General features: G+C 41.9%; 1 protein-coding gene across 1 annotated transcript; it reads left to right on the top strand.

Annotated features, from left to right (window-relative positions):
- The first annotated feature begins 13,799 nt into the window (after positions 1-13,799).
- Positions 13,800-53,917, top strand: RAB32 (RAB32, member RAS oncogene family). The gene is made up of 3 exons (XM_034765468.1): positions 13,800-14,269; positions 48,929-49,206; positions 52,954-53,917. Exons 1-3 carry the CDS (start codon positions 14,023-14,025, stop codon positions 53,101-53,103), a joined length of 675 nt encoding a protein of 224 aa, XP_034621359.1. The 5' UTR covers positions 13,800-14,022; the 3' UTR covers positions 53,104-53,917.
- The last annotated feature ends 18,172 nt before the right edge of the window (positions 53,918-72,089 follow it).

The following is a 72,089-nucleotide window of genomic DNA, read 5'->3' as shown; positions in this document are numbered from 1 at the left end:
AAGGGTTCTTCACCCCAAGGCAAGGGGTGGGAGGTTGGAACTAACTAACAGAGAAGGGATCCCACACCACACCCACATTCCCTGAAGACATTTAATGGAAAGGATCATAGGTTTATAGATTTCAGAGAGTTCGAGGCCAGAAGAGAACATAGCTCATCAAATCTGACCTCCTGTATATCATAGCTCATTAAATCTCACCCAGCTACCCCTACATTGAACCCAATGACTTAAGTTAGACTAAAGCATTTCAGTCCTCCAGAGACAAAACTGTAGTGTTCCACTAGCAGAGAACAGGAGAGATTGAGGTGCCACCAATGCACAAGGCACCTGTGATGGCAGGGATTGATCAGGTAAGATATGCCCAGGTGATCCCAGAAGGCACCCTACACCACATGCTGCAGAGGTAGGCAATGCCCACCCACTGCCTCCTGCCAGTGTGACCTGGGAGAAAATTCCTTCCTGACCCTAATCTGGCAATCAATTTGATCCTTTGCATGTGGGCACACAGCCTGGCACCTACGAAAGAGTATTCTCTATACCACCTCAGAGCACTGTTTCACCACATCTAGTGTCCCACCTCCAGCTGTGGCCAACCTCTGATTCTTCAGAGGAAGGTGGGGAAAAAAACAACCAACCCCAAACCAATGAAACAAAAACAGAATACATCTGACAATTATATCTTTCCTGATGCCTGAAGGCGACTGACTGAAGCCCTGAAGCATGAGATTTGATTATATGATTATTTGATTAATATGGAGCTGAGAGTGTTATGAGCATGTGGAGGGCAATTCAGGCATTCCGTTTCTCCCTGTGGCCTATGAAGGAAGGGGATGAACAGGGGGACTCATAGATTCACAGATTCCAAAGCCAGAAGGGATCACTACGACCATGCAGCCCAATCTACTGTGCACACAGGCCACAGAACTTCTCCCAGAATATAGCATATCTTTTAGGGAAACATCCAATCTTGTCTTAAAAACTCCAAGTGATGGCAAGTCTGCCACTTCCCCTGGTGAGCTGTTCCAATGTTTAATTACCCTCACTGCTAGGAAATTGCATCTTATTGCAATGCTGAATTGGTCTAAATTTCAACTTCTAGCCATTAGATCTTGTAATGCCTTTGCCAGCAAGATTGATGAACACCCCACTGTCAGATCTCTTTTCCATATGTAAATACCTATACGCAGCGATCAACTCGCCTCTCAACCCTCTCTTCGATACACTGAATAAGTTGAACTCCTTAAGCCTCATGTCGTAAGCTTATTTTCCAGCCACTGAATCTTTTTTGTGGCCCTCCTTTGAACTCTCTTCAGGAATTCCACATCCTTGATGGGCACCAAAATGGGATACAGGATTCTAGTACTGGTCTTGCCAATGCATGAACAGAGGCAAGATCACTTCCTTACTTCTACATGGTATTCCACTTTTTATACATCCAAGGATCACATTAGCCCTTTATGCCACAGCACTGCTCTGACAGCTAATACTGAGGTGATTTATGATTACCCCCAAGGCCTTCTCTGAGAACTGCATTCCAAGATAGAGTCTCCCATCCTACAGTTATTACCTGCATTGTTTCCCCCTGAATGTATTACCTTGTATTTGGTGGCACTCAAATGAACTTTGTTGGATTGTTACCATTTAACCAGGTGATAAAGAGTAACCCGTTCTCTGTGTACTACACCACCAATCTTTGTGTCATCTGCGAACTTTACTAGCAATGATTTTTCATGCCAGGTATCTGTGTTAGGTCAAATATTTCCGGAACACTTCAGCAAAAACAGTTGAGACATTTGTCAGAATGAAGTTACGGGACAATGGCTCATGTTAATTTTTATAACAGACATTTCATTGAGAAGCTTTACCATCTCAATGCCTTTGAGCAGGAATTGAACATTGGCATGAGGATTCTCCTGGTATTGTGGATGTGCCTTTTACTAGCCTCATGAAAAACTGCCCAAATTTGGGAAAATTATAAGCCTTCAGGACATCTCAGTTCATACGTTCCATAAAGTCTTGTGTGGCAGAGTGCTGAGAACCAGCAGCTCGATCAGCACTCTGGTCATTGTAAATCCAAATAGTTCCCCCAGAGGGGGCTTGATTGAGGGAACGAGTGGCTAATTTCTAGATCAGTTTGGGCTGAGGAGAGCTAAGGAGCTAATTAGCCTGCAAGAGTAGAAAACGAGCACAGGAAGGAAGTTCCAGGAGAGGAGAAGAGAGGAGACGGCAGGAGAGAAAGAAAGGCAGGCCGGTCGGCTGACCGGCCAGCCAGGGTAAGGGGACAGCTCTGTGTGGAGAGATCTCTTCCCTCTCTTATGATTGTATGACACTGTAAATAGAATTGCTGCACAGGACTGAAGAGGGTAATGGTTGATAAAACACAAATAAAGTACACAATGGTGGTCACGAACTGGAGGATTCAGAGCCATTTATATGAGAAGATAGGAGTGGAGGGCCACAGCCTGTCACACTTGTCAGAGTATGGCAGCTAAATTTCCCCAAGAGTCCATCTGTAGTTGGTATGGCCCATCCCTGGACTCCAGGAGCTGATCAGGGCTTCCACTCAATTGTTGCATCTGGCATCCAGGGTCTGCTGTGGCACAAGGCACAGGAATAGAGAACAGGGAGACTGTGAGCACTATCCGTTCTCTACACTGAAAGAGGAAAGGGTCCTCTGGAAAAAATGTGTGCGTACATGTAATTAAAGATTATCTTTCATATGAACAAGGGAGGCTGAATTAAGGTTGCACAGGGCTACCTTAATTCTATCATTTCCTAACTCTTGAGCGCTTGACTTGACTTTACAACTGTAACTTAACATAATATTTTAGTGTATAATGTTAAGAGTCCACAAAAAATGAATAAAATAAAAATTAATAAAGGAGATGATGAGAGAAATGACTTTGCTACAGGCAGAGAAGTTGGCTGAATAGAGTTATCTTTTCCAAGTGGAAGAAAAACTCATCCTGTTTCAAAACGTTTTGGACCTATACTTTGACTACATGGCTTCCAGCTGGCTTGTATGGCTGAGTAGCTGAGGGGTTTGGGCAGAGGGAGAGGAAAGGAGGGATGATAATGGGGCTGTCAGACTGAGATCACAGGTATTCATAATTAGCTGCTATTTTTTCTCACTACATTTTAAACATGATGGATTAAATTCTCTCCTTTACTCCAACCCTTTGGCGATGCTTTGGCAGCACAAAGGGTCCAGAAAGCCCACCAGATCACCTCTGGGGATTTCTTCCAGCTTCGGGGAGTCTTAGGGTATGTATACACTGTGGAAAAAAAAACCTGTGGCAGCAAGTCTCAGCACCTAAGTCAACTGACTTGGGTTCACTTTACAGGACTACAAATAGCAGTGCAGACATTCCCACTCGGACTGGAGCCTGGGCTCTGAGACTGACTTGGGCTTGCACGGCTTGCACTACGGGACTATGAATAGGCAGTGCAGATGCTGGTCTCAGAACCTGGGCTCCCGCCCAAGTGGGAAATCTACACTGCTATTTTTAGCCCCATAGCACAAGCTTGAGTCAATAAACCTGGGTTCCGAGACTCACTGCAGCAGGGTTTTTTCTTTGCAGCATAGATATACCCATAACTGTCAGAGTCAGCAAAGCCAGCTCCTGTACCACCCCCTGGAGCTTCCAATGTAGAGTGTGTGTCAGGGGTGAGATGGAGTCTGGCCAGAGAAGAACTGATGGATAGCTCCTAGGGGACTTTAGAGCAGCCCATTGGACAATGGGTACAGAAGAGAATCCAGACCAAAGTTTTTAATTCCATCCCCCTTCGGGATCAGAATTTCACAGCTTGTTCCCATCTTTAATTCTTCTGAAAGATTATACTGATATTATTGCTCCCTTTCATGAGACACTTTATGCTGCTACATCTGGACTGTAGCTAACAAGGACTGAAAGCTAACAAGCACTGGTTACCTGTTTGTGCCACTTGCACATGGGAGCTGGTGTGCTGAGACCACAGACTACTATATTGTCTCTTTGTTTCCTAGTATTCCTCTGTTGGTCTGTCTGTATCCATCTGTTGTCTCTTATCTTATTCTTAGATTGTAAGCTCTTTGGGGCAGGAACTGCCTTTTTGTTCTGTGTTTGTACAGCGCCTAGTCGAGTGGAGTCCTGGTCCTTGACTGGGATTTCTAGGCACTATGCTAACATAAATAAATACTAAATAATAACAATACTAATTAATCAATAATGTGTGCCTGTCTAAGTTACTAGTATTCTTGGGGTGCTAGAGAGCAGGACTATACAATGAAGAATGTATTGCGGAACATTTTTTGTAGGGATACAGTGTTATTTTGATTATGAATATTTTAAATATGTTCATAGTTAAGGGCATGTCACATATACTATGTTAATTATTTTGATGCTCGAACAGTGATTGTTATATTTTCTAGTGAGGAGAATTGTGAGGTTTTATTTTCTACTCACCAACATATCGCTATCACCATTCTACTTAGTGACTTAGGCTATGTCTACACTACAGGCTATGTCTACATTACTGCCTACGAATAAACCATTCCCCTGAGCGACATAAGTACGATGGCATAAGCGCTTTCCTGCCGACTAGCTTCTGCCTCTCGCAGAGGTGTTTTTTCATGCTGACAGGAGAGCTCTCTCCCGTTGGCATAGAGCATCTTCACCACACACGCTGCAGCAGCACAGCTCTATTGGTACAGCTGCGCCACTGCAGTGCTGTACATATAGACATGGCCTTAATGTCACCAGGTATCTAAACTATGTTTGGTGCAGTTGGAGTAGAGACAGCATCCATATTTTCAGGTGCAGCTCTGACGAGTAAATAAAAACAGTGCATATCTAGGCAGGAAGTAAGTATGTACTATCTGTTTAAATAGATGTTATTAGTTATATTTGTGGTCATGACGTGTTATTGCTTTGTATTTTGTGTTGCACTCCAGAAAGGAAAGCCCTGGTGGCATGTGATTAGCATTATGCACATGAGTAATCTCATGGAAGTGGTTTGGACTACTCACGGTGCATTCAGTTAAACACATGCTTAACTGGTTGCTAGACTGGGGATTTATTTGTTTCTGGTTGAGGAGAGAAATGGACACTTTTTCTGATTCTGTGAAGTAATTAGAATAAATGATACTGTTTTCAGTTTTTTCCAATGTAATAATTTTTCTCTGATTAAAACTTGACATAGTAATTTTTGATATATTGAGCTTGTGTGAATTAGTTTATGTGGGGGGCAAGTCGGTCACGCATACTCACATTAAGCAAGGGTAGCAGATTTGGACCATTAATAGATATCTGTAAACCATACAGTTGATGCTTGGTTTTTTTTTAGAAATCACACTTTTTATGAGCTATTTTGTTATTCTGAATATTACGTAATCTAGCCTCTTCATGAGAGAAACAGTGTCATTTTGTAATTGAATATTTCATATCTGACTTCAGTCATATTTCTGTAGCTATAGATGTAATGTGGTATGGTACAGAGTTAGTACATTTATTGTCTGAGATTGTCTAACAACTATAAAAGAATATTATCAATCTTTTGATTAGCTCACCAACATGAATGTAGTATTGGAAATCTCCAGCATCTTCCTGACATTCAATGTTTTAATCTTTATCTTCTCCAGCATGATGATGATGATGAAGAAAGGGGATGGGTTTGGGGTTTTTCAGTTTCAGCTACAGTGTGAAGTAGATATAAAAAATTCCAGGTGGAGAATGACTATAAAGCTGTTCCTCTTTTCCTGATCTGCCCCTACTGCTACAGTGGAGTGAGTGGGTTGAATACAGGTGCTCTCCTAGCTAGAGTTTATGGAATTGTAGGTAAAGGGTTAAGATGATGTTGTTGCCCCTTTCCTTGTTTACTCTCTTACTTCATTTAACTGCCTCAGCTCTGATCCAGGGGACAGAGATTCAAGCAGTCAGAGAACATGGTGGGAGTATTTTATGCTTCACACTCTCCCACCCTCAGCCAACAATAAATTCACCCACCAAACATGATTATGGCAAAGATTGCAGAGAGGACTTTCAAAAGAAGAACAGACATCATGATGAAATCAGCCCAGCACAGAATGCCTGTGATTAAGAAGAGCCATGTAGATCAGGGAGCAAGTAAGCTCAATGACCACATAAAAAAGGCAGCCAAAGCTTTGCTACAAAAGCCATTTCTCTTCAAAGATTGGTCATAAATCAGTCTGTGGGGAAACATTCCATCCTCTAGGCAAAATTCAATCAGCAGATCTCTTTCCACACTCGTGCTGGACTCACATAGTGATTGAAGGCAATGTGACTTCCTCCAAGCTTGTTTCTGTTCTTCTTTGAAGCAGACCCCTTCATCTGTCACGCCTGTATATATGCCTGGTTCTGCCACATTTACTGTGTTCAACTATTTTGATGATCAAAGAGTATTTATTTTATATGTTCTAGCAAGGAGAATTTTTATGTTTTATTTTTTTAGACTCACCAATGTACCGTTTTCATTACTCTGCTTAATGTCTCCAGGCATCTGAGCTATGTTTGGTACAATTGGAGTACAGATGGCATCCATATTTTCAGCAGCACCTATGAGGTGTAAATTAAAAAATGGCACGTATTTAGGCAGGAAATAAGTATATATTATGTCTTTAAATCTGTGCTATTAGTTATATTGGTGGTCATAGAATGTTCTTGCTTTGTATTTTTTGTTGAATGTAGAAAGTAAGGTCTCAACCTTGCTAATACGTATGCACAATCTTAGCTTTATGCACATGAGTAATCTCATTGAAGTGACTGGGAATGCAGACTGTGGACAAAGTTAAGCATATACTTATTTATTCACAGGACTAAGTCTTATTGAGGCCTATGCAACCTAAATTTGACTTCCTGTCACCAGGCCTGCTGCTGGCAGCACTGAGCAGTCTTGGCTACTCCATTGATTCCATTTTACTCCACACAGCGTTTGTGTCCACAGACTGACAGCACAGAGGAGCTACCGATTGGAGCGGATGGGGAGGCTATATAAAGATCCATGGAAATGAATTCAGTCATTGAACTAGTTTCCACACAGTGGTCCTGAGCTCTGTGGCTTGGAAGTAATCAATTCCCTTTAACTCTAGTAGTACATCTGCCCAATAGTTAGCCAAGCTACTCAGGCCAGGCACTGGCTGTAGTTTCACAGCAACTACAGGGGAGAGAGGGGTGTTGTGGAAGAAGAGAGGTTGCTTACTGCAGTTTTCCTCTCCTGGCTGGCTGGCCCTTCTGTCCCTTCTCACTGTAATCTGGGTAGAGGAAGTGAGTGATTAGGGGATGAGGAACATAGAGGAAAGAATAGAGGGATGGGATGGGAAAGGAAGGATTCAGGGGAGAAGAACGGAAGGCCTAAGTAGTGGTAGAGAGAAGGATAGTAGCCAAAAGAAAAAAGAATAGTAATGGAAAACAAACGGGGGAAAGAGAGGAGAAGACAAAAGATTTGGGAAAGTGAAGAATGAATATAATCAGGATGGGGAAGACAGAAGGGAGATAAGACAAAATGATGGAGGAAGTGGAGGGAAGAGAAGACAAATTGGAGGAGAGATTGGAAAGGACAGTTTTGAAGAAAGAGATACACAAGAAAACATGGAGATGCAATACCACTACATTTTATAGAAATTTTGTTTTATTCAACTTTTTGTATCCATGATTGAATGGTCTTTAGGTTATTTACAGTTGGAAAAATATTTTAATGTCCCCGGCATCTGGCCAGGGAAAGAGCAAGATCCCCTACTCAAACTTGACCTCTTTTGGTACCATCTATCACCTTTACTCTGAAACTTGACAAGTATGTGACTCAGCACAGTGCCCCTATGGGATGGGCAGGCCAAGATCAGCCAGGGGCTGTGGTAGAAAATCAAGTTCTAAAAAAAATCCTATTCTTCAGCCTTCAGGCTAAGTGAGAGGGATTACAACAGCACCGCTTTGTCAAGGTTTCATTTCCTCTTCTCATTCATGGAGTAATTCTTGAAATGTCCAGTGTATGAAAAGAAAAACAAAAGGCGTTTACAATTGCTAGTTGAAATATGATACTGGCACCTGATTTTAAATGAGAAGAATCAGCTGAGCTAGTTAAAAAATGGCATCATGACAACCCTATCCAAGTCCCTCAGTGCAGGCAATTGAAGGAAACAATATATAATGCTAATTACTCTACAGTAATGCCAATGTTCTTTATTCACTGAGGGATTTTCACTGGCACAGAGGACCCAGTTGAAAAATACAATTCCATGCAAAAGACCATGTGCCACCAAAATATAGTTCACAATACAAACATTATCTGCCATGCACTAGGTGGATAGCAATTATATACTTTTTTCTGTAATCTCATGCAGGGTTGATTATACTGCACTATGCAGAGACAGAAGGGTAATAGGACTGCATAAACTGATTGAATTTCGCTATCCAAATTTTGCCAAGCTGTTCTACACTGATTACAGCCAACTTAGATGAAATGAATAATAATGAAATTAAGGCAAATTATTTGTTCAGCAAGATCCATTGCTATTTGTCTGGCATGTTGTAATGTAATTAGAGCTGATCAAACTATTAATTGTGAACAATTTATTAGTCACATTTGGCCTTTTTCTGTTTGTGAATTGTCTGTGAACACATCCCGGCTTTTATAGACTTTTTTGTTACTTGTAATTGCTCAAAAATATTTAAACCTGTTCTTGAACCGTTCTTATCGAGTACTCTGGAGCATTTGTTTTCAAAATTTATTATTAGGGCTGTCAAGTGATTAAAAAAATAATCATGATTAATTGCACGATTAAGAAAATTAATCGTGATTAATCACACAATTAATCATGCTGTTAAACAATAATATAATACCATTTATTTAAATATTTTTGATGTTTTCTACATTTTCAGCTGTATTGATTTCAATGCCAACACAGAATACAAAGTGTACAGTGCTCACTTTATATTTATTTATGATGACAAATATTTGCACTGTAAAAAACAAAAGAAATAGTATTTTTCAAGTCACCTAATACAAGTATTGTAGTGCAATCTCTTTATCCATGAAAATTGAACTTACAAATGTAGAATTATGTACAAAATATAACTGCATTCAAAAATAAAACAATGTAAAACTTTAAAGCAGCGGTTCTCAAACTGTGGGTTGGGACCCCAAAGTGGGGGTTTTAATGGGGTCGTTAAGGGCCAGCATTAGACTTGCTGGGACCCAGGGGTGAAGCTGTAGCCCAAGCTTCACCCCCACCCAGGTCAATGGGGCTCAGGATGCAGCCCCCTCTGACCCCAACCCGGAGTGGCAGGGCTTGGCCTGTGGCCCCCTTTCCCCACACCCGGAGCAGCAGGGCTCGGGCTCCAAGCCCCCCATCCCCAACCCAGGAGTCATGTAATAACTTTATTGTCAGAAGGGGGGTTGTGGTGCAATGAAGTTTGAGAACCCCTGCTTTAGAGCCAAGTCCACTCAGTCCTACTTCTTTTTCAGCTAATCGGTGAGATAAACAAGTTTGTTTACATTTGCAGGAGATAATGCTGCCCACTTCTTGTTTACAATGTCACCTGAAAGTGAGAACAGGTGTTCATGTGGCAATGTTGTAGCCGGCATTGCAAGATATTTACGTGCCAGATGCGCTAAAGATTCATATGTCCCTTCATGCTTTAACCATCATTCCAGGGGACATGCTTCCATGCTGATGACGGGTTCTGCTCGATAATGATCCAAAGCAGTGCGGACCGACGCATGTTTCATTTTCATTACCTGAATCAACCTGAAGAAGGTTGATTTTCTGTTTTGGTGGTTCAGGTTCTGTTGTTTCCGCATCTGAGTGTTGCTCTTTTAAGACTTCTGAAAGCATGCTCCACATCTCATACCGCTCAGATTTTGGAAGGCACTTCAGATTCTTAAACCTTGAGCCGAGTGCTGTAGCTATCTTTAGAAATCTCACATTGGTACCTTCTTTGCGTTTTGTCAGATCTGCAATGAAAGTGTTGTTAAATCGAACAGCATGTGCTGGATCATCATCCAAGACGGCTATAACATAAAATATATGGCAGAATGCGGGTAAAACAGAGCAGGAGACATAAAATTCTCCCCCAAGGAGTTCAGTCACAAATTTAATTAACGTATTATTTTTTAACAGGCTTCATCAGCATGGAAATGCGTCCTCTGGAATGGTGGCCAAAGCATGAAGAGCCATATGAATGTTTAACATATCTTGCACATAAATACCTTGCTATGCCGGATACAAAAGTGCCATGTGAATGCCTGTTCTCACTTTCATGTGACATTGCAAATAAGAAGTGGGCAGCATTATCTCCCATAAATGTAAACAAGCTTGTTTGTCTTAGCAATTGGCTGAACAAGAAGTAGGACTGAGTGGACTTCTAGGCTCTAAAATTTTACATTGTTTTGTTTTGAAGTGCAGTGATGTAACAAATAAAATCTACATTTATAAATTGCACTTTCACGATAGACTGCACTACAGGACTTGTATGCGGTGAACTGAAACATACTTTCTTTTGCTTATCATTTTTACAGTGCAAATATTTATAATCAAAAATAATAATAGAAAGTGAGCACTGTACACTTTGTATTCTGTGGTGTAATTGAAATCAATATATTTGAAAATGTAGGAAAACATCAAAAATATTTAATAAATTGCAATTGGTATTCTGTTGTTTAATAGTGCGATTAAAACTGAGATTAATCACAATTAATTTTTTGAGTTAATTGCATGAGTTAACTGCCATTAATAGACAGTCCTATTTATTATTTGAGTTGTGTGATTGCTCACTTAATTACGTGATATGATTTCTCTTCCCTAATAGGATAACAACCTTTATAAATAGGAAGAAAGAATGAAGAAAGTCCTGAGGGTGATGTGTCTCTAAAGAGAAGGTACGGAGGACTTCAGGGAGGAAGACCAGAAAGGTGATAAGGAAATGCTATGAAAGCTAAAAATTTTCCTATCCTTTTCTACACAAGAAAGAGCATGATATTTGACTGTATGTGAAACCCATATTTAAAACTAGTCAGATTCCCTAATGACTGAAGGAGAAAGATAAGCTTTATTGGCTATCTCTCAGGCTTTACTTTCAGTTTTTGGTTGTTGCATTCACACCATGTAACTGCATGTATGTGTATATCTGTACTCTTCTTCACAAAAGTTGCTGCCAACTCACTGCCTGGTTTGTCTGTGTGCCAGGAGTTTCAGGGTGGTGCCATGGATTCTTTGTATTCTTCTGTCCCACAACACACTCTTTTATATGTCAGCCAGGTGAGTGGATTGAATCCACTGTTCACATCATTTGGCCACCATTAACCCCAGTAATTAATCACATGTATGTGCACAGAGGTGTTTGCAAAGGTTTCATGTAACTTTGTCCCTTTCACTGTGGTAAGTGTGTAATTGTCGTTGTCAGCAACAGAGTTGAGTATCACCACCTACGCATGTCAAATGAAGGGCCACTTTCATTTTTTGTCTCTTCACCTTAATGCCAGGTGAAACTTGAACCAGGACACTTAAAGTTCAAAGTACTTGAAGAACTTTGAAGCTCCACCATGGAGCTAAAGGAAAATCTCCATTGGCTGCTGGAAGTAGTCCTGATGTGGGCCTGATTCTCTTCTCACTTACATCATTGTAAGCCAGAAATAACACCACTGAAGTCAATAAAATTACATAGGTGTAAAACCAACATGAGAGCGGAATCAGGCCTGATAGACTTGTTAAATCTTATTGATCCCTATATAAATTTTACATTAAACTGCTGATTTGAATTTGATTACATGAATTTGAGAAAAGAAAGCGTGATGATCTTGTTACAGGTTTTAGTAAGTCTTAACTTTTTATTTCTTTAGAAAACAATCGTACAATCTGCAAGATAAGTACAGCGTAAGTGTAGCTCTTCTTATTAATACATTCCAGTGCATGTCTGATGCTACCAACTCCACTCACTCCCATGCCTGTTTTTGCCCCTCCCACAGGAGAATCTGCACCTTCTGCCATGCCACCCAGAACAGCCTTGCTGTCCATGTGTGCCTACCAGCTTTGGTTTCCTCCTTTTGGCTAACATTTTGCCCCTAATCTGAATTCAGATGCTTCCTATTACCACTCCAGTCTGACAATTCTATAATACTGATTTTAAAAAAGAAAACTCTGGAAGTTAATGTAGCATGACAAATGACTGAAAACCTAACATGAAAGCATAAAATAAAACCAGTCTCCCAACATCAATTCTATCCTTGTGTTTTGACACCCAAGCATTCTTCTCATCCACCTCCATCTATACTGAATGCATCATCATTCTATCTATACACATTGATAATAAAGTCCTTAGGGCAGGGATCCTGTCATACTTTTATGTCAGACACTAACAAGTGTCTGCTCAATTATATTCAGCAGCAGATACATTTTTAAAAATAGGTGAACCATGGTAAACCAAATGCAATTAATGCTGGCTTCTGCAGTGGCAAAGAGCTGTTTTATAATGACAAGAAGTGTGTTTTTCTGGATAAATTTAGTTATAAGGGGAACTGGATTTACAATTAAGCATTTTAATGAGAAATCAACAAATGGGAATGCCATTTATTCCTCTATTGTGTGAGCCCCTTTAGAGGATTATATCTTCCATGCTTATTAATAGATGTAAATTATGTTATTCCCATGAGCTGATGTCCCTATGAAATGCTTCATACTAAATCCAATTTCCTTTGTATCTAAAGGTATCTAGCAAGAAATGCCTCTTGACTGTACATGCATCTGATGAAGTAGGTATTCACCCACGAAAGCTTATGCTACAATACATCTGCTAGTCTATAAGGTGCCACAAGACTCTTTGTCACTTTTTACAGATCCAGACTAACACGGCTACCCCTCTCATACTTGACTATACAAAACACCCCTTTGCCATAAAATTCTCCAGAAAAACCAAATGGAAGAAAACTTGACTGCTGGTAGAGAAAGGGAAGCGAGGGTGCCTGTTTGCCAAAGGGAGGATCATGGAGGAGATGAACTGTCTGGGGCAAGGCCACAGGGCATGTCAACAGGCAGGGGGGAAAACGCTAGAGTCTTTGCTTTGACATCTTGCCCTTGTAAATCTTTGCTGCTCCGCAGCTATATCGATCCAGTGCTGGAAGGGGCCCAGGGGAAGAAAGGCTAGCCTGGCCCCCTGATGAGTTACCAAATAGGCACTGGCATGTATCTGGTGCTGATGAACAGACTGGAGCCTCAAAAATGTTTTTTTAACGGTTCCGCACACCCCTCTACAAAAGGGTGTTAGTGGGCCTGGTGCAGCCATTTCACTTCAAACGCTGCCCCCCTTTTCACACAACACAAGGCAGCACCACGCATCAACAGCCCCCACCGGCCTGTTCCTGCAACGTCCCCGGCTTTATCGTCCCATCACCCAGTCCTCCGGTACCCCAGTGCGCACATGGACCGGCTCCTCGAACACACCCGCTGATCCAACCCGGCTCTGCCCCAGTCCCTGCTCCGCCTCCTCCTGCAGCCCAGCCCCCCTTCTCCTCCAGCAGCTCCTTGACAGCCCCACCGACTCGGGCAGCGCTAGGGGCAGCCCGGCTCCCCCGTGTGCAGGCAGCCCAGGGCAGAGCTCGCCCAGGCTCATGGGGCACCACGCGGCGCAGCGCAGCGCGCTGGGGCAGAGCCAGACACGCTTGCGGCGCCTGACACCGGCCGGGGAATGGGTGGGGAGGGACTGGCGGAGGGAGGGGAGGGGCGGGGCGGGGCCGGGCCTGGGCTCCTCCCCCTGCCACTCACGGCTCTCCTCCCTCCCCCTGGGGTTTTATAACGCGCGGGCTTCCGCGTCCTGTGACTCCAGTCAGGTGGTTGTATCCCTTTTCCGAGTCGGGGCGGGGCCGAAAGTTCCTAGTGGTAGAAAGTAGTTGGGCAAGAAGAAAGTTTGCAACAAGCTGCCCGCGCGTGTAGGCAGGGCCGAGCGTCCCGGCTCCCTTCCCCAGGGCTCCGCGTTGCCGAGGGCTGCGGCTGGCAGTTCCCCGGGGAGCAGCAGTTTGCGGCGGGCTCTGCTGGGCATGGGGGAGGCAGTGAGAATGGCTGGTGGAGAAGGCGGGGGCGCCAGGGTGCCTGAGTGCCGGGAGCATCTTTTCAAGGTGCTAGTGATTGGGGAGCTGGGCGTGGGCAAAACCAGCATCATCAAGCGGTACGTGCACCAGCTCTTCTCGCAGCACTACCGGGCCACCATCGGGGTGGACTTTGCCCTCAAAGTCATCCACTGGGACAGCAAGACCCTGGTGAGGCTGCAGCTCTGGGACATCGCAGGTAAGAGCACGAGGGAAGTTGCACGGACTTGAAGAGTGAGCACGTTTAGTCTTTCCCCGAGCTCTCCTGGGCCCCTTCAGGCGCTGTTGCTTTCTGGGTTGCACAAGACAGTAATAAACTAGAGAGGAGAATAGGCTGCTAAGTCTGTCTTCTCCGGGCACCTCTGTGGTGAGATCATGCTTGTTTCAACCTTAATAGAGGAAAAACTTACTTGTCCTACTCTGGCTTTATATTCTTCTACATCTTCACTCTACCCTCTTGCCCTGGCCATGCTGGACTTTCATTTTTCCTCTGGGCTCAGAACAATAACAAAGCTTTTCACAGCTTTTTGAAGACGTGAGAAAGAGAGCATTGTATCCTGCCAGGCTACTGTTGCATTCATTCATTGTAATTGGGACACATCTAATGTGTCTCCATGCTTTTGGTTTGGCCACAATCTCTTGGGGGCTTAACAGCTGATTTCAGAAGACAGTGGTAGTCTTGCTAACCACCTGATTTAGGGGAACATAAACTGTTCTGATTTTTTCCAGAATTTCAGTAGCATGGTAATTGTAAAGCTCATTCAATCTTGCCGTACTCATGTCCATCATTCTAAAATAGCTTTAAAATAAATGTAGCCTATTCCAAGTTAATGCTGGAACCCCTGGTTGACTTAAAGTAACTCAAGCATGTAGTGAAGCTCAAGTTTTGAGGAAGCATCTCTAGACTGCAGTATTCAGGTCTGCTTTGTTAACTGAAGGGCTAAGGTCAGTCTTCCTGCAACTCCTTGGACAATGCAAAAACAAAATGTCTGATTATAATACTCACTTGTATATCTGGAAAAATGCATAAGATTTTTTTTTTTCTTGAGTTCTCCAGCAGTAAAAGCCTGCTGCTGACAAATCGTGTTCACAGCCTGCAATTACATACAGAGGAAAGGAATGTTGTATGAGTCAAACCTCATGCTGCACTTGGGGCACATCTGGGTTAGAGAATTAACCCAAAGTCTGTCACTCTGTCAACTCACCTTATGCTGAGGCATTAAACAGCCCACAGTGTATAAAATCACACTTTCTTCTGCTGTGTTCATGCTATGAAATGGATTAAAGATGCAGACACATCTCTAACCTGACACTTCTTTTTTTCCAGTTAGTTTATACCTAGCCTGTAGTGTCCAGCCACACAGCTGTTTTCTTTGCCCTTTCTCATCACTTTGTTTCAAGTGTCTGTCTTTCTAGATGTAAGAAATTAGACTTGAATTCAAGTGTCAATGCTCAGTATTATGTGCTTTCCATATGAAGGATGGCTTTTTACATCCTGCTTATTGGGACAGCCTCATGACTTTCCCACTGAACTTTGTGGGTCCAAGAGAACAGTATCTGCAGTCTTATTCCAGCATAAGTCAGCAAAGCACAAACAATCTAGTGCATGGTACTCTACTTATGTAGCAAACAACATCACTACCAGTCACAATTTCAGTACAGTTTGTGGTACCTAGATTGACCTTAAAAATGGAATGTGGATTCTCCAAACAACAAAATCCTAGATGTTAATGCAATATGTAGAAAGTGTTTTCATATACCTCTTTGAAGCTATTACCATATAGAGTAGTATGAATGATCCAAAAATGGTGTTTTTGGAGAGTAGTTACACCATAGAGATGTTTAAGGTATTTTTGTAGAAAATGTATCAAACTCAAAAGGGCTGAAGTTGTGATACAGTTTATTGCCTTTCTGCCACTAACTCTTGATGTAAATGTGACATTCTTCATGCACAAAAATAGAAATGAAAGTTATAAAGACTATATACCCCCTCCAGCTTTCCTTGTGCAGGATTTTTAACACTGCATGTGAATGCCTGACTTCTGCAACGGAGTTCACACTGCTATGAGAACCCTGAACTAGGACTCATTTTGGATACAAATCAGAACAATTCTACTGAATCAAATATTTATGGAGAAGAAACTGTATTGAAGTTGCTGTATGGACTCTTGGAATATTAAGGATTTTGTAGTCTAACTATAAAAGTGAATACTAAACATAAGTGATTAAGCAGAATTTTAAAAAATGAATTGTAACAAATATACATACATGTAGTATATGAGAATTGGAATGGTGAAGGAAACTATTCCAGAGTGTCAAGTACCAACTCTTATTCACTTACAATAAATCACCTAGGGTAAAACTTTCCAGAGTGCCTACCTGCCTTTCAGTGGCCTGTAGGCTTCTAAATCATGTGGGCAATCTTGAAAATGTTACCCTTAAATGTCTTTGTTATCTTAAAATCCATTTCTTGGATCTTAACCTCTTGTGCCACCCAGTCTTTCTAGCTTATTAATAAATATGGAGCTTCTCATGCTATGTCAGGTTTTATCCAGCTTAGGTCAATAGTGACTAAAAGTTGCCCACTTAGCTGTGAAATAGGTTGGTGGTGCCAATCATATTGGACTGATGTCAGTGTAACAATTTAATATTCTGTTGGTAGAGGCCAAAGGCTGAATGGCCATGGAGAATGGATATATTGGCAAAGAACTTGATGCCCTTGTGTTCTGGACTTTGTCTGGAGAATTGATCAGGGAACTTTCATTATGATCAGGTGGCTGTCTTGCTATTAACTTTCCCAGGTGATTGGACAGTGGCCTTCCATCTTTAGCAATGTGTATTCCAAGGGTGTGCTAAGGTAGGCTGGAAAAATGGTGAGAGCGCTTGTACTGTTGCCAATGGATTAAAGAATAAAATGTTACCATTCATAAAATGAATTTCTGTACTATATTTTTTAAAGGGGGAGGGGAATAAACTATTGTGAAAAGAACAGGAGTACTTGTGGCACCTTAGAGACTAACAAATTTATTAGAGCATAAGCTTTCGTGGACTACAGCCCACTTCTTTGGATGCATACTCTGAAAACTATTGTGAGTATGTCACAGCCATTTTCTCTCACCAGTTGCCACAATTCAGCCTCCTCTTCATGATGAAGATGAATATGTAATTGGTGTCTTTCAGTATCAGATGGGTCCCATGTTTTAGTGGCTTTTAACCTATGTCTTGTGTTTTCTCATCACCAGAGGTGCCAGCTCTTTTATGGAAGGTATAAATTAAGCTTGTGCTTGTTCCTGGACTGCATTCTGCTGAAACCAGTTTACTCAAGCACTTCCAGCTGGCCAGAAAAGCTGCACAAATTGACTCCCATAGGCCTCCCCACACCTCCATTTAAACACTGCAGTAACATTCAAAAATCCTTTCAGCTACTATCTGCAAGCTTATTACTAGTAGCTGGCTATGTGGTTTTAGAATGACCGTTAACACTGTGTTAACAAGTTTATGCTGGAATTTGTTCTACAAACATCCAGTATTTAGCAATAAATCTGTTTTGGCCTGATCACGTAACTGGGGCCATTAGCAGGTTCAAATGGAAAATAGAGAACATGAGAAGTTGGAATAATTTTAGTAACAAACTTATAAATAACTTGGGTTCTCTTAATAAAGCCTGTCACTTTACTAAAGGGTGTGACACTGACTATCCGTGAACATGTGATCCTCATTCTCTCTAGCACCACCTATTAGCTATCTTCAAATCCTGTACAGCTGGATGTAAATAATTGGGGCTGTATGTGGATGCAGGCTAAAAACTTTAGACATGGGTTAAAAAGCTCACAGTGGTGAATACTGTTTCAAGAGTCAAATGTAACCTTTTTTAAACAACTAAAAACAAAACTAAGGTTACACAAACATTTAAGTAACTGGAAACTCTAAACTAATACAAATGTTAAACTCTTCTGAACATAAGCTTATCCTTAGGCCCCAAAGCTCAATAGGATTAACAGAAAAAGTGCTGTGAAGCAGTCTAGCTAGACTCTCTAGCATAACTCATGGAAGAAAGAGGCCTTCCTCCCGGAGTTAAGTGAAGGAAAGATTAAAGTGAGGGTTCCCCTCTTAATTTGGTATTCATATAATGCATTATTATTACCATTATGGGGGCACCTCTTTAACTGTGCTAGTCCATTATGGGTTCTGATTGCATTGTCACTGGATAATGACTGTTGAGGTAGTGGAATGTCCACAGAATTTAGTCATGGTCCTGAGAGAGGCTAGACCTTATTAAAAATGGCACCTTTTCTTTCAGTGTAGTGAGTTGCTGAAGTGATTTGGCACCAGTTCATATGTCATGGTGGGATTTCTCCCCCCCCCCCCCCTTTGGAATTCCCTAGTGTAGAGATTGTAGGCGTGTTGGGACTTCTTGTCATAGGGGTAAAGGTAACATAAGCTAGTTTAGGGGAATGGTAATTGGGTGATATCATACTAAAGCACCAGAATCTCTTGTATACATGCCTGTGTACTGAATTTAAAATAGGCTAGGCTGGAATCTTTTTTTGAGGAGCAGTCATCTTAGTCATGGCCGGGGTGGGAAATCAGTCCTGTTACTGTAACTTTAAGAAGGAGCTGAGCAGTAATTAGTTGCATGCTGGTACAGGAAACAAAAGTCATAAAATAAGACTAAACTTTAGCCAGCATGTATTAGTAGAATGCTATAATGTCTTTGCCTCACTTTGGTACCTGATGTACCTTCCAGAAAAGGTATTGGAACCAGTTTAGTTGAACTCCTGTGAAATGAGGGAGGAAACAGTAGGTAAAAATACAGAAGTGATGACTCATTCTGGTGTGCTTTCACACTGCAGAAGAAAAGGCTGCTTAATTATAGTTAAGGATTTTTTTTTCAAGTCTGAATTTCAATACAAAGTGAGGGATCCCTTCTTGGGTAACATACCTTATATACTATTTGAACCAAGAGGTAGAAGGGTGTGCTGCAAATGTGGCTCTATCTAGAAATCAATTTCTCTATTTGTTTAAAAATCCCTGAAGGAACAAACTTTAATGAGATATCTAAAGACTTCAAAATAAACACCCTATCTTGCTCTCTGCCTAGATATCACCATGGTGATGGAGGTCTGCAGTTCTATAAAATGGCAGAAAATAAATCTAGTTATTCCTTTCTTTATAACAGTTAATGCAAATGACCTAATCGTGCTGGTATTATTAGTCTGTATGTTTGTATTCACATCAGAATACACGGAGAAAGAAGTGGAATGGGCTCGGAGAGCAATTGATTTTGCTCTATTCCAGAGTCATTAATGTCAATGCCAGATTGAAGTAAGAGTGCTATTAAAGCTTCAACAATTAAATTATTTTAGTATTTTTGGCAGAAAATCTCCCTCCCCTTTTTAGGGCTTTCATTGTGGTAAGGAAGAAAAGCATTCTAGTGATCTAAAAAATTTAGAGCTAATCTAAAATTGCATGAAACAATTAAACAACAAGTAAGACCTGGAAATGCATGATGTAAAGATTCTATATTCTTGCACACTACTTGAGTTCTAACGTATGAGCAAAAACTGAGCTCATACAACCCCACTAACTCCAAGACTTGCACGCAGTAAGAACTCTGAACTGCTATAGCTTTTCATCTGGAGATCGTTAAGAGACTATATCCCAATTTAAAAACTGACAAAGGTGAAATAACTTGCTCAAAATCCATGCGTCAGAGGCACTTGAAGATGCAGATTGACACCTGCTGGGGTTTTCAAAAGGTCTCAAGTGAGTTAGGTGCCTAACTCCCATTAAATTCCCTGGTCCCAGGGGAGGCAGGGAAGGAGGTGCAGGAGGGAAATCCCTGACACAGATTCGCAGTGGAATATGGGGTGGGGGAGGAAATACTACAGTAAGTTGAGTTGGGGGGTGGCTTCCATCTTCCTATGTGCTGGAAGATAGAATGAAAGTCCCAATTTTTTGGGTGTGTGTGAGACTGCGGGGCAGTCTCTAAGGGAGAGCACAAACCTTGTATTTGCTACTCCCTTCTCAGTTGTGTTGTTGAGAACAGATCCCTCTCATCTGGTGCAGTAGATTGCTTGGGAGTTAATGAGCTCACTCTCAGCAATTGGTTTGGCTTGCTGTATCTTTAGGCTGTTGGGTTTTATTGCAGTAGAGCATAAAAGCGCTTGATGATGTATTAAACACAGGTTCCTACATAAAAGGCTTGTCTCTAAGCTGTATATAAAGAATATATACAATTTAAGCTATTTCTACACTATAGCATACGGCAGCATAAGTTACATTGCTCGGGTTGCCCCCCTGAGTAACCTAAGTTACACATACATACGTGCCGGAGTGGATAGTGCTATGTCTGTATAAGAGCTTCTCTCACCCATGTAGCTATCACCGCCTCTTGTGGAGGTGGTTTTATTATGCTGACCAGAGAGCTCTCTCCTGTTGGCATAGAGCATCTTCACCAGACTCGCTGCTGTGGTGCAGCCGCATGTGTAGACAAGCCTTAGTCACACTAAGCCTTTCATTTGTGGGTTAAAAAAAAGAATCATTTTTTTTTCCAGTTTGGTAACTGGTTTGATTCTTATTTGTAATACACTCATAATTAAAACTACCAAGAATTCAGCATTTAGCTTATTACACAATGCTTTTCTTCAGTTATTATACCTTGTGCAGTGTACCTTCTTAGATGTCTGCATTCCAAAGCAAGCCTCAAACTCTGCACTTCGTGCACTAAGAATTTCATCACTTCAGAAAATGATCATGGTTGCCTTGAAAATCTGTAGTTCACCTGTGTTTTGAATCATTGCCCTTGGAGATGTGTGGTGCAGTAACTCAACTGTGTACTAACAGGTTTTCCTATTTTTCCACTGGGAATGTCTTTGAGATGCAAAGAAAAATAGTTTGCTTCAGTTCATTTAGATTCTGGAAAGCATGCATTAATGTTCTGAGAACTAATAGGATGAGACATGCTGCATTTTGGTAATTTTTCATAATCTCAAATCTAAATTTAGCGCACAGTTCTAAAAAGCCCTCATAACTAGAGGTAACTAACAACTCTGAAAATACTAAGTAATCTCTTCTGTGAACGATTACTAGCATGCAAAGTACAGTCAAATTATAAACAATTGGTAAACAAAGGAACTTAAATATCTTGCTATAGTAGGGTTCTGTAGTTTTAATGAAGAATTGTAAGATGCCACAATTCTTTACAATTCCTTACTATATTTGAACTACCCTGCTTGTAAAACCATGTGCTCTAAACAAATCAAGCACTGTGATCCTACAAAATTCAAGGATATAAAACTTAAACCAAAACACAACCCTGTTCTCACTTTAAATTTAAAGTAATTTGGTGTGAAGGAGAAATCTCTTCTCCCTCCTCCCCTCCCCCCCATATGAACAAATTCATATCTATATAGAGAGAGACAGACTTAAAAATAATCAGGTAACCTGTGCATTAGGCACACTGATTATGCAATATAGGACTGTTCAGGTTTTTCTTCATTTCTATTAACAACTAGCCTAGGTAAACAAGCACTGCAGAAAAACATAGGTTGGAATGATTTGAGCTCTTGTGTGCATTGCCATATTGTTCACCAAAAGCAGTTTTCATAGCTGGCCTTCAAGAACCATTTGCAGGATCTTGTTGCCATGGCACAATACATGTAGGATGAGATCTTCAACTAATATCCAGTTAAACCAGTGCATTCTAGAATGGGAATTTCATAATATGATTAGAAAGCCACAAACAGTACAGCTACACTAGTACACCCTGTAGATCCTCTTAATTTTGTTTCACAATGCATTGCTTCATGTTTGGAAACAGTTGTTATTCAATGCAGAGGCTTTTAGGCACTGTGGGATAGGTGATTCTAGAGGCCCAGAACACATTCTGAAGTTGCAAGGTGTGCTGTGTGTACGTAACAAAACTGTCCAATCAAAGTGTTGCTCTGGATGCTTGAAACTATTCCTAAAATAAGGCTGCAACAAGGATTCCACAATAGTTTTTTCAATTAGTGAGACATCCATTTGCAGTACTAAGTGCAAAAGCCAAGCATATTAAAGTTACACTATAAGAGGGAAGAACTTAATTACAATACAATGAAACTTAAATAGTGCTTTGCAGAAAACAGGCCATGTAGTCCATCCGTTTCCTCCCCCCCCCTGCAGTTTTACTAGTTGGCATCAGGTACAATTATACTGAAGCTAACTGGACAAGAATTGCTTTTGTTTATATTAAGTTTATAAAGCTCAACCTTCTCCTCTAAAAGCTTAATTTAAACTCCTAGATAAAACTGGCTTAAAGGGACATTAATTTGGGGCTGATTTACTGGCTGCCAAAATGTCAGCTTGTGATGGAAGTATTACTTATTACCCCCCCAAAGATAACAAAGTAAGGGCTTGAAGCATACTGCTCCTGTACAGACCTGCCAGTGAATTTGCAGCTAATGACATTTTAAATTCTGTCCTGTTGGTACTTGTGGATCAAAACCCTTCTATGAGAAGTATTAGGGGAATTCTAGAATAAATATTAACTATTTGTCATCTGCAAAGCTTGGTGAAGACTTAATCTTATTTGATGAAATAGACCTTTAGTGGTCTATTAGAGTATGAATAGATGCAACTTGAAATGTGGTTTTTACATGGATACAGTTCAGTTAGGTCAAGTTGTGTACAATGATTTTATTCTCTTTAAACTGCTCAGTTTCTTTCCCTGCATCTCCCTAGAAAGGGCGTCTTCATGGTATATGTTGGTTTGGCCTCTGGAAACTACAACTTCCAGACCACAAATGTCTGTTTTTCTTCTGTTCATGTCCACCTTGCCTTTTCTCTCTTTCACCCCCATCCCACTCCTTCATGAATGACCCAAGTGCTGTTCAGGTAGAGAAAGAATGAACTTTGTCACCAATACTCCTCTATCACATGGCACTTTCAAGGGTTAAGTGTACTGTTTTGCCAACCCAGTGAGTAAGTGATAAGGAGTGAAGACTGATCCCATGTTGGAGACACATACTTAGTGGACTTGTCTAAAATCCTATAAGTACTTTCCTTTGGGAGGTAGCATGCATGAAAGAAGCAATACAAAATAGCTGTAGTAAAAACCCTGCTCTTACAGGGCTCTTAAAATCAACCCCTTTGAATTGTAGCTGATCTTTTGGAGTGAATGGCTTCTTTTTTTTTTTTTTTTAGATGTCTTTAATAAATTCCTTTGTAAAAGGTTAGTATAATCTTGTCTGCATGTGGCATGGCGATGTAAGAAGGAAGTGGCTTACAGCTGAGGTATTCTGAATCTCTTGCTCTTAGTCATAAAAGCACAGGCATGAATCCCCTAAATTCAATGAAACTCTGGCTGCTCACAACTCTGTGCAGTAGCTACCAAGTGCAACATTTATTGCATGAAGTAACAATTCTTGCTTTAACTAATTAAAGTTTCTATCTTCAGAGACAGCAGCCAAACTAAGGTTGCGCCAGCATAAATTCCATATAATGTAGTAATCTGTTTATTTTTCAAGTGTTCTCATGGGAGTGGGGAGTTTGCATGTGGATTTGGTAGGCTCACTTTATGTATCTCTAAAGTGAAGAGAGAAGATGACCGCAGGGCTTTAAGGAAAAGTACCCACACCAGAAATGTGATGCAGGGCATTGCAGAAAGCCTTGAATGCTTAGTATATTTAGGCAGCCAATTTTGGGTGAGGGTCTCTTGCTTTTTTGTGAATATTTGTAAATATTTCCAATGTCCCTGTTTGTATTTCACTGCTCTGTAATCCAATAACTTTTTATAAACAAAAGTTTTCCTTTATTTTGGAGTTGTTGAATAATATTGATATAGGGTGTGAACTTTGTCAGTTAGGCAGAGCTGGGGTGACTAGATGTCCCATTTTTAAAGGGACAGTCCTGTTTTTTGGGACTTTCTTATATAGGTGCCTATTACCTCCCACCCCTGTCCCATTTTTCACAGTTGCTATCTGGTCACCCTAGGCAGAGCAAAGTTGTGCTTCCAATCTCTGCAGCATATGAATAGAGCCCTACCAAATTTGTGGTCCATTTTGGTCAATTTCACAATCATGGGATTTCAAAAATCATAAATTTCATGATTTCGGCTATTTAAATCTGAAATTTCAGTGTTGTAATTGTAGCAGTTCTGACCCAAAAGACAGTTGTGCAGGGGCTCGCAAGGTTACTGTAGGTAGAGGGTTGTGGTATTACCACCCTTACTTCTGTGCTGCTGCTGGTTGGGCACTGCCTTTAGAGCTGGGCACCCGTCCAACAGCCATCGCTCTCTGGCCACTCAGCTCTGAAGGCAGCACAGAAGTAAGGGTGGCAATACTGCAACATCCTCCCCGCCAACCCCACAACTCCCTTTTGGGTCAGGACTCCCAATTCGATAAACATTGGTCTCCCTTGTGAAATCTGGTCTTTTTTGTGCTTCTACCCTATGTTCTACAGATTTCAGTCCGTGATGTTTTTCATTTCCATGAATTTGGTAGGGCCCTACATATGAGTAAAATTGAAAGCTTCTTGTCTGGCATTGTTACAGGAGATGTGCAGAATATAGTGGAAAACATGTTAATCAAAACTCCCAACTTCATCAATAGATGATCCATTTCTTCCTCTCCTATCCCAATGGAAGTGGGGGGTGGGCAACTCCTGGTCAACTCTGTATACTACAGTATATTAAAATCTGTTTTTTCAGTAGAAATATAGCAATATGCTGTCAGTCTGGATTTGAATAATCAAGTTGGATGAGTTGTCTGATCACTAGATAAAAGTGGCAGAGTTCAATTCTTCGTAATCCTGTAACCAGAAGCTGTTTCTGGAGAAGATTGTTGAACTGGACCACTGTCATTGGCCCAGAAGAAGGGCTTTCATGCTAGTTCATATGCAGCTACTTTCTGTAGTATGTATTGTGCAGTTTTTTTAACTGACTTTCAGTGACTTTAACTGTGCAGATCTCTAGTTGTGACCTGAGCATGCAGGTTAACTACCTCCCAACTTGTCAGGTGAGGTGATTGCTGTAAAAGTAAATATACACTGCAAAATAAGTCAGACTTACATCACACCACTTTTTTTTATTGTGGGATTTTTACAATAAGACTAGTGTCAACTTCAAAGATTATAGTGATTTAGCAAAAAGATGGGGCTTGAGAAACACTTGTGAACATTTCATCCCACCACACATATATCAAGCTGTCCCTTGGTTTATTCAATCAAAATTTGTTTTTCTGGATCCCAATCCAGGGAATAGGCAAGAATTGGCCAGCAGGCATTATTTCTCTTTTTGGGGAGAATACTAGGCACTCTAGCTTGAGGCTGTCTTTCATATCCATTTAATCTTGGTGTTGAGTGGTGCAAATAAGGTCCTCAGCAAGTAAATGAAGTGTTAGTGCTTAAAACCATAGAAGATAAGTTATAGCCTCTAATACAGCATGTTCCAGAAGTAGCACTTTTCAAGCACCCATAGTTGGCAAAACTTTACATCCACTCATCATTTGCTCTTTATTCCTAAACCAGTCCTTTTACACCAAACTTTAATAATCTCCATGTCAAAGTCCTTTAATCCAAAGGAATATTAATTGCAATTTAATCTGTAATCAGCACACATTTCCAGACCATCTGAATAAGAGGTTACTGCCATGTAACTTGGTATAAGTTTGAGATGCTGTCATTGACTTCGCTGCAGATACTGCGCAATACAATTACACAACAAATTATGCAAATATTGTAACCTTGCTACACATCTTCAAGGTGGTGTTGCATGCCTTTAATAACTGATTCATTTGATTATGCATCTGTCAACAGGGTATCTGGGTGCATCCTATGGGTTATATATAAATTCAGGAGCACATACAATCTCAAATATCACAACCCTGAACTTTTTTCTGTGAGGATAAATATTGTGGAGGGGGAGAGGTACAGGCAGTTGATAGGCTGATCAGTGGCTCTCAACCAAGGTGTGTGTACCCCTGGGGATACACAGGTCTTCCAGAGGGTACAGCAACTCCTCTAGATATTTGTCTAGTTTTACAACAGGCTACATCAGGGGTCGGCAATGTTTGGCACATGGCTCGCCAGGGTAAGCACCCTGGCTGGCCAGGCCAGTTTATTTACCTGCTGATGCGGCAGGTTCGGCTGATCACGGCCCCCACTGGCCGCAGTTTGCCGTCCCGGGCCAATGGGGGCTCTAGGAAGCCGCGGCCAGCACATCGCTTGCCCGCGCCGCTTCCCACCGCCCCCATTGGCCCAGGATGGCGAATTGCGGCCAGTGGGGGCCGCAATCGCCCAAACCTGCCACATCAGCAGGTAAATAAACTGGCCTGGCCAGCCAGGGTGCTTACCCTGGCGAGCCACGTGCCAAACGTTGCCGACCCCTGGGCTACATAAAAAGGACTAGCAAAGTCTGTATAAACTAAAATTTCATACAGACAATGACTTGTTTATACTGCTCTATATACTATACACTGACATGCAAGTACAAGATTTATATTCCAATTGGTTTATTTTTATAATTGTATGGTAAATATTAAAATACTATACAATATTAAAAAAAGGTAAAAAAAGAGACAGAGTGCTGTGACATTTTTGTATTTGTCTGAGTTTTGTAAGCAAGTAGTTTTTAAGTCAGGTGAAACTTGGGGGTATGCAAGACAAATCAGAATCCTGAAAGGTGGATACAGTAGGCTGGAAAGGTTGAGAGCCACTTCCCTATATAGACAGGGACTCAACCTGCAGTCGGTTAACTGGGATCTAGATTAACTTTAGAAATGAATTGGAACTGTTTTAGTGCTTTAAGTGGGATGTACTTTGGAGGAGGATCATTCTCTTACTGTTCTATAAAAGACCATGCAAATAAAAAATACTGTACAGGTGTTGCAAGCTTTGCTGGTCTGTCCTGCACTGGTGAAAAGGCAGGAAACAGCATTCCTTACTATGGCTTTGGGGTTGGCCTTCAAGGAAAAACATGTTGCGGTACTTTAGCCATAAAATAACAAGCATGAATGACTAGCAAAGTCTGCCTGGAGGAAAGGATGCAACTACTTGGCAAGCCGAAGGAGGGAAGACCTTTCCAGCCTCAACTGCAATCTATGAATACACCAGCAGAGATGAACCTAAGAGGCCCCAAGACTTGAAAGTGATCTTGTAATACATAGGGAGTCTCACTGGAGATTTTTAAGAGCAGGTTAGACAAACACCTGTCAGGGATGGTCTAGACAGGAGCGGCGCCAGGGTTTTTGCCGCCCTAGGCAGCAGCACTCCACCTCTGAGCATTCAGGGGGTCTGGAGTCTTTGGCGGCAGGGATCCTTCCGCTCTGCAACTTCAGGGCACTGCGACGGCGGGTCCTGGAGCGAGTGAAGGACCTGCCACCGAACTTCCGCCAAGGACGGCAAAATGCCGCCTCCCAAATCCTGCTGCCCTAGGCAACCGCCTAGGGTCATCGAGTGGAAGTGCTGGCTCTGGGTCTAGATAATACTTAATCCTGCCATGAGTGCAGGGGACTAGACTAGATGATCTCTCAAAGGCTCTTCCAGTCCTATGATTCCTTCATTGGCCAAACTGTAATTCCTCATCCTTGCCAAACAATAAGTACAGATTGAACCTCTCTAGTCTGGAACTCTCTGGTCCAGCAACATTCATGGTCTGACATGATTTTATTTCATGGTTTTATGCTTTATCTACTTATTTCCTTGTGCCAATACAGTAAAAGTGTATAACAACACTAATACTTTGTTATGAAGAGAGTGGGTAACCCTTGACTAGGCGGCATTGCAAGTGTTCCGTTTATTTGCCTTGGCGAGATTAAAAATAGACACACTCACTACATGCTGACCTCCCGTGGTTCAGCAAATTCTCTAGTTTGGCACCGGTCAGGTCCCAAGGGTGCTGGACTAGAGGTTCAACTTGTATTACTTCAGTCTGATCACTTATTGTTTACTGTTGCATCAGGGCAACCCAGCCACTTGTGTATATATAATTAGTAGTAGCATCTCTACAGCCTGTGATTTATTGGTATGGTGAAATAATCTTCTTGCAGGATTTAAACACAAATAGTAAGGAATTATGCTCTTGGCATACAACTTTCCCTTTATCAAAGAGTAACTTGAACGATACCTACTCAAAGGGTAGGGTTGCCTGGATACACTTGAGGAGAGAGAAACTCTTTAGGTCTTAAGCAATCAAACTGAAGTTGCATTGGAGTTCTCAAGCAAAAAGGAATGTCACCCTTCTGAGTGCAACTATGACCTTAACTGCAGTGTATGATGGACCCCTTGCTCTTTTTCTTCCCCACACCGTTTCCCCCACAGTCTGTCCCATTGCTCTTGAGGTCTGTGGTCCAATTCTGCAATCTGAGTCAAAACGCAACCAGATTTCTCACTATTCAGTAAGTGAGGACTGCAAGGTTAGGCTTTAAGTGGCTGTGGATTTCAGGCTCTCAAGAGTTTGCTTAGGGTATGTCTACACTACACAATTAAGTCGACCTAATTTATGTTGACTTACAGCCCCAGCAGTAATTAAACTGCTTTTGCATAGCCACACTACACTCCTTGTGTCAGCTGTACATGCCCTCACCTGGAGGGCTTGCACTGATTTAACTAGGGTTACCATATTTTGTGCCTCCAAATGGAGGACACTCCATGGGGCCCCACCCACGCCCCTGCCCCAACTCCGCCCCTTCCCCAAAGTCTCCGCCCCCTCTCCTGCTTCCCGCCAACATTTGATTCGTGGGAAGCCTGAAGCAGGTAAGGAGGGTGTGGGGGGAGGAGGCGCGGCCCAGGCTGGCCCCCCCGGCGGCTCCAGCCTGGGTCGGCTTGGGCCCTGGGGTGCCGGCCCCCCCCCGGCCGAGCACGCCCGGCACCGCCGGCCCCGGGCCAGCCCCCAGCCCAGCGGTGCCAGATTTTCCTGGACATGTTCAGCTTCTTGGGATTTCCCCCCGGACAGGGATTTGAGTCCCAAAAAGCCAGACATGTCCGGGAAAATCCAGACGTATGGTAACCCTAATTTAACTGTCAGTGTGGGGCATTGTGGGATGGCTTCTGAAAGGCAGCAGCAGTCAATGTAAGCAGCGCAGTGTCCACAGTGACCGTGCATTGACCTAACTACATTGACTTAAGTGCTATTCCTCTTGCAGAGGTGGAGTTAAGTCAGTCTAGAGGGTGAGTTACAGCAGTGCAGGCTACATTTTAGTGTAGACATTTAGAGTTAGGTCTATGTAAGCTGCCTTACGTAAACCTAGCTCTTTTGTGTAGACCAGGGCTTAGAAACAATATTTGTGTAGAAAAGGGTATTTCTCTCCTGGATACAGAGGAGAGATGAGCACTAAATTAGTTGTGGTATTTGGCCTTTTCTAGGTTGTCTCTCTTCTTCCCCTCCCCACCTCAGGAATTTTACCAGACTTCTTAAAAATTCACTAGTTTTATGGTGCATTTAAAAACACATACCTTCTAGAGACCCAAAGAATTGTTCAGGTGAGAACACTGTTTTAGAACATCAAACTACTCTAGTCTTCTACATAATAATGGACATGTCCTCTTTTAAAGTACTGAGTGGAATTCCAGTTCATTAGGCAAAAAATAATTTGCACCATGACATGTTTTACTATTTCAGAGAACAAGCTTTTTTTTCCCTCCCCTTCAAACCCATGATACAGAATTCTTTGCGCAGAGGTGTGTGTACCTCTTAGGTACACATTGCACTGTTAGCTGCTTTTCAACAAACTGTATGGAGGGAAGGGATACAGGCAGGGGGGTATTCTAGCTAAAGAAGAAACAAATCCCTCATGCTGTGGCTTTCAGGTCTTTGTTAGTTCCAGTTCTAGCAGATTCTTTGTCAGTGGAGGTTATGCTGACTTAAGTATTTGACCTGCACTAGTTTTGAGTTTTGAGCTTGGAAGCCATAGTTAACTTGCGAAGGTCAAGGCTTAACTTGTAACTTTTTTTCCCTAGGGCAAGGAATTGCTGACTTTGCCTTGTCACAGATAGCAAAACCAAGTGAATTTGACAATCTTCAAGTCACATTATTCCAACAGCTATGTAACTATTAGTCATGTTTATTGCAGCAGCATTGCACAGTAGTATAACACAGCTATATTTTGGGGATTGGATCATACTTATCACACAAGGTTTAGTTCAGTGTTGGGGAACTGATGGGCAGGATCTCCTGGGAGGTGAATGAGGGGGAAAGGAGTCCAGGAAAGCTGGCTGTATTTTAAAGAAGCCTTATTGAGGATGCAGGAACAAACCATTCCAATGTGCAGAAAGAATAGCAAATATGGCAGGCAACCATCTTGGCTTAACAGAGAAATCTTCAGTGAGCTTAAATGCAAAAAGGAAGCTTACAAGAAGTAGAAACTTGGACAGATGACTAGGAATATAAAAATATTGCTCGAGCATGCAGGGGTGTAGTCAGGAAGACAAAAGCACAATTGAAGTAGCAGCTAGCAAGGGACGTGAAAGGTAACAAGAAGGGTTTCTACAGGTATGTTAGCAACAAGGTGGGCAAGGAAAATGTGGGACCCCTACTGAATGGGGGCAGTAACCTATGACAAGTGTAGAAAAAGCTGAAGTACTCAATGCTTTTTTTGCCTCAGTCTTCAGACAAGGTCAGTTCCCAGACTGCTGCAGTGGGCAGCACAGTATAGGGAAGAGGTGACCTGCCCTCAGTGGTGAAAGAACAGGTTAAGGACTTTTTTAGAAAAGCTGGACATGCACAAGTCCATGGGGCCAGAGGCAATGCATCTGACAGTGCTGAGGGAATTGGCTGATGTGATGGCTAGTGGCTCTGCAATCACATCAGCCATTATCTTTGAAAACTCGTGGCAATCGGGGGAGGTCCCAGACAATTGGAAAAAGGCAAATACAGTGCTCATCTCTTAAAGGGAAGAAGGAGAACCCAGGGAACTACAAACTGGTCAGCCTCACCTCAGTCCCTGGAAAAATTGTGGAGCAGGTCATCGAGGAATCCATTTTGAAGCACTTGGAGAGGAAGGTGATCAGGAACAGTCAACATGGATTCACCACGGGGAAGTCATGCCTGACCAACCTGTTTGCCTTCTCTGATAACTGGCTCTGTGGATATGGGAAAAGCGGTGGACATGATATACCTTGACTTTAGCAAAGCTTTTGATACAGTCTCCCACAGTATTCTTTTCAACAAATTAAAGTAGTATGGATTGGATAAATGGACTGTAAGGTGGATAGAAAGCTGGCTAGATTGTTGGGCTCAACAGGTAGTGATTAAGGGCTCAATTTCTAGTTGACAGCCGGTATCCAGTGGAATGCCCCGGGGTCAGTCCTGGGGCCAGTTTTGTTCAGTGTCTTCATTAATGATCTGGATGATGGGATGGATTGCACCATCAGCAAGTTCGCAGATGACACTAAGCTGGGGGGAAAGGTAGATATGCTGGAGGGTAGGGATAGGGTCCAGCGTGACCTAGACAAATTGGAGGATTGGGCCAAAAGAAATCTGAGGTTCAACAAGGACAAGTGCGGAGTCCTGCACTTAGGACAGAAGTATCCCATGTACTGCTACAGGCTGGGGACTGACTGACTAAGCAGCAGTTCTGCAGAAAAGGACCTGGGAATTAGTGGACAAGAAGCTGGATATGAGTGCCCTTCTTGCTAAGAAGGCTAACGGCATATTGGGCTGCATTAATAAGAGCATTGCCAGCAGATTGAAGGAAGTGATTATTCCCCTCTATTCGGAACTGGTGAGGCCACATCTGAAGCATTGTGTCCAGTTTTGGGCCACCCACTACAGAAAGGATGTGGGCAAATTGGAAAGAGTCCAGCAGGAGGGGGCAACAAATTATTGGGGGGGTTGTGGCACATGACTTATGAAGTGAGGCTGAGGGAACTGGGCTTATTTTGTCTGCAGAAGAGAAGAGAGGATTTGATAGCAGCCTTCAACTACCTGAAGGCAGGTTCCAAAGAGGATGGAACTAGGCTGTTCTCAGTGGTGGCAGATGACAGAATAAGGAGTGATGGTCTCAAGTTGCAGTGGAGGATGACTAGGTTGGATATTAGGAAACTATTTCCCTCGGAGGGTGGTGAAGCACTGGAATGGGTTACCTAGGGAGGTGGTGGAATCTCCATTCTTAGAGGTTTTTAAGGCCAGGCTCAAGACAGCACTGGCTGGGATTTAGTTGGAGTTGGTCCTGCTTTGGGCAGGAGGCTGGACTAGATGACTTCCTGAGGTCTTTCTTCCAACCCTAATAGTCTATTATGATATTCTTCCTGTGTGTTTAACCCCTCAACTTGTCTGTCTGGGCTGCTTTCTCAACCCTAAGAATGCCACATCCTAAACATGCTTTGAGCAATGGCAGCGAGTAAGAGGAAACTTCAAGCTACTCAACAGGCTAGATGACTTTCCAAGAATAAACATCACTCTCCTGTCTTGGAAGGCTTTTAGTATTCTTGAAGGCAGCCAAACTACTAAGCTATCAGGCAGTTCAGCACAAAGAATGTTAATGCTCATACGTGGACTTTCCAGAAATGATTAAAACATCCTTAAGAATAAGGATGGAAAGACATTTCTTCATGAATCACCCAGTAGTAACAGACTACTAACTTTTTTCCTCAGTAGCAACTACTTTAAATTCAGAGGGAATTTAAAGACTACAATTGGTTCTCAAGTATGTCCTTTAAATATTGATAGTGGCTCTGACTAACCCAATTCTTGTTAAATGGCTTCATTCTAATACAATAAAAGATACCTCTGGGTGTTAAACTGAACAGCTGGACAGGTTCAAAATGAGTCCGATCTACTGCTAACTTGCAGTCATAATGGTTTTTGTCTGAAATTCTTTTAACCCATTAATACTTTCATAAGTCTGGTATAGTTAAGTTTTAACTATGTTCCACTTTATTTCCCATAAAAAAGACTTAGCGGAAGGCTAGGCGATGGATATGCCACTTTCTGCCTTGTCTTCACTTGCACCAAAACTGAGTCTGAGCTGCACATGAGCATAATTAAAGTTTCGGTTCCCCTCGTGCCCTTTTGTGGCCTGTAGTAGTTCATAATTCAGCTGCTTTAACCTGTTCTTGGTAAATGCTAATGCCTTTAATTACTAGTGAGTAAAACTGAGTACCTTAGCAAATCTTCTTTGCCCTCCCAGTGCACCCTTGGTTAGTCATCACCATCAAGCGCCTAAGTGTTTGAACAAGAGCAAGTGGCCGCATCTTTCAAATTTCATATGAGAATCTGTCTGCATGAGATAGGAGTTTACTCTTGATGCACCTAAAGCTACTGCACTCAGTTGTGTGGCTTCTCAACTTCAGCAGTAAGATTGAAGGAACTGGAAAAAGTATGGTGCCAATCTGTTCGAACCACATGCCATGACTGACTTTGCTATGTATGTATCACTCGATTCTTGATCCTGTCACTCACTTTTCTGACGTCTTAGCAACACTAAAATTCAGGTCTCCAAATACTACTGCCCAAGCAAAGACATATAGCATTATTCCTCTTTTTACTATCTCTGTACCTCTAAGCCTTGCTTGTTTTAGTTCAGTTTTCAGATCTCTCATCCCTTATTTCTTCATTATGTTGAAAGCCTGAATTCAATCTTTCTGGGACTTTCTTCACCCACCTTCTTGCTGCTGTTCACTATAAATCTTAATGTGACTCTTCTTCCCAAAATGATCTACTGCAGTGCATTGACATCTTCCTTCATTTCTTCCTTACAACATTTGCCTACTTCGGAGACTTCCAGCTGTTAGTTATCAGCTTCCTTTATAAGCCTTCTGGAACATATGCCGCAACTGGCTACCTTCCTCCTGGCTTTAGAACAGCTCCTGGCTGCATGCATCTAGGAATTCCAGGGTGTCTTCCTCTGCCTCAGCACCCTCACTCCTGCTTTGCTGCTGCTCCTCCTCCTCCTGCCTTGTTGCACTGGGCTCAGAAGTGTCCATGGAGGTGGAGTCGTGCCCCTTTTTTCCCCCCCCCTCCAACCCCCAAGTATCATGTCCAGCTCTTTGTAGAAATGGCAGGTCGTAGGGCAGCACCGGAGCAGCAGTTTGCCTCGCAGGCTTTGTGATAGGTGTTCCACAGCTCCTTCACTCTAATCCTGCACTGCAGTGCATCCTGGTAATGGCCAGTTTCCATCATGTCCCTTGATATCTGCCCAAAAGTATCATAATTCCTATGGCTGGAACGCAGCTGGGACTGGACAGCTTCCTCCCCCCAAACACTGAGGTCCAGCACCTCGCCATTGCTCCATACTGAGGCTCACCTGGTGCATGGAGGCATGGTCACCTGGAAAGATTCGCTGATAGCACTCCCCTTCATGTTTGCTCAGCCAGGCGTGATTTTTCAAAATTCCCAGGCTAGAACAGATTGTGGGACACTTCTGGAGGCCGATCAGAGTGCATTAACAGACAAGTGTCCACCCTGGCACTATGGCGCTCCAGTGGGGGCGCAGAAAACCTTGTTCCATTTGCTGAGGTGGAGTACCAGGAGCACTCTACGTGCCTTGCCAGCGTGGACGGGTAGTGAGCTAGTGCACCTGGGCTCCTTTATTGTGCTGTAACTCGCAAGTGTAGCCAAGGCCTGAATTGCCACAATACATTCTACAGTAGGGTTACCATATTTAAAAAATTTTAGAAAGAGGACACTCCACGGGCCCTGGCTCTGCCCCTTTCCCACTCCCAGCTCTGGCCATTCCCCGTCCCTTCCCCAAAGTCCCTGCCCTAACTCCGCCCCCTCCCCTGAGTGCCCCGCATCTTTCCCCCTTCCAGCCACGCGAAAAGGGCTGCCCGAGCGCTACCGGCTTCACGGTTTGCCAGGCAGCCCCCAGACCCTGCGCCCCCAGCCGGCACTTCCCCAGCACAGCCGGGGGCGCAGGGTCTGGAGGCTGCCCAGCAAACCATGAAGCCAGTAGCGCTCAGGCTTCGGGCAGCCCCCATGCCTCCGGACCCTGCGCCCCCGGCCGGGCACTTCCCCTCCCGTGGCTGCTGTGCTTCTCCCCTGACTCTTCGGCTCTGTTTAAGAGCCGAGCTGCCAGAGTGCTACCAGCTTCAGGCAGCCCCCTTGCCTCCGGACCCTGTGCTGCCAGAGGAGCTGGAGCCCAGGAGGGGAAGTGCCCGGCCGGTATTTTTCCTGGACATGTTCGGCTTTTTGGCAATTCCCCCTGGACAGGGGTTTGATTACCAAAAAGCCGGACATGTCCGGGGAAAAACCGGACGTATGGTAACACTACTCTACAGTACTGTTTTTTGGCCATATCTGTTGTGTTGTGACTAATGGAGCAAGCCAGAAATGATGCACCTGAATGGTACATGGAAGGAAAAGAGAATGGGGGAATGTGTACCCCATAATCCTTAAAAGAGCTTGGAGTAGAACTAGATAGTTATTCACTATCTTGCAGAAAGCGCTTGCTGTGAATATGGTCCATGTGATGCATGTATGTCTGGCCAAAAGAAGATATTGCTCAAGGTTTAATTAATGTTTCTACTTGGGTCTGAAGCAGACAGCAACAGAGTTGCACATCTTTTAACATACCTATTCATTGGGGGCTCAAGTGAACAATGCAAAGTCTATTAGACTACTTGAATCTATTGGTCTCTAGCTTGTAAATAGGAAGTTAACTGTTTACTTAATAAAAATAAAAAAAAAGCTTCAGAACTTGCCACATCAAAAGACTATCAGTCATGAACAGTAGAATCCTGTTCCAAAATTTGATTAGTAAACTCATGTTTGGAAGTAGCTTGTGGTCTAAATTATCTGATGACTTTGATTTAACAAACAGAACAAAAAAACAAGTTTACCATATCTGTCTAAACTTCTCTGAACATCATATATTCTAATTTGATAGAAACCAGACAGGTACATAGCTGTGTCGGGTTTTTTAAGAGCAGTGGCTCCAAAACTGGGGTTTATGAACCCCGGGGAATCGTGAAATGTTACAGGGAGATTCCCAAGGAAAAAATTCCCTAATGGCAGATGTCCCTAGGGATCCTGGGCAGCACAGGGCCAGCAACACGGTGCCCCTGGACTTCCAAGAGCTAAGCAGATCAAAGGAAGCATATCTATCACACTGAGATTTAAACTTCAAGGCTCATTATAAGAAATGGAAAGAGTGGTGGATATTTTTTGCTATTTTTAAAATTAAATAGGCAGCTAGTATTTTTAAAATTATGAACAAGTTTAAGCTTTGTAATGTGCATTGTTTTCCTGGACTGCTCAAGACCTGAATACTTGTGTAGGAGAAACTCTTGGAGTTGGCTTCTTAAATACCTTCATGCTGTTTCAGATCTGATACTCCTTGATGAAACATAGGAGCCTTGTCTTATAACAGACTTATTCAAAGTGATCCAAGTTATGAAAGTGAGATCTTGGAAGAGTTTCTGTTTTCATAATAATAAAAATACTGTAGTGATAAAAATTAATAGTGTGTAATAAGCGTGTCATAAAAACAAATTTTTATATTTCCAAGATCACTGCTTTTATAGCTTATACTTGGGTACAGGAGAAAATCCCTGGAAATATTCATTTTTAGGAGGGGGTTCGTGAGACTTGACATTTTAACGAAAGGGGTTCATAGGTTGTTAAAGTTTGGGAACCACTGCTCTAGAGAGCATAGGGTGGAAATTGAATTTTGTTTACCTTGAATTATTTTTTAAAAAAGTATCTGAAGGGCTAATGCACACAGCTTTAGCTTTTTCTAAAGCTATGTACCTGTCTGCCCTCTAAACTTCTCTGAACATCATGTATTCTAATATGATATTCAGAGAAGTTTAGACCGATATGGTAAACTTGTTTTTTGTTCTTTGTGAATCAGATAATTTACACCACAAGCTATTCGCAAACACAAGTTTCCTGTTCCAAAATTTGATTAGTATTAACTGTTTGACTGACAGTCTTTTGATGTGCCAGGTTCTGAAGCAATGTACTGGTCTGTCTTTCTGCTCAACTTGGGTCCATGAAAGTGTCAAAACTAAAAATTATTTCAAACCCGTAGAAGCGTGGTACTTTGCTTCAACCTTGTAAACACTATTTACAGCTTCATTGATGCTATAGCTTCATTTTTAAAACTTTAAAACTAGAATTTTTGTTCAAAAACACTTTCAAAAAGTCTGTGGGATAAATCATCCCAGACATACCCACATAGTTTGCCAGATCCTGAGTTATATCTAAACCAACTCGCGTATAACTCATGACAAACCTATGAGTGGGTTACCTGAGGTAAGCCTATGGATAAAAGCAGCCTAACAGCACCTAGTCTTCAGGAATACATCTAGACTAAACTAAGCAGGGCAATTAAAACACGAGTAAATCTGGAACAGACTTGTTCTCAAGGAGACCAGTTCCGAGAATTGGATTCCCATGGACAAATAGGCCTCAGAATGATCTGAAATTCAACTTTAGATATAACTATCAATATCTGATATTATTAATGACACGCTGCCTGACAAGCTTCCCATCTCTCAAACTCAATTCAGGATTTAAATATACAGCTGTATAAACAAACCTTCAAATAAGTTGCCATCTAACCCACCACTATAGAACTCTGACTAGTAAAACGAGATGCCATAGTTTTGAAGGGTCAGTCTTACTGTACAGCCACTTGGAATGCTCTACCACTAGAGAGAGCATAGGGTGGAAATTGGATTTAGTTTACCTTGAAGGTGTGTAGTGGGGTTTTTAATTTTAAATTTTTTTAAACTAACTGAAAGGGTAATGCAGAAGGTTTGTTTTAATCAATATACACTGGAACAGAACTGGATCCCACTGTCAGTTCATCACCTAGGGCTACCTCATTTGTACAAAAGTACAAGAGAAGCACATCAAAAATCCTTTGGTATTTGGCTATCCCCAAAAGACTTCTCACAGCCATTGGGATGGTAGTGAAAATGTAAGAAATTGGGTTAACGTCTCTGCCCAATAGTATAGCTCCTCACTTGTATTTATGCAATTTCTTTGTGAAGACTGTCTAAAAGTTCATTTGAGCTGAATAATTTACCAGAGTTACCTTTCACAACCCTCTAGTCATGTAGGGGTGGTGTGGTGGATTATTACTGATCTGCAGCTTATTAAACTGATTGTAATCTGATCACCCTTAGTTAGGACAGCATTGTTGTCTTGGCTCCATAGTGCACTAAACAGCTATACAGTGGGGACTCCATTCGGTGGTGGGGCATTTCTTGAAATGAGTTTATACCACATGTTTTCTCACCAATCCCTTTTCTTTCCCATGGCATCAGGAAGGGAGAAACAGCCTGAAAAGCAGCTTTATTCCAAACCTCTTTTGGGAAAACCACAGGAAGTACTTTAATGTGGATCTCTGCTCTGCCTCACCACGTATCCTAATCCCCTACCACAACCCAGTTTTGAACGCTTTTTTTCTCTCCAGTACGAAAGTTTCAAACTGGCCTACACTCACATGTTACAACATGCAAACTTGCATCATTCTCCAGAAGATGCTGAGCCTTAACTGACCATATGCCCACATGCATGCTGATGGGGTTTATGGAAGGGGTGATTGTGTTGGGAGGCAAGAGTAGCTTGTGGCAGAGAACAATTGAAGTTAACGACCATTCTTGGATTGTGCCAGAGGGGGAGTAATGCAGTACGGTCTTGTTGCTGGAATTTCACAACATGAATAACTGGCAGGGCCGGCTCCAGCATTTCTGCCGCCCCAAGTGCAAAAAAAAGCCGCAATCAGCGGCGGCAGTTCAGCGGCAGGTCCTTCGCTCCTAGAGGGAGTGAGGGACCTGCTGCTCCCGAATTGCCGCAGGTGCTGCCCCTCTCCATTGGCCACCCCAAGCACCTGCTTGTTAAGCTGGTGCCTGGAGCTGGCTCTGATAACTGGGTAAACAAAATAGTTTATGGAAAACTGTCTGCAGATGGTAGATGACTCATGGTCAGTTAAGGTTGTACATTGGAGGTTAGTGAGTAGACTGGTCTAGGTGAGTCTAAGGTGAGAAGTGATGTGGAGCTGGGGAGGAACTTAGCTGGCTCTTCCTACGTACTAAAGAACTATTAGAGGCACTTGGATTTGCTCAATCTCAGCATGAGCAACCATAATCTGTTAAACATTTGGGGGAGATTATTACAATATTGAAGATCAGGTTTATAGAGGGAAGGTAGCTGTAACTGGTGCCCTCCATAAAACACATTTGTGCAGGGAAGGGGGAAAGGAGGTAAAATTGTCTCAAACTATGTTGGCACTAAACAGTGCATCAAGAAAGTGGTACATCTCAGCACTGGCTTCAAAACTGGTTCATATTTTCTGATTTCAGTGTTATAATTTGCATGTTTTAAGAACAATACCTTGTCAGCAAATCAGTGTCAGTTTTCAAATAAAACATCACTTCAGACTGAATAGGAGATAGAAAATACTTATAGTGCAACAAGAATCAAATGGTGGCTCTTTAGTTTGTCAGCTTTAAAACTCTATCCATATAAACTAACATGTAATTCTGGCTGTCATATGTACAGTACTGTATTGTAGTGGCTATAATGAATACTGGTAACTAAAGGAGAGTCTATCAATCTGATCATGTCTCTAATCTCTTTACTGTTGCATAAATACTTTCCAGAAACTTTTTGTTTAAGTAATTTTACAAATCCAGTCTTGCAACTTGAATTGTTAGTAATTCATGGGGCAACCATGGGAAATGATTCTGAGAATAGGACTTTAAGGCAACCGTAACCTGGAGCCTAACACTACTCTCAACTTAATCCCAGTAACCCTGGTTTGGTGCACAGGTGAATTAGAAGTAACGGGCTTTTTTTCCACTTCTGCCCCCTACTCTTATTTATAACCAGCTTGCTTACACCCAGCTGCTGGGCTTAATGTTCTTAAGTGCGTTCTTTGCCTTTTTTCCTGTAAACCAGCCTCTAGCTGTTAAATTTAGCCTCTGGAGGAATGGTTTTAAGGCGCTTCAATTTGTCACAGGCATGCTCTGCCTGTGCTTAGCCTGATCGCCCAGAATTTATTTTAATAGGGCTTTCTTTCTTGCTGTCTGTCAGTTACCAAAGGGTGCATCTACAGTGCAAATGAAGGTGTGATTGTAGGGAGATAGGCATACTCAGGCTAGTTTTAATCTGGCTAGTGCAGGTAATAGAGGTAGATATGGCAGTACTGGCTAGCCACCTCAGTATGTCTCCAGCTTCACTGGCAGGCTTGTACTGATGCAGCTAGATTGTGTTACCACGTCTGCTACTATTGTCAATTCTAGCTAGATTAAAACTAGCATAGATATGCCTAAACATGCTACAATCACATATTCTACTTGCCACATAGATGTAGCCAGTGACCTGAGGGGGGCTGTTGCGTAATTGTGGAAGAAAGCTCTTTTGACTTCTACCAGCCAGGAAAGAAGAACTTCATTAGAGTAAAGGAAACACTATTCTCCCTCAAGATACTTTCTCTGCTTCACTTCAGAACCTCTGCTTAATGTGTTCCTGAAGCACCTGCTGCTGTAGTTAAAGAGAAGAAATCATTCTTGCAGCTGTGCTGAGCAATGCTCCATAAAGAATAAATGAGGCCTGATACAATCAAACCAAAAAATTCCTGTTCCCAAAAAGTGTCCTATAATCTCTGCACTTCCTGTCAGATGCAGATGTCTAACAGCAGTACTCGTAAATAAACTTCATAAAACTCAGAACACTTTTTTTATCACTAGCCTTCAACAAGCATCAGTTTTGATTGGTGTGGTGCGGGGGGAGAAGGGGATGGTGGATTTCTAAACTCTGCTCACAATAGATTGTGCAGATGTTTGCAATCTGGTGCATGTTCTCTGGGCTCAGCATCCTTGTAGGGAAGCATGTGACTTGATCCACGGGCTGTACTTGGCTCATTGTCCTTGGCTTTCTCCTGGACATGTCTATGCTGTGCAGAAAAACCCAACGCAGCAGCAAGTCTGAGCCTGGGTCAAGTTTTCTTTGGCACATGCTGCGGGACTAAAACTAGCAGTGTAGGCATTACCAGTCGTGCTGAAGCCTGGCAGTGAGGGAGGGTCTCAAAGCCTAGGAACACCTACATTGCTATTTTTACCCCCACTGTGCAAGCCTGAGACTGTTAACTCCAGCTCTGAGACTCTCTGCCGCAGTGTGGTTTTTTTTTTTGTGTGGACACATCCTTAAAGGCTTTACATGATCCAATGGGCTTCTTGAACTGGCTTCCCCTTGGGAAGATGCTTTGTTAGGCTCTTTGGTCTTGATTTCTTCTTGTTGTGGAGGTGGCAGTACTCTGTCAAGTCCACTCCCTAGTGATGCTTAGATTAGTTGTTGCTCACATTGTACTGTACTGATCTTCAAAATATGATCCTCCTTTCTTACCTGCATTGAGCAGTAACAATGTTGGGCATCTGAGTTAGCACTCACAGAGACAATGCTTAACATGCAGTGCATGACACCTCTCAAAGCTATTGTTTCAAATTCTGCAACTAGACAGATGTCATTGCAACAGTTAACTTGCTTCACATTTCCAAGGCTCTTGGGGTGTGTTACATTGCAATTCGATACCTACAGCTGTCCCCTGTCAGCTGGCTCTGGCTGCAGGGCTGTTTAATTGCAGCGTAGACATTCTGGCTCAGGCTGCTAGGACCCTCCTTTTTTTCAATATGCACCATCCAGTTTGTGCAACAAATGAATGCCCTGCAGAAATTATAGTGGGATCATGTAATTAGTGTCATAATCAAGGAATAAAGGATCCTTGTTGCATGGTGGTAAAAATCTGTATTTTTTTTATTTAAAAAAACCCTCCATGGCCTCTTGGTTATGAAGATAAGTCATGGCACTGTCACTTTCTAAGAAGTTTTCAGTATGCAAACAGCCTGCAATAGACCTGAGATGTCTGAACAGCTTCACTTATCTCAATGAGGAGCTAACTGAAACCTAAAGAATAAGGTGATGCATGGTATCTATTTGCATACCTGGATTTTTCCTGTCAGGGTTGGGGCTCCTTTGTTCTAGGCACTATGCAAACATAGTAAAGTACAGCCCCTATCCAATTGGTTATAATCTAAGTTAAAGTCTGATCTAAATGGGTTTTTTGGTATCAGAACTTCAATTGAAGCTGTATCTTTATAGTTGGGAGTTATACTTGGCATAACCCCTAATTTTGATGCAGTTGTGATATAAATGTTCTCACAGTATAGTTTCATCCCCTTCCTGTATGAGAATAAGCTATACTGTGTAAGATTGTCTACACCAGTCTATCAACAGGATGGTTGTACTGCTGTAACTAAAATTCTGTGGCTTATAGCAGTACATCCCTTCCAAGATGCCATAGATGGGTTGAGACAATAGGGAGCAGCGATAGTGCACTTCCCCTGATTCTCCCTCTAACGTGCATTTACATAGGTGAGCTTTATGCATAATTAGATTTCAGATCACATTATTTCTTTAAAAGATGCAGATAAGTGAAATAAATCAAATTCCTGCTGGCTTCTATTTTAAATCCTATAACTCTGGCATAAACTTTTTAGCTAACCCTTTAACCCACAATCGCAAACTGAAGAATTCATTATTAAATTCTGGTCTTTGGTTGTTCTAATGATTTAAATACAAATAAGTTTGCATTACTCATTTTCATAACTCACACACACACGTTTAGCCTTTTTCACCAGAGGGACTTTGTGCACTTATTTTCAATGGGGGATGGTGTCTTGAATTTCATAAGTTTGTGAAATTCAAGACAAGGAATAGTCTTTTAGTCTCCTGCTTCACAGCACCTACAGCATTAAAGCTCTACCCAACAGTCTAGATCAAGAGGTACATAGATATACTAAGTTAGTCAAACTTGTTCTGTATTCCCATAGAATGTAGTGCTGTGAACTGTAACAGCAAAGCAGCTTATCTAGGATTTATCAAGCTTGCTCTGACTACAAGTTGTTGAAGTGCAACTTGGTCTGCCAACATTCTCTGTGAAATATTTCTGGACCAACTATACATTACTGCTTAAAACTTTCTAGTTGTTTGCTGCTTAAAAGCTAATGACCACCTACTACAGATGCCATGTTTTTTAAACCCAATAGTTAGATACCAGAATGAGATTTATCCACTACGAAAGTCAGCATCTACTAACTTACCCTTAGCAAAACATGTTGGTACCTTGTATACATCAGTTAAGGTGACAGTTGACAGTCAAACTACTAGTTTAAACAATTTTTTCCATTCTATATGGAACATTTCTCTTTACAGATATTGGCTATTTTCTGTATATTACTTCAAAGTCTTATTTCAAATGCCTCACATTTTAATGTGTTAGCAAAACAAAGCTTAGCAAGTACATATCTTAGGCTTATACAGCCAGACATTGCCTATAACAAAGGGTTGCATTAATTTAAAAAAAAAATGGGTGTTATGTAGAATAGTGTAAGCTAGTGGAGTAACCTTGCTTCTACTTAACTTATTATCACAATAAGATTCTCAATGCATTTTCTGTTTCAAGTTTGTCATCTAAAGTGGTGAGATGGCCCTAACCCAGTATTCTCAGACACTGTAATAAGTAAGAAATGTAGCACTTATCTAGCATTGTCAGGTTACAATACCCTGGCAATGTCAAATCTTGCTGAAACAAATCACTTGGGACTTGTAAAAAAAAAAATATAGATAGATATAAATATAAAAAAAATATAATTTGTATTGATTTAAGAGGCTAAATCTTCCTAGGCAAAGGTATTTTAATGCAGAACTGAAATATGAACCTACAGAAATGTATTGTATTCACTCTTTCCTAGGCGTGTTGCATACTCACCCTAACATCTGATAATGAAGCAACAATTTGACTTAAATCAGCCTTGAAGGTGCTGGAACTATCAGACTTGCAAACCAAGTTCAGAAGTGCAGAACTGCTTAGAATTCAGCTTTAGTACATCTTATGGTAGCCTACTAGTGCTAGTAAAGAACTCTTGGTTAACAGATACTGATATGAGCAAAATGGCAGTCTCTTAATAGTTTAAGTTTTCTGGCAATAGCAATTTGCAAAATATTGTTCATCAAGCCAAGTAATAGAAGATGATAAAGAACCAACTAGAATGGAGGCTTAATGAGTTCACAAGCTGTTTGCAACATGTACCCTTTTTACTGAAGCACATGGCACCTTTTAAGTGTGCTAGAAAATAATTCTTTTGAAGGTGAGATTTATTACATAGCTTATTCAGTTTTAGGAGTCATTAGCTTCCTATTCATTTTTAGGAGATACTGGTTAAGTTCTAGCAATACCTCCTTTTTAAATTCTCATTGCTGAGGGGGTCTTGCTCACTTTGCTTTCCTTACTGATTACAAATTAGTGTTGCTACACTTGTTCTGTATTCAGTACAGGAAGGCTAAACACTTCCCTGGTTTACCAGTAACCTCCCCATCTCTCTCCCCACTCAGTCCTCTTCTTGGAAATGCCCTACATCTTGCTTGACTGTCTTGCCTGAGGCTATTTGAGGTTGGGATTATGTGATGACTGTATTTTGAGATTCCCACTTCCTTCCATCGTGCTCAAAGATCCTGCTTCTATTTCTGATGTAACATCTGAAGAGGAGCAAGTCAATAGCTGTGATTCTTAATATAGCAAAAGTATCAAACTGTCCTCCCCTCTTATCGGTTTGCACTGCTCCCAAATAAGGGAATACACCTGTATTGTATTTTTGTACTGCACTGAATTCTGCTGCTCTAATCACCTGTTCATTACAAACACCATCTTCACCAACATCCTAGATGCTGCACCCGTGGAGGTCACCTGATAGTATGACACAACCAAATTGACTCTTATTACAGCAATTCTGGAGATGGAATGTCCAGTGAACAGATTTCCCTTAGTGCATGTAATCTGAAGTGGGTCAGACAATAAGCTGTTAGCTTCAAACATAATTAAAAACTTAGGATGTTTGACAAGTCCACTGAGTTTAGACTCATATAATTTTCATTGATTCTGGATAACTTCTGTCCAGAACAGGTTTGAGGGATCAGTATGGGTGAAAACAACCCCCAATGAATTTTGGAATCTAACAAAAACTATTATGCTATTATATGCCAAAGCGCATATTCCAAGAAGTCAGTGTTTGACCACGCCCTGCTTAACCAAGAAGGTGTTTGAGCTGGTGGAAAAATGAAAGAGTGGCCTGGAAATGGAAGAACATAGGAGGGGAATACAAGGAACTGAGCAGACAGATTCAAAGTTACATTAGACAAGCAAAGTGAATTACAAGGGCAAAATGTATGGAACTTTATAATTCTTAAGAGTAATAATATAAAATGCACATTCGGTGGTCAGACCTTTGACCAAAAGGTTTTCCCCTCTATCAAACAGAATGATAGCGTGATGGCAGAGTTCTCACTGAGGGTGATAGTAAACACAAGTGGAGAAACTACTGTAACAATCTGTATGTCTCACCACAGCCGGTCATCACACAGGATGAGAAAGTACAGAGCTGGAACAATCAATCCTGTGAGCGGAAATGTTTCATGTTTGAAAATGAAGCCTGGGAAAGCACCAGGGCTAAATGTGCCTGCAGAATTGTTCAGTGATTGGCAAATACAGTACTTACTTTAGAAAACTTGCAAGTCCTACATCGTTGCTAGGAGACTGGCAGAAGAGAATCTTTGTCCTTACCAAAGAAGGAGACCTAACAGTTCAGTAACTATTGTACCATCTCGCTGATATAGCACATGAGCAAACTTCTGCTCTATGTAATCTAGGATTGTGTGGGGGCAGGAGGGAAAGAGAAGACGAACCACTACCACAACAAGCTGGTTTCAGTGTGGGCCAAGGAACATGACATAAATTGCAAATATCCATCACATGATTTGCAGAATGTAGAGTGTATTCTCACACTGATCATGTGCTTCATTGACTAATCAAAGTGTTTGATACTGTCCTCCATGACTGTCTTTAGACCATATTGATGGTCATGGGGATTCCAGAGCACCTCATTGAACTCCTTGCAAATCTCCACCAACAGACCACAGTACAGACAACAATAGATGCACCCTGACAGTGAGTGATTTTTTTTTTCCCCCCCCCTCCCCCACTGGGTGAGACAAGGATGTATTTTTGTCCCCGATCCTCTCTAATATATGCACAGAATGTATTATGAGAACTCTTGGAAGGTTTGGCAAAGTGGAAGGAGCTGGGATTTCTATTAGTGGACACCTCAACTCACCTCAGATCTGTTATTGACGCAACACTTTCTGCCACAACCCAATGATGCAGTGCAACAATGTCCGTGTGTAAAAACCAGGGAGGAATATGAAATCTTCCTGAATGCAATTGAAAACTGCTAATAAACAGAATGTAAGATGACATGATTAACAGACAAGCTGTGGAGGCAGTAAATTATCTGGGATCTCTTATCTCCAACCAAGGACCCATTGCAGGGAAATTGAAAGAAGACTGGAATGGCTCACTCAGCTATGGCCTCACTTAAAGTATTGGAGGGGGGGGGGGGGAAAGGCATCTTGAAATGTATGAAGGGGCAACTGGTGTAACACTTTTTGGCATATGGATGTGATAGGGTTACCATCCGTCCGGGTTTCCCCGGACATGTCCAGCTTTTTCAGTGTTAAATGGCCGTCCGGGGGGATTTCTAATCAAGTAGAAATGTCCGGGATTTCCCCCTTCCCCTTGTGCAGCGCGGTTGATTGGACGCCTGGCCTGATTGAAAGCCGCTCGCAGCCACTAGGGCCTCTAGCGGCCAGAGTCCTCCCCCTCCCCCGCTTCTTCCTCCCCCACAGAGCAGTGGGGGCTGTGTTCAATTCCACATGGAGCCTGCATTTCTCCCTCTGCCGGGGGGGTGGGGGGGTGTGTGTGTGTGGAGGCTGCAGGGGCTGGGGGGGGGGGGAGTGCAGAGGCTGCAGGGTGAGTGGGGAGCAGGGGGCACAGAGGCTGCAGTGTGAGGAGGAGCAGGGCAGGCAAGGGTATAGGGGCTGCGGGGCGAGTGGGGAGCAGGGAAGCACTTAGCAACCCCCCAACCAAGATGTTTCTGCTTAAGTTTTTAACTTCCTTAGTGATTTTTAAGGAGAGCAGTCCTCGGTATTTTAGAGATGCAGTAGTGACAACAGCTAGCACAGGGGTAGGCAACCTATAGCACGCCAAGGGCAGCACGCAAGCTAATTTTCAGTGGCACTCACACTGTCTGGGTCCTGGCCACCGGTCCAGGGGGCTCTGCATTTTAATTTAATTTTAAAATGTTTAAGAAGCTTCGTTTAAAAGCTTATTTACTTTACATATAACAATAGTTTAGCTATATATTCTAGACTTATAGAAAGAGACCTTCTAAAAAATGTTAAAATGTAATACTTGCACACGAAACCTTAAATCAGAGTGAATAAATGAAGCCTCGGCACACTACTTCTGAAAGGTTGCCGACCCCTGAGCTAGCATAACTGGCTTTCACTATATGCCCAGATTTTAAGTCTGAATAGATTGTATTCTCCTGTCTCTAACTCTCAAAAAGAGGCTTACATTTTTTTATAATTTGGTATGATTCCTTGTTCAACTCTCTGAAGTAGTTAATTGTTAGAAGGCATTCCAGAGATGAGTTTGAAAAGGCTTAACCTTAAATTAAAAATGGGTTCATTGTAGTAACAAATGCCTCTTGAATACTTGTTTCCTTCTGGGAAAGGGATGGGTAATGTTTGTTACATACACTCCATCCTCCAAGTCTGATTCCCTAAGAAGAACTGGAGACTTCTACTGTTACTACATGGTATGTCCATTCTCAACATAACTGAACCTCTGACCCTTTCATGGCCTCCTTGAGGGCACCCCGATTAGGTGATGGCCCAAGACCTTTCTCAGAGCAGGATCCCACAGCTTTCTAGGTTGGGGTTTGGGCTGCAATTAACTGAGTAAGTCTCACTTCAGTTCAGCACTTGCAGTCCAGGGCCGTGACAGCCAACTTTCATAAAGCAAAGTATCTATCCAGAACAAAAGCATGAGAGAACATCATCATAAACCACTTATATGGAGGTCTTAACTTGTCAAGCAGTCAATCATTTATCTTTGAAATGAAGACCTTGGCAGGTGTCACAGTACTTCTGGCCCTTTCTGCAAGTTCTGTCACTCTTGGTCATAGCGTCATGTCGGGTCTTCGACTGAGCAAGTGTCCCTCTCCCCTGTGAGGCTGGTGAATTACAGTTCCTTGACCTGGTTAAAGATGACCAAACTGGTATGTGTAAGTTCCTCCAGGAATGAGGCATCACCAGACTGGTTTCCAGTCTAAGGATTTGTATTCATTACTCCAGTGACTTTAATTCCTGTTGGAAATTCCTGTAGATCCTCTGTGGAGCTAGAATAGAACTTCTAGCTCTTGCAGATCTATATAGCATTCATAAAGATGATAAAGTATTCTCAAAGATACTATGCATCCCCATAACATCTGTCATGGTATGCACTGTTGAACTAACTGTTAAATTTAAGCACTCTGTAGATCCACTGTGGGCTCTCTGAAATCTGTTGTTCAACTATAGGGTCTAACACTTTAGAAATCATGGAAATGATTTGAAATGTGTTGGTGTAGGTCTAGCAAGCCAGTGACCCTTCAGAGGTCATTGCTTTTGTCCTAGGAAACACTATCAATGTCTTATTCTCCAAAGAGGAGTTAAGAAACCACTACCACTGACTATTGACAAATGGTTGATATGAAGCAGTCATCAACTTATAACAGTTGTACCATACTCTGGTATGCATTGCATATCTATGCAATGGTCTTTGTATGCTGATTGAACATAACAAGGGGACTTGTTTTTTCCAGTTTACCTGAATAACAAACTCTAATTTTGTACTTAATCCTAGAGTCAGATGTATCAATCTGACAAACCTGGTTTTAAAAATTGTTTTATCTACCTAGGATAACTTTAGTTTATATTCATAGCTTTTGCTGATTTAAAAACAAATGTAAAGTTGTTGCTCTGTTTGTCTTTCAGGCCAGGAACGTTTTGGTAACATGACAAGAGTGTACTATAAGGAGGCAGTTGGTGCTCTTGTGGTCTTTGATGTCACAAGAGGCTCCACTTTTGAAGCTGTTTCCAAGTGGAAACACGACTTGGACAGTAAAGTGCTACTTCCAAATGGCAGCCCCATTCCTGCAGTTCTCCTTGCAAACAAGTGTGACCAGAAAAAAGACGCCAGCCAGAATCCCTCTCAAATGGACCAGTTCTGCAGAGAAGGTGGCTTTATTGGGTGGTTTGAAACATCTGCCAAGGTGAGCATTCCTGAAAAATAAGGATGGTCTTGTAAAAGTGATGTTAAGCTAGTAACTTGCACTGGCTAATCAGTGATCCTGTAGGCAGGCTCTACTTACCAATATCTCAGCTGATCGTTCCTTTTTGTGGGACTAATTACCTTGTCCTCTTTTGCCCAGTTTCTCTTCCTGATGTGAGTTTGTGCCATACTCTGAGCTGCTCATGTGCCTGTTCATTGTGGTGTGTAAGAACCCAAAATTAAAATCCTGGGGAAGGGAAACTTTTTTAAAACCAGGTCTTCTGAGTCGCTGCTTTAGTTAAACTACTGGTAGTCATGCGTCTCTTGTTAAAGAATTATGTACAACTGGTACAGTAGATTTTATTCTGTTTGTTCCTTGACTTATCTGATTCGAATAGCTATTTGTAGCAACAAATTATTATTCCGGATCTGTGTAGCTACATATGGGATGTGATTAAACTGGTAAACTAATTGCACAAAATGGCAAAACTGAATCTGAAGAGTTGGAAGAAAAAGCTTCTCAGTCAGTTCCCAAGGTAAGCAAAGGGTTCTTGCCAAGTCTTTAAATGTTTAATGTTTTATTCTAGTAATGAATTCTAGCCATCCTTTCATGTAATCTGTCTAGCATAGAGGTGTGGGGTTTTTTTTTTTTGGTGGTGGTTTTTGTTTTCTTTGCATAACAGCCCATCAACATAGCACTTGAGTGCTTTCCACAGTTTTGCCGTAGTGAATTCCCTAAGGGATTCATAGAATCTCCCTTAATCCAGTTTTTCATATTAGGAGTTAACTCACTGAGTCTGAATTCTGAAGACTATTGTCCTACTTGATCCTTTGATTATACTGCACTAAACCACAAGGCCCCTTTGCTCCCCTCCATTTAGTTGCCCACTTCCCCTTCAACTGTCTCTGAGATGAGTCAGCATAGGAAAATAGACATAAATCTGAGATGGCTGTTCCAGGCAGCCAGCATGTGAAAAGAGAAGTGAAAAATGGGGGAAGAGAAGGCCTCTGAGAAGAGACTGGGTAGAGGAGGAAGGGTACACCTTAAGTAAGAGCAGAGAGGGAGAGCTTTGACACTTAAGAGGAGATGATTGCATTAAGCAAACCCAGTGGAAGGCGATGGGAAGAGGCCAGGAAAGAAGTTACAATAGTTTAGGCAAGATAGTGCATGCCTTGTATAACGTTAACAGACTTTGATAACGCAAGAATGCTGCCTGTCAGTTTGTTGCTACAGGAAACTTGCATTGCTGGTGTAATGATGAATGCCCTGCTTCTTGTCTTAGAATAAACAGAAGCTTTGTAGCTGGAAATTCCATTATGGGTAACTTTGTGTTCTCTAACTTTTTTAAAATCTGTCTGGATATAGTACCTTTCTAATCCGTAAATTGCAGTTGCTACCCAAACTGAGTTGAAGGTTGTGTCTCCTACAGCAGTGCAGCAACTGCACTTCTTTTGATGCTGTAAGTACAGCACATTAGATTTTTCTTGTCAGAGAAACAATCAAAAATTCCCATCTCAGAAAGCAAGTTGAGAACTGACTTGTTCCCAAATACAGTTGTATTTAAGGTTCTGAGATGGGCTACAGTTAAAACTATTTTAGAAAGCATTTTGAGTGGTCTTTGGTTCTCTTTAATCATAGTTCCTTTGTGCACTCAAAATGGAAAAAAAATAATGGCAAATAATAAAAATCCTTCAGAAGTGGGGATATTTTTTTGATACCCTCAAGATGTACATGTGGCTATCTAGGTCAATCTAGTAAAAGGGGAATTTCATGTTTGTCCCTATCCCCAGGCAGTGCCTATTTATCCTTGTACAATGTTAATCCCACAGCCCCAGAACATGGTTTGCTGTGACCAGTAACAACCAAATGCATCCTGTGCAAGTGTCTGGGCTCATGTTGGTGCACTGACTAGCAAATTACATCCTCATGTTGCTGTGGGAGCCGCTGCAACTTGCCTTCAGGGGAACTGTGCCAGGATAGGATGACTGTAAATGTTGTCAGGGTTCTCCACGGAACATGCTGATTGTACAGATCACACATTGCACTGTCTAGTCTTCTGAATGCCTTGACCAAGCTCCTTCATCAATCAGCTAGTGTAGTTTACTTTGGCCCAGGTGGCCGGTGCAGACTCAATCAGCAGGGGGAAAGTTTTACAATTACCTTGCACCATTGTAGCCCCTTTAGGCAGGCTTCCTTGCCCTGGGAGTCCAGCAGCCTGGGTGTCACCTGCAGAAGCTTTCATAATAGAGGACTGAGGTCTTCAGTTTTCTTGGTTAACAGTAACAAAGCCTTCCCTTAATATAAAATATAATTTACTTCTGAGCTTTTATAAAACCCAGCATTTAATGCCTCTGAGCATGCAAGACTGAATATTTTGTCTTTTTAATACCATTACTGTTGGTCTATAAAACATTGAGGCTACTAGGCAAGGTTTAAAAACAATATGGATAGCCTTGTCATCTACCCATTTATAGCTCATCTTGCAATATTTGCAAGATAAAATAAATGGCCAAAATAATCCACTCAAGTAAATACCTGGCAGCGTGCACGCTGGTATGCCAGAGGGTGTTAGGCTGCCAAATGCCTAGGCCACGTATTTTAAAGTTCTATTATTGGTTTCCAAATCTCACTTAAGTGGTGAGAGCCATCAGTTAAAATCTCTGGCAAGGTAACATTCTAATGCTTCATTTTAGGAAGCTTCTGTTTTAGTCACTTTCTCACTTAAAGTCCTTTATTTCCACATTCCTCTTCTCCCCTTTCTCCCCCCTTCTCCCCCCCCCTCAAAAAAAAATCTATTATAGCAAAGTGTCGGGATACTAATTTGTATCCCTCAATAATTCATCAATTCAAACTCAGCTTGTTTCATTTTAAATGAAGTGAGGGAAGTCAGTGAAGATTCCTTGCTCAAGCTTGACTATGCCCTGTATCTCACATATCTTCAAGTTCTAAACACAACTCAAAGTATACATGCTTTGCTCCATGGATTTTTATTGTGGCCCACAAAGTACCAAGACAAACTATCCTCCTATCTGTCAGATAATTAACCATTGCCCCATCCCAACTTCCCATTGTGGTTGAAAGTGATTCCCTTGTCAGAATCTGACTCAGTTGTTCACATGGCCTTTCAAAGCCCTTTTTTCTCTTCAAAGCAGGAGAGGTAAGGAACTGGATAAGAAAACTTGGCATGCTTTTATTTGGATATTGGTTCTAATTGTAGCTCTTATGTCTGCTTGGACAATTAGATGGGTCTGCTGAGACAGCTCCCTTAAACTGAAATAGGCAATGTCCAAGTCACTGCATCCCCTCTCATCATTTCACTGAGGCAGTAAGTCCTGTTCTCTCTTATCCACCTTCCCTCTACAGATTAGGGAATTTCTGTAGATTCCTATAGATTTTTCTACAATACCCATGTTTCAGAACCAGACCCTCCAAGTAAAGCACTTGCCCATCTTCACTGTACACCAAAATGGGCCAGTGTTCCCTTCATCAAATGAGGTGAACCTATCCTTTCTCTATATAAGGAATGTACAGTGAAACTAGATAACCTTTCCCATGCTTTAAAGGACTTGCAGCCTTCACCTTTAGGCAGGAATATTAAGCATTGTGTTCAACTCTACTCAAGCCAAGTCAAGTTACAATTTCCACAAAAGAGATCGTATTTGCCAATCTTTTTAATAGGCAGAGGTGACTATAACCTGTTGGTGAAAAGAACACTGACCTTTTTTTAAACTTTCACAACTTTTTCAGGACAACATCAATATAGATGAAGCTGCCCGATTTCTGGTGGAAAACATCCTTGCCAACTACAAAAGCTTTCCTAATGAAGAGAATGATGTGAACAAACTAAAACTGGACCCAGACCCCTTGAGAGCAGACAGTAAATCACAGTGTTGCTAATGTTACCTTTACTCTTGCATGTAAATGCAACAGAAGGAGCAGCAAGACACTTGTTCCTCAAACCAGACTGCTGCTATGGTGCTGCATTAAGGACAATCCAAGTGTTGGGTTTGGTTATCTTTGAATTGGTGATATTTTTGGGTGTTTACACATTTTTGTTCTTTTTGTATAAAATTGAAAATGTGGTGTTTATCATTCATCCTCCACTAAAAGAACAGCTGTGTCTAGCAGTTGGTTACCTTCTTCTGACATGAAAACAGAGGGTGGTGTTTACACTCTGTTCTCAAAGGAATACAGACAACATTCAGTATGACGCGTATCAAGGCTAGGCATTAGTTCAGAGGATGAATATTGTGGTGTATTCCAGAACAGTATTCTTGACAGAAGTTGTAGCTGAAATAAGCACTTGCCTCTTTGCCACGAGTGTCCTTATACCCATGACTTCCCACTCCTGCCTGCCACCTCTCCCACACATACTACTTTGTCCCTGTTGATTACCTCCCAATGTGAGGACCTGTAACTACAGCTCTCCTGGAGCAAGTGGGTCTGTTTTCTTGAACTGGATAGGGATAGCTGAGCAATGGCAGGAGGTCCAATCTTTACTTTGTCACTAAGACCCAATACAAGGTAAGCATACCACTTGGCAAGTAAGAACAGGAAGGGAAACAAGTGTCCTATGTGACATGGCTACTGCAGTGATACAGATGCTAGCAAGTACATCTCCAGTTATTAGCTGAGAATATTTTACTTCAAATACTCTTAACCAGTTTAAACCTGTAAAATACATTCCAGCACAAATAGCAGGCTTTCCTTAGGTTTATTTTAACTGGGTGCATTACACTAAGGAAGCATCACCCATGTGCACATATTAAAACTAATGGCCAGAAATAATTCATACACTAACGCTTTGAGATGCTAGCTTTAACTTCATCCAGGAGAGGACTGCCAATAAATAAAAATGTTCTCGTTTTGGTTACCTGTCTTAAACTGTCTTGTGAAACTAGCATACAGTATGACTAGATGAGTAATTCAAAATTACTCAGACCTTGGTCTTGGGATACCTTTGATTAGTAGCGCATGGAAAAGAGGGATGCCTCAGATGCATCTTAAGATAAATTTAAGGGTTTTTTTTAAATCACTCAGATATAGTTGTTGTTCTGTTACAAAGGCCTTCACTTTTTATAAAAACGCACGTAATTCACCAATGCAAAGTGTCAATGGAAAATGCGTTACCAATTTTTATAACTAAATATTTTGGAATGCTAAAAGCTCAAGTGAGGAAACTCACCTAGCTAGCTTTGCCTCCTGTTAAGAGGCTGGTTATGTGAAGTCTTGACTTCTGCAACTCATGAATATGGTCAGAATTTGTGGGGGCAGGATGGCTGGTGAAAAGGGTTAATTTCTCTAGTGATTGTGGTAATCCTACATTAAATGGAACTCCTGCTTTCTCACAGGCTCTGGATGCTGTTTTTTGCCACGTTGTTTTTGCGTGGTCTGACGTTGTTAAAGTTTAGGTCATAAGCCCTGCCCATGTGTCAAAGTTAGATGCACTGTCTTTCATACTTGCCTATTAAAGTGATAGGAAAGGGTTGTCATAAGTACAAGCTACTTTTTAATGAGATGCATACAGATAAATTCTTTATTTTTAAGCAATAAATAAAACAATTCAGGCACACTGTAATTATTCCTGTGTGAAAGACTCTTGTGTGTGTTTTTGTATTTAATGTTCTTTCGAGAAACTGGAATACATTCTCACTGAAGCCTGCAGACTATTTCCCCCTTTCATTCTGCTCCATTCATTGCCATATTAAACTGCCTCTTGATTTCCTGTTTTATCTTAAGATAAATACTTAAAATTACCATATTTAATATTAACCAAACTTGAAAAGTAGGCTGAAGTAGCTTTACTTAATTTCTTAAAATTCAAAACATGGCCACCTCTTTGTAGACTGTCGTTCTGAAGAGAAAGTGGTTTTGAAATACTTTCTCCCTTCCCCTCCTGCCATAGTCAACTCAGGGGCAACGCTATTTTCCCAAATGGATTAAAGTTAGTATGTGGGATCTTTTATCCTCTTTTTAGAACACTGGCATGTTCTGTAAATTACAAATGTGCCTATAAAACCTGTCTGCTAAATTTTAGTCATTAAACAGAATAGTGGGTGGAGGCATGCCATTTATCATGGCAGTTATCGGAGCATACAAGATCTCTGGCTTTTGTACAGCTCTAATTGGAACCAAAGTGCTTTAACTAGTCATCAGACATATACACTGCCCCATTTTTTGATACTGCTTCAGTAGGCTAATGTGCAATATCTGAAGATCAGTTAAGCAAAGATGCACAATCTCCTGCTTATGTGGCCTTGTGTATTATCAAGATCACTGAATATATGCAATATTACACTAACTTGGTTCATTAATGGATTGAACCTGTCAAATTGACAAATCTATTCATATAACTGGCACTATTACCTGTTTAAAAGGTCAGTTTAGTTTAATGTAAAAGAAAAACAACCCTCAACTAATCGCTTCAGTCTTCAAAACTTCAAGTGAAGAAACAGTCCATGGAAAAGTACAAATTAATGTTTTTCCACTTTTTCACGTGTCAAACTGGTCAGTTTTAAAGTAAAGTAATTTTGCTGTTACATTTCAGAGAATAAATACCTTAATAGTTTAATTTTCAAATAGTAGATTGACCAAAGTGCAATATTGGTTAAGTGAAGTGTAGATACAGCAACACAGTTAAAGTTCTCATGCCAAGATTTCTCATAAGCAGTCCAATGAGCTTAGTTGCTGTTGAAACAGTTGAATTTGCAGGTCACTGTTAAATTTCACACTGCCAAAACTAGGAAACTTGCCATAAACCTTAGATGAATGCAACATTGCATTCCTCTACAGTGATCCTTAGTCACTGTTGGCTTGAACTTAAATCCATTTTCTGATGGAGCACTGTTTAAAAGACATTCTTAAATTCTCAAAGTCCACACACGCACACCTCCAATGGCTTCAAAAGGTCTAATTGGTAGGTTCTGTGGACACGGTTTGCTTAACTGTATTCAAATGCATAGTCTTTGTGCATTGGTAAAATTAAGCATATGCATATGTTTTTGCAAGATCGGGGACTTAGCATAGGTCTATACTTACCACTGGGTCTGACGGTAAGCAATCGATCTTCTGGGATCTTTATCGCGTCTTGTCTAGACGTGATAAATCGATCCCGGAAGTGCTCTCTGCTCGGCGAGAGAAGTACGCGGCATCAGTGGGGGAACCTGCCTACCGGGTCTGGACCCACAGTAAGTTCAAACTAAGGTACTTCAGCTATGTTATTCACGTAGCTGAAGTTGCGTATCTTAGTTTGAAGTGGGGGGGTTAGTGTGGACCGGGCCTTATTTGCTAACAGCTATAGAAAGGAGCTGTAAAAATGATAGTACTATTGACAGCACTTTATATACAAAGGAAGCTGGGAGGGTGGATGGGGGAAATTTAACTTTTGGTTTTAGTAACTTGAAATACAGAAATTGAGACAGCTATGACTTCACCCCTCTGGGCAATTGTTTAAGTTTCTCCACAGAACATACCTTGGGATGGATATATTACAAGGTGCAACAATTAACTTACTGGATATTGCCAATAAAGAATTTAGGAATCTATTCCAAAAAAGTGACACTTTTTTTATTCTGTAGAAACATAGCATTAAAGTATTTAAATAGTATTCAGGAATCTCTTCTAAATCAGAAAACATTGTTTCCACTGCCTAGGATCTAGTGCAGTGGTCAGCAACCTTTCAGAGGTGTGCCGCATCTTCATTTATTCACTCTGATTTAAGGTTTCGTGTGCCACTAATACATTTTAATGTTTTTAGAAAGTCTTTCTATAAGTCTATAATATACATACAACAATAGTTTAGTTATAAAGTAAATAAGGTTTTTAAAATGTTTAAGAAGCTTCATTTAAAATTAAATTAAAATGCAGAGCCCCCTGGACCGGTGGCCAGGACCCGGGCAGTGTGAATGCCACTGAAAATCAGCTGGCATGCTGCCTTCGGCACACTGTTCCCAAGGTTGCCTCCCCTTATCTAGTGACTGGACTATAAAAATAAATGTTATCACTGTAATCAAACAGACAAGAAACCAGTTCTATTTTTGACCAGTTAATGGAATGATCAGACTGGCCTACTTACTATGTTCAGTCTTGGGTGGATAGATATCTGACATCTAGTCTCCAGATATTGGGAATAATCTTGGCAAAATTTCTACTTTCTTTATCCTTACCTGAAATTAAAATTGTATCCAGGTCTCAGCCATGTCACTCTCTTGATTATACTCTAAGATGCTGCATTTATTTGGGGCGTAGAGGTAGAAAAAGTCTTTCTGGTTCTTAGTCACTAAGTGTTATGTCTAACATAGACATGGCATCCTATTTTTAAAACCTTAATTTGCCCAGCCACCATGACCGTTCTCTATGTAGGAGTCGTTAAAGTAATGACTGAACTTTTCAGTATGGGAATTTGAGAAGCACTTTAACTGTGGAGGAGAATGAAGTAGGAAAATCTGAATGTCTAGACATATTATTGAGGACTAAATGAACTGAGTGTAAGCAAAACTACCACCTTCATCCTAAATCATAAAAATCCTTAGTTTTCTCCAGTGACTTGAGTCAATGGCAGCAAGTAAGCCCTTGAGCACCTATATAATAAACAGTGATAAAAGGGGAGACCATGATTTAAAAAAAACAAAACAAAAAAAAACCCATAATGCTAAATTTTTAAAAGCAAAATTTGTTTGCCCTCTCACCGTTCTCCATTATTGAGCTTATCCCTAAAATACAAATTTTCACCCTAACTTTCTCTCCTTTAAAAGAACAGCTTAAGTCCATAGCTGCATGAGTCACTATATATGTGTTTAAGATTCAAGGTCCTTCCTATAAGGAAAGACAGAAGCTAAAACATTTTGGGCCTGCATTTCTTATAGGTATGGAACGCAGTATAGCAAAATGTCTGAGGGAAATGATGTATTTCAATGTAGTTTCATTATCTGACAGAGTATGAAAGTCGTGTGCTGGTACAGACTGGTACACTGAAAATATGAAACATGCCAGATTTTCATCTGGTGCATAATTAAGACAGTTTGATTACACAGGCACAGCTTCTTTAATGTCTTTTTATAAAGATCTGTATGAAAATGGAGAGTGGATGTGGGGGTTTTTGGTAACATCTATCAATTTTGGTTTGTATTCAAAAATGCATTACCAAGAAATAAGGGTACCTAAGTATGTGTGGTTTATAACACACACTACCTTGGATTTTTTTTACCAGCCTCTGAAATAATACTGTTCCTTCAGTACAAAGACTTGCTTAAAATCCATGTTTATGCTGTTTATGTATTAGTGTGAATACACTTCAAGTTCTGTTTCACTGTCTCAAATAAATGTGCATACAAAATGTTTCCTGGAGTGAGTTACGTAAGCTGCTGCCTCTGCCTTATCTGGGCAGGGGCCCTTCATTGAATGGAAGGGGGTTGGGAGTATATATAGGCGGAGAAGCAGCTTTTACATCTCTAATCTTCAGCCAGTGCATGTGTGGGAGGAAGGATGGCTAGAGGTGGCCACTAACACAGGAGCGGGCAACCTTTCAGAAGTGGTGTGCCGAGTCTTCATTAATTCACTCTAATTTAAGGTTTCGTGTACCACTAATACATTTTAATGTTTTTAGAAAGTCTCTTTCTATAAGTCTATAATATGCATACAACAATAGTTTAGTTATAAAGTAAATAAGGTTTTTAAAATGTTTAAGAAGCTTCATTTAAAATTAAATTAAAATACAGAGCCCCCCGGACCGGTGGCCAGGACCCAGGCAGTGTGAGTGCCACTGAAAATCAGCTCCTGTGCCGCCTTCGGCACGCATACTATAGTGTTAGTTAGGGTTACCATATTTAAAAAATAAAAAAAAGAGGACACTCCACGGGGCCCTGGCCCTGCCCAACTCCGCCCCTTCCCCAAAGTCCTCGCCCTAACTCCCCCTCCTCCCTCCCAGCCACACGAAAAGGGCTGCCCAAGTGCTACTGGCTTCACGGTTTGCCGGGCAGCCCCCAGACCCTGCGCCCCCAGCCGGCGCTTCCCCAGCACAGCTGGAGCCCGGGAGGGGAAGTGCCCGGCCGGGGGCGCAGGGTGTGGAGGCTGCCCGGCAAACCATGAAGCCGGTAGCGCTTGGGCTTCGGCAGCCCCCTTGCCTCCGGACCCCAGCCGGGCACTTCTCCTCCCCGGCTCCAGCTGCTCTGCTCCTCCCCTGACTCTTCGACTCTGTTTAAGAGCCAAGCTGCCTGAGCCAGCGCTACCGGCTTCGGGCAGCCCCCGTGTCTCCAGATCCCAGCCACCGGAGCAGAGCAGCTGGAGCCCAGGAAGGGAAGTGCCCAGCCGGCGGCTGGGGTCCGGAGGCACGGGGGCTGCCGGAAGCCGGTAGCGCTGGCTCGGGCAGCTTGGCTCTTAAACAGAGCCGAAGAGTCAGGGGAGGAGCAGAGCAGCTGGAGCCGGGGAGGAGAAGTGCCCGGCTGGGGTGCGGAGGCAAGGGGGGCTGCCCGAAGCCAGTAGCGCTGGCTCGGGCAGCTCGGCTCTTAAACAGAGCCGAAGTCTGAGTCAGGGGAGGAGCAGAGCAGCCGCGGGAGAGGAAGTGCCCGGCCGGTATTTTTCCCGGACATGTTCGGCTTTTTGGCAATTCCCCCCGGACGGGGGGTTGATTGCCGAAAAGCCGGACATGTCTGGGAAAAGCTGGACGTATGGTAACCCTAGTGTTAGTGCAAGGGTAGGCAACCTTTCTTTCCTTCTGCTCTATGAAGGAAGGATACAGAGCCTGTCTCCTAGTCTCACTTGCTCTCCCCAGCACCCAGTGGAGCACACCAACTTCTTAAGATTGGTGTTTGAGAGTACTGACCACCAAGGAATAGTGTCAGCAAGACTCCTTGCTATAGTATGGCTATAGAAATATTGACCTTTGCAACTCTCAAGATCTGTAGTCTAAGGGGGCTGAATCCATTCTTGTTCTGCAAGGGTTTGCTGAGTAGCCTGACCTTTGCTGCTGTCTTAGCAAAAGCAGCCCTAATTAACCAATTTCTTGACCGATAAATGATTAGTCAAAGGTATGGTAAATTATTGCCATATCCCAAACCAAATCTATGGTTAATATATAATATTAGGGCTGTCGATGAATCGCAGTTAACTCATGCGATTAACTCAAAAGAATTAATCACAATTTAAAAAATTAATCATGATTAATTGCACTGTTAAACAATAGAATGCCAACTGAAATTTAAATATTTTGGATGTTTTTCTACATTTTCAAATGTATCTATTTCAATTACAAAACAAAATACAAAGTGTTAAGTGCTCACTTTATTTTTCATTACAAATATTTGCACTGTCAAAATGATAAAAAATAGTATTTTTCAATTCACCTCATACAAGTACTGTAGTGCAATCTCTTTATCGTGCAAGTGCAACTTAGAAATGTAGAGGTTTTTGTTGTATAACTGCACTCCAAAACAAAACAATGTAAAACTTTAGAGCCTGCAAGTCCACTCAGTCCTATTTTTTGTTCAGCCAATCACTAAGATAAATAAGTTTGTTTACATTTACAGGAGATAATGCCCACTACTTAATTACAATGTCATCTGAAAGTGAGAACAGGCATTCGCATGGCATTGTTGTAGCTGATCTTGCAAGATATTTATCTGCCAGATGCGCTAAAGATTAATATGCCTCTTCATGCTTCAGCAATGGTTTAAGTGGACATGCTTCCATGCTGATGACGCTCATTAAAAAAATAATGCGGTAATTAAATTTGTGACTGAACTCCTTGGGGGAGAATTGTATGTCTCCTGCTCTGTTTTACCAGCATTCTGCCATATTTCTTGTTATAGCAGTGTCAGATGATGATCCAGCACATCTTCATTTTAAGAACACTTTCACTGCAAATTTGACAATATGCAAAGAAGATACCAATGTGAAATTTCTAAAGATAACTACAGCACTTGACCCAAGATTTAAGAATCTGAAGTGCCTTCCAAAATCTGAGGGGATGAGGTGTTAGAGCATGCTTTCAGAAGTCTTAAAAGAGCAACACACTGATGTGGAAATTACAGAATCCAAACAACCAAAAAGAGAAAATCAACCTTCTGCTGGTGGCAGCTGACTCATGATGATGAAAATGAACATTCGTCTACGCTGCTTTGGATGGTTATCAAGGAGAACCTGTCATCAGCATGGACGCAACATAGTGGTTGAAGCATGAAGGGATGTATGAATCTTCAGTGCATCTGGCATGTAAATATTTTAAGACAGTAGCTACAACAGTGCCATGCAAATATCTGTTCTTACTTTCAGGTGACATTGTAAACAAGAAGCAGGCAGCATTATCTTCTGCAAATGTAAACAAACTTGTTTGTATGAGTGATTGGCTAAACAAGAAGTAGGACTTAGTGGACTTGCAGGCTCTAAAGTTTTACATTTTATTTTTGAATGCAGGGGGTTTTTTGTACATAATTCTACATTTGTAAGTTCAACTTTCATAATAAAGACATTGCACTACAGCTCTTAGTATTTTTCAATTTACATAATACATTTCTTTTGTTTTTTTCCGTGCAATAAAAAATAAATATTTGTAATGAAAAATATTAAGTGAGCACTTAACACTTTGTATTTTGTTTTGTAATTGAAATCAATATATTTGAAAATGTATAATGTCCAAAATATTTAAATAAAGGGCATTCTATTGTTTAACAGTGTAATTAATCGCAATTTTTTTTAATTGTGATTCTTTTTTTTTTTTTTTTAAATCACTTGACAGCCTATATATAGTATAGGCGGAGACACCACCCAGCTGTTCAGGAAACCATCACACTATATAACTAAATACTAAACTATTTACTAATTTCAATGTATATACCGGCTCTAATTTAAAAAAAAAAAAAAAAAAAAAAAAAAAAGCACCCCTCCTCTTCCTTTAGGCCTTCTTTGACATATTTAAAAATACAATTAAACTATATCTAAAATCACTCCATAAATTGATAGGTCAGAACCCAGCAACTGAAAAATATTTCACCAGACTCCTTCCATTCTGAGAGCGGGAACTGGTGGAGTTTTTAGACCATTCCTAGTACAATGATGCCCTCATTTTGGCTGGGCCCTCCTAAATATCAAATGATTGCCACAGGAAATGCACCATACTGGTTCCTTGGCTCTGAGGAAACCAGCTATATTCAGCAAGGGTTTTATTCAAAGAGAATTCTTTACAAGCTACTATAATCAAAGAACAGAATTCCACCCACATCCTAATTCCAGCTCTGCCAGTGAGCTGCTGTGTAACCTGGGATGAGTCACTTCATTTGCCTGTTTACTGTCCACATCCTTTGTGTTTTAGATTGTTGGCTCTTCTGGGCAGGGTCTGACTCCGGGGTGTTAGTATGATGCTTAGCATAATGGGGAAACAATTTTGGTGGGGGTCTGTAGGAACTAGTTTACTACTAAGCTAATCCAGTCACATAAGGTTCAGGCCAGTTCTATGATCTTGAATAGTGGCCTGCTCTGTCTCCTGAACTCCCTACTCTTTCCTTTGACCACCTGCACAAGGGGAGGGGAAAATGGAGCAGAAATTCTTTCCACATTGGTCAGCAGGGACCAGTTGGTGATCCCACACCCTGTTACTTAGATAAGCTCACAGTGCTATAGAAGTGATTTTAAACACAAATGTCCATTTGGCCTGAACTCTAAACCAGTTAACTAATAATCCTTGCCACTTCACAATGAAACAATTTGAGGGTCTCAGAGGATGTGGGAGGTGCGTGGCTTGGAAGCAGGGATGGGAATGGCTGCTTTCTATCTCCCTGCCTGATTCTGCTAATAAACTCTGTGTTCCTTAGTTCACTAAGAAAGATTAATGCAGCCAGGAACTCAAATTTGCTTTTTCTTTTTTGAGGTCTTCCCAGAAGTTCATGGTCTGTACATTTAATCCTCCCCTCACTGAGTTGAACTTCTTTACTCCCCCAAAGCAATGGCCAGTGCTAGCAGACTTTTTTTGGTCAGCTGCAAGTCACCAGAAAGTGGTTAGAAGTGGGGGCGGGGGGAAGCTTACGGCATTGTGTAGGTATCCCTAAGCACTGGAGAGTCATTTGGTCACATATGTCCTCCACCACCCCTTCTCTCAGTATGTGAAATGCTGTTTCAAAAAGGAAATAAAAATAGCAGTGGGGTGGGGGGTAAATATGTGACCAAATGACTTTCCAGTGCTTAGGGATACCTACACAAAGGTAGCAGGGGTGGGAGGGCAGTTCTGCTGGCTTGGGTGTCTTTGGCCTTGTCTTCACTGATTTAAAAAAGGGTCTTTTTAACCTCCGAGTGACTAATGCATGTGAGCCATCCTGAAGTAAAAAAAACAGTGAAGCCAACTTGATGTTGCCTAGTTTACCTCAAGGTAAAACTAAAGTGCCTTAACTTCACTGTTTTTTTTTTTTTTTTTTTTTAACCTTGGGATGGCTCAAATACATTAGTTATGCTGAGGTTAAAAATACACTTTTTTAGCAGTGAAGACATGGTATTTTAATGTGTGGGGGTTTTTTAAATCATTTTTGTCTGTCTGGGACACTGGGTCAAATAGGGTAGAGGTTGGAAGAAGCCTTACTTTGACACATCTTCACAAGGGCTCTTCTTGAATCACCCTGGTATCAGGCTAGAAGCCTGAATAGAGATGCAGAATTATTTCTGCTGACTATTCCAGATCAGGTGACTCTTGTCCTGTTCGGGGATGACCAGCTGTGTGTCTGGAATTACCAGTGAGGAATCTAAGAGTTGAGCAGAAGCTTCTGGATGGTTGTACCAGAGTTTCTTTTTGAAGTGTCCAAAGCTGCTTCAGAGATTTCAAGCCCAAAAGGGATTATTATGATGATCTAATTTGACTTCCTTCATAACAGCAACCATTGAATTTTACCCTGTAATTCTTACATCAAGCTAAATAACTTGTGGTTGAACCAGAGCTTATCTTTCAGGAAGAAATCTGATCTTGATTTAAAAAGGCCAAGTGATGGAGAATCCACCATCTCGCTTGGTAAACTGTTCCAATGGTTAATTACCCCATCACTAAAAATGTACACATTATTTTCAGTTTGAATTTGTCTATCTTTCAAGGTCAATATCTCATTGTAAGGTGTATTTTCCTTGAATTATTCTTGTAGCTTGTTTTTGGCCCTATCAGTTAGCCAAGTTCCTAATCTATTTAATATGATGTCTTTTGAACTTCACCATGTTAGACAGCCTTTTGGGAAGCTTTTGGTTGCTGGAAGTTTTTAGAGTGTTAGGATGCACAGACTAGTCTTGTTTCTAAACTCCTTTTCTACACACTCTCATGATGATGTACATCAAAATACATAGGTGGCATCCTTCTGGGTTGAGACCAAACTTATTTTGCATTTACTTTTTAATATGGCAGCCTATTCCAGTGCTTAACTACCCCTACATTTAGAAAGCTTTTTAAATATCTAACCTAAATCTTCCTTGCTACAGATTAACCCCATTATTTGTCCGTCTTTCAGTGGACATGGGGAACAATTGATCATAGTCTTCTTTAGAATAGCTCTTAACATCTTTGAAGAATTATCAGGTCTCCTTTCAGTTGTTTTTTTCTCAAGACTAAACTGTGATGCTGCACCCCATATTCTTCATAAAAATATTGTAATATGAATATGGCATAACTAAGATATGTTTTATGCAAGATGGGTCATGTGAGGTATCATTGGAAAGATTATGATTTTCTGAATGTTGTTATCCAATTTTTATGACTGTATCAGTTCTGTATCTGAAGTTAGGAATATGGACTATGTAACAATTACAACTGTGTGTGTACTTGGAGAAACGCCCACCAGACAGTAGGCAATCAGCCTGAATGGGATATTAGGAAAGACAATAGAATGGGTCTTTGAAGATGCTGATCTCTCATCTTCCTGGAGTTTCTTCCTGTGGACATTCTAAATAAACCTTCTCTCATGGTGGCTTTAACACTGCAAGGTCATGTGATAATGTCACCTGGTACGGAGTACCACCTTTGATACTGCTGGTATTTTTCCACTGGAAACAAAGGATTCCCGCCTTATGTAAAGTCTATTTAAGGCTGGGCAGGGAGTTAATCAGGGCTCTTCTCCATTGCCTCCCCGCCCAAGAAGGAAAACTGCTGAAAGCACCTGAATAGAGAAAGGAATTAAGTTGGGGAAAGGCAATCCAGGCTGAGACAGGGGTCTAGCCTCTGAAGAGAAATAATTAACTCTAAGCTGCAGAAACTCTGCAACCTGCTAAAACAACATTTAGGGTGAGAAATTACTATTTGTAACCTGTTTCTTTATTGAATTAAGTTTACTTTGCATGTTTTGTTTTATTTGCTCACTAATCTGTTTTGTTCTGTTTGCTATCCCTTATAATCACATAAAATTTACCTTTTGTAGTTAATAAACTTATTTTTTGTTGATTTCAAAACCCAGTTTGTGCAATTCATATCGGGAAGGGTGTGTGTGCAAACAGCTGTGCATATGTCCCTCCACATTGAGGGAGTGGCAATTTTTATGAGCTTACACTATATAGATCTCTATACAGTGCAAGACAATATAATTTGGGGTTTACATTCCAGAGGGGGTGTGCACAGGAGAGCAAGGCATTCCCCTAGATGAGCCCTCCCACAGAGAGCTAATCGCAGACTCTGTGTGATTCTACAGCTGGATGTGTCCCTACCTGTGTGTGTGCTGGCTGGAAAGGGGCTTGAGAGCCTGTCACAGCAGCACAGAGTAAGGGTAGGACAGGCAGGCTCAGTGGGACCCCAGCACATCTGGTGGCACCTGAAAGGTGGGTCCAACCCGTTACAAAAACATACCCAGATTTTTTTTTTTTTTAACCTTTCCTCAGAGGTCACGTTTTCTAAACTTTTATCATTTTTTATCATTTTTGTTGCTCTCCTCTGGACTCTCTCCAATTTATCCACATCTTTCCTAAAGAGTGGTGCCCAGAACTGGACACAGTACTCCGGATGAGGCCTTATCAGTCCTGAGTACAGTGGGACAGTTACCTCCCATATCTTACACACAACATTCCTGTTAATATACCCCAGAATAGTAGCCTTTTTTTACAACTATACCATACTGTTGACTCATATTCAGTTGTGATCACTATAACCCCCAGATCCTCTTCAGCAATACTACTGCCTACCCAGTTATTTCCCACTTTGTAGTTGTGCACTTGATTTTTTTTTCCTTCCTAAGTGTAGTATGTTGTATTTGTCTTTATTTAATTCACCTGGTTAATTTCAAACTAATTCCCCAATTTATCAGAATCATTTGGAATTCTAATCCTGTCCTCCAAAATGCTAGCAACACCTCCCAGCTTGGTGTTATAAGTGTACTCTCCACTCCATTATCCAAGTCGTCAATGAAAAAGCCGAATCAAAGCAGACCCCAGACAGATCGTTGTGGGACCCCATTAAATATACCTTCCAATTTGACAGTGAACCATTGATAACTACTGTCTGAGTATGGTCTTTCAACCAGTGGTGCACCCAACTTATAGTAACTCCATCTAGACCACATTTCCCTAGTTTGCTTATGAGACTATATGGGACTGTATCAAATGCTTTACTAATATCAAGATATGTCTACAGCTTCCCTCATATCCATTAGGCCAGTAACCTTGTCAAAGAAGGAAATTAGGTGGGTTTGGCATGATTTGTTCTTAACAAATCCATGTTGGCTGTTACTTATCGTCCTATTATCATCTCTATGCTTACAAATTAATTGCTTAATCATTTGTTCCAGTATCTTTCCAGGGATGAAAGTTAGTCTGACTGGTCTATAATTCTCTGGGTCCTCTTGTGTTTCTCATTTTAAAGATAGGTACAATATTTGCCCTTCTACGGTCTTCAAAAGCTCATCTGTCCTCCATAAGTTCTCAAAGAAAATTGCTAACACTTCTGGGATCGTTTCAGCTGGTTCCTTAAGTAGAGTGCATTTCATCAGGGCCTGTCAATTTGTTCATATACCCTTCGGTATGAATGACTTAGAATTATTAAATGCTGGGCAGGAAGTAGATGAGACAGCTTGGCAATTCCTTACCAATGTAGCAAGGAATCGGAGCTTGTTCTCTGGAGCGCCGGGACCATGAACTGTACAAATAGGTTGTGTTAAAAATATTACTGGCAAATAGCTTGCTTAAGTACAGGACCACATCACAAACATATGGACCATAGTATAATATTCATTTTTAATTCTAAATTACAATGCTAACGTGCCTTAAGCAGTCTGCGTTCACACGAGGTCAATGCCCTCAACCTTTTAAAATCGGGCCGATTCCTTATGTGCGTGAGCATGTCTGAATGAATCACACTACACGGGATGATTACTCCCTACCTTTGTCCTTCATCTAGTATCGGGCCACTTACAGCCTAATGCTTTTTAAGTTACTGTTATAAGCAGACAGCTTTGCTTGAAACTTAAAAATTAGGATTGCTTCATTCAAAAATTCTTTGCCTCTGCGTACTGAAAACCATCAGCTTCCCACATTCAGTATTTTAAGAAGCACTTTGAAAACCATTGTTGAAAATAACTTGAAGTCTGATTGCCTGTCCTGCTACCAGTGGTTGGTTTTTTAACAACTTTGTGCGAAGTCCAGTTGATTACAGTTAGTGTAATTCATAGTGGTTTTAATGGTTCTTATTCATAGTGCCACCACTATCCTTGGCACTTACTCAGAAGACATTAAGACGAGACCCCTGACCCAAAGACGGGGGGGTAGAAGGTGAAAAGAAATAATGAAAAATAATGTTTTGATTGGCAAAATTAAATGTGACTTGCTAGTTCTGTGATTTTTGTATATATTTTGTGTATCATTTTAATAAATTGAAATATTATAGAGGTGTTTGGCCTAGGATTTATAGGCCTGTTTCTTACATTGCAAAAGAAATGAATGAGTGTTGTTTTTTAATGAAAATCTTCTGTGACAAACTAGAGGTTTCCTCCATTTTTTGTTGGGCCACCGCCATTTTCAATTGACGGCACCACCCTTCGGCCTCTCTTCGGCACCAAGAGTGTTTATGAAGCGTATAGCACCAGTGGCTGCCTACCTAAGGTGCAAAGGTGTGCAGATTTACCGATACGTCAATGATCAGTTAATAAAAGGCCGATCTTGGGTGCGGCATCATCTCGACCTGGTTTGCTCCACCTGTCGTGACCTGGGGTTCTTGATAAACAAAACAAAGTCAACCTTAGCTCCGACGCAGCACATGGAGTTCATTGCAGCTGTCTTCGACTCTACTCAGGCCAGGGCTTTCCTCCCCAAGGCCCGGTTCCAGGCCATGGCGGACCTGATCTCAGGTATACAAATTCACCCTCTCACATGCAGCCTGTACTTACATGGTTTGGCATGCACAACTACACCTCAGGCTGCTGCAGACATGGTTGGCATCAGTCTACATCCCCAACAGACACAGCATGGACCATGTAGTCAACGTCCCAGATCACGTTCTGTCATCAATAGCATGATCGCAAAACCCTGCATTGGTGCTGGAGGGAGTCCTGTTCGCCCCCCCTGCCAACAGTGACCCCCCTTGTTTCTGATGCTTCAGACCTGGGGTGAGGAGCCCACCTAGGCGAGCTCAGCACTCAAGGGTGATTGTTCAGTACAAATCAATGTCAGGGAGCTCAGAGCGGTCTGCTTGGCCTGCCATGCCTTCCTACCTCACCTGAAGAACAGGGTGGTCCAGGTCCTGATGGACAATACAATGCCTATGGTCTATATCAACAAGCAAGGCAGAGCCAGGTCATCTCCTCTTTGCCAGGAAGCCCTCAGGCTATGGGACTTCTGTGTGCAACATGACATCTATCTCGTAGCCACGCACCTCCCTGGGGCCAGGAACGGTTTGGCGGATCACCTCAGTGGAACATTTTCATCTCGCCATGAGTGATCTCTCCATCCGGAGGTGGTCAGTGTGATGGGTTCAGCCACAGAGACCCCCTTGGGACTGTCACGTGACGTGCTGGAATTGCCTCTGAGCCCATTTTCCACTGCCAGCTTGGGACTTTCAGAACCCTGCCTTGTTGAGCCAGACATGCTAACCTGCTGCAACACAGACCCAGGTCTGGTCCACACCCCCAAATCTGCAGATTATAACCAAAAACTGCTCAGCAAGTCACCTATCTCCAGCACCCAGACACCCAGCTCCCAATGGGATCCAAACCCCAAATAAATCCGTTTTACTCTGTATAAAGCTTATACAGGGTAAACTCATAAATTGTCTGCCCTCTATAACACTGATAGAGAGAGAGATGCACAGCTGTTTGCTCCTCCAGGTATTAATCACTTATTCTGGGTTAATTAATAAACAAAAGTGATTTTATTAAGTATAAAAAGTAGGATTTAAGTGGTTTCAAGTAATAACAGACAGAACAAAGTAAGTTACCAAGCAAAATAAAATAAAACACGCAAGTCTAAGCCTAATACATTTAAGAAACTGAAAACAGGTAAATCTCACCCACAGAGATGTTCCAATAAGCTTCTTTCACTGACTAGACTCCTTTCTAGTCTGGGCCCAATCCTTTCCCCTGGTACAATCCTTGTTAGTTCCAGCTCAGGTGATAACTAGGGGATTTCTCATGACTGGCAACCCCCTTTTTTCTGTTCCACCCCTTGTTTCTCTCTGGGTTCCCACCCATCCTTCTAAATGGAAAAGCACCAGGTTTAAGATGGATTCCTGTATCATGTGACCTGGTCACATGTCCTGTGAGACCTCATTCTTCATTATCCACTCAGGTACACAGGAAGGCTTGCAGGTAAACAGAGCCATTTACAGCCAATTGTCCTAGTCAATGGGTGCCATCAAGATTCTAAACCACTATTAATGGCCCACACTTTGCATGATTACAATAGGACCTCAGAGTTAACTTAATATTTCTAGTTTTAGATACAAGAATGATACATACATACAAATAAGATGAACACAATCAGTAGATTATAAGCTTTGTAATGATACCTTACAAGAGACCTTTTGCATATAGCATATTCCAGTTACATTATATTCACATTCCAAGCATATTTTCATAAAGCATATAGAGTGCAATGTCACAGTCAGCATCATCTTCCACAGGTGGGATACTCCCTGGGTGGATCTGTTTGCATCCAGACACAACAGAAAATGCCATGTCTTCTCCTACTTTCGGGGGGTCAACAGAGGCTTTCTATTGGACGCTTTCCTGCTCCCATGGTCGGGGGCTCAAATGTGGCCTTCCCCCCCAGTCCTGTTGATCTGTAGAGTCCTCATGAACATCAAGCAGGACAGGGCAAAGATGATCCTCATAGTGCCACCATGGCCACACCAACACAGGTTCGGCACACTGCTAGACCTCTCAGTGGCTGCTATGCTACAGCTCCAGCTGGATTTGCTGTCACAAAATCACAACACCCTCCTGCACCCAAACCTCACGGTATTGCACCTGATGGCTTGACTGCTGGATGGATAAATGTGGAGGAGCAGGAGTGCTTGGCTGGAGTCCAGCAAATCTTGCTGGACAGCAGAAAGCTCTCCACTAGAGCGACCTACACGGCCAAGTGGAGGCAATTTATGTGTTGGTCCTCAAATAAAGGCATTCGGCCTGAGCGGGCTTCACTGCAGTTAATCTTGGACTACCTTTTGCACCTCAAGCTCCAAGGCCTATCCCTGTCATCCATCAAAGACAATCGGGCTGCTATTTCGACTTTCCATCCGCCGCTAGAGGGCAGTTTGATTTTTGCCCATGGCATGATTGCCAGGTTCCTCAAGGGCCTTGAGCACCTCTACCAACACATCAGGGACCCAGTCCCTCCGTGGGACCTAAATCTCGTGCTATCCCAGCTCATGGCACCCCCCTTCAAGCCTCTGGCTTCCTGTTCTCTCCTCCTCCTTTCTTGGAAGGTAGCGTTCTTGGTTGCCATAAATTCAGCCTGCAGGGTCTCTGAGATTAGGGCACTTACCTCAGAACTGGTCTTTTACAAGGACAAGGCCCAACTGCATGCACACCCGACCTTCCTGCCCAAGGTGGGCTCCCAGTTTCATATGGGCCAGGACATTTTTCAAAGCCCCATAAGTCGGAGGAGGAGCTTCAGCTGCATTCCCTAGATGTTAGATGGGCGCTATCCTTCTACATTGAATGTACCAAGCCATTCCGCAAATCTACACAGCTGTTCGTCGCAGTAGCTAACAAAATGAAAGTTCGTCCTGTGTCTGCTCAAAGAATTTCTTCTTGGATCACTGCCTGCATTCACTACTGCTATGAGAGGTGAAGGTGCCACCTCCGGCGATTGTCACCACCCATTCAACCAGGGCGCAAACCTCTGGCAGCTTTCCTAGCCCAAGTGCCTATCCAGAACATCTGTAAGGTGGCCACCTGGTCATCTGTCCACATGTTCACGTCCCATTACATGCTTATCCAGAAGACCCGGGACAATGCTGGCTTCAGTAGAGCAATACTGCAAGCCGCTAGACTGTGAACTCTGAGCCTACCTCCAAGGATATTGCTTAGGAGTCACCTAGATTAGAATCAACATGAACACTCAAAGAAGAAAAAACAGTTACCTACCTTTCGTAATGGTTGTTCTTCAAGATGTGTTGCTCATGTCCATTCCATTACCCGCTCTCCTGGTCCTCTATCAGAGTTGCCTGCAAGAAGGAACTGAGAGGGTGTAGGATCAGAGGCGCCTGATCTACCAATGCATGAGTGCAGCGACTCAAGGGGGCACCGCAGCCGACCCTACGGATACCGCTAAGACAGAAGTCTCCAATGAGTGTGCACGTGGGCATGCACACACCTAGAATGGAATGGACATGAGCAACACATCTTGAAGAACAACAGTTACAAAAGGTAGGTTACTGTTTTTTACATGCTGGTTACTCTCATTTCCCCCCCTTACCCTTACTTATTAAAAAAGTAAGGTTCATGTTTAAT

Source organism: Trachemys scripta, chromosome 3 (assembly GCF_013100865.1).
Source record: "Trachemys scripta elegans isolate TJP31775 chromosome 3, CAS_Tse_1.0, whole genome shotgun sequence".
NCBI classification, from domain to species: domain Eukaryota; kingdom Metazoa; phylum Chordata; order Testudines; family Emydidae; genus Trachemys; species Trachemys scripta.
Note: the sequence above shows the minus strand (reverse complement) of the source record. Positions and strands in the feature narration are given on the sequence as shown.

Coding starts and splice junctions, on each gene's coding strand:
- RAB32 (XM_034765468.1), top strand. CDS start 14,023: ATGGGGGAGGCAGTGAGAATGGCTGGTGGAGAAGGCGGGGGCGCCAGG. Junction 14,270..48,928: donor GCAGCTCTGGGACATCGCAG/GTAAGAGCACGA, acceptor TTTGTCTTTCAG/GCCAGGAACGTTTTGGTAAC. Junction 49,207..52,953: donor GGTTTGAAACATCTGCCAAG/GTGAGCATTCCT, acceptor CAACTTTTTCAG/GACAACATCAATATAGATGA.